This window comes from Salvelinus namaycush, chromosome 22 (assembly GCF_016432855.1).
Source record: "Salvelinus namaycush isolate Seneca chromosome 22, SaNama_1.0, whole genome shotgun sequence".
NCBI classification, from domain to species: Eukaryota; Metazoa; Chordata; class Actinopteri; order Salmoniformes; family Salmonidae; genus Salvelinus; species Salvelinus namaycush.
This window is the reverse complement of record NC_052328.1, coordinates 30,292,538-30,364,268: the sequence shown is the minus strand read 5'-3', so window position 1 is coordinate 30,364,268 and position 71,731 is coordinate 30,292,538. Positions and strand designations below refer to the sequence as shown.

The 71,731-nt window shown below is 44.2% G+C and overlaps 5 protein-coding genes and 1 pseudogene across 7 annotated transcripts in view; all 6 read left to right on the top strand.

Annotated features, from left to right (window-relative positions):
* LOC120017759 (catechol O-methyltransferase domain-containing protein 1-like) overlaps window positions 1-7,714 on the top strand; it is an 8,063-nt gene extending 349 nt beyond the window's left edge. Inside the window, exons 1-5 of one of the 3 annotated variants that reach the window (XM_038960729.1) lie at window positions 1,821-1,935; window positions 4,640-4,758; window positions 6,386-6,440; window positions 6,527-6,660; window positions 7,416-7,714. In XM_038960729.1, coding sequence (XP_038816657.1) covers window positions 4,642-4,758; window positions 6,386-6,440; window positions 6,527-6,660; window positions 7,416-7,568 — 459 coding nt within the window. In that variant the 5' untranslated portion in view covers window positions 1,821-1,935; window positions 4,640-4,641 and the 3' untranslated portion in view covers window positions 7,569-7,714. Of the gene's footprint in view, window positions 1-1,813; window positions 1,936-4,639; window positions 4,759-6,385; window positions 6,441-6,526; window positions 6,661-7,353 lie in introns of those variants that run through there. The other 2 variants (XM_038960726.1, XM_038960728.1) reach the window with 2 other exon arrangements.
* Window positions 7,715-10,835: 3,121 nt separating this feature from the next.
* Window positions 10,836-11,747, top strand: LOC120017841 (neurofilament medium polypeptide-like). Its single transcript, XM_038960805.1, has one exon. It carries the CDS (start codon window positions 10,920-10,922, stop codon window positions 11,745-11,747), a length of 828 nt encoding a protein of 275 aa, XP_038816733.1. The 5' UTR covers window positions 10,836-10,919.
* Window positions 11,748-23,826: 12,079 nt separating this feature from the next.
* On the top strand, window positions 23,827-34,803 carry LOC120017755 (catechol O-methyltransferase domain-containing protein 1-like). Its single transcript, XM_038960722.1, has 7 exons — window positions 23,827-23,952; window positions 25,982-26,103; window positions 28,227-28,332; window positions 28,496-28,614; window positions 30,242-30,296; window positions 30,383-30,516; window positions 34,585-34,803. Exons 1-7 carry the CDS (start codon window positions 23,898-23,900, stop codon window positions 34,735-34,737), a joined length of 744 nt encoding a protein of 247 aa, XP_038816650.1. The 5' UTR covers window positions 23,827-23,897; the 3' UTR covers window positions 34,738-34,803.
* A 1,469-nt stretch (window positions 34,804-36,272) lies between these two features.
* Window positions 36,273-44,381, top strand: LOC120017839 (neurofilament heavy polypeptide-like). Its single transcript, XM_038960804.1, has 3 exons — window positions 36,273-38,851; window positions 39,118-39,242; window positions 39,715-44,381. The coding sequence occupies exons 1-3, from the start codon at window positions 37,823-37,825 to the stop codon at window positions 43,634-43,636; spliced, it is 5,076 nt and encodes a 1,691-aa protein (XP_038816732.1). The 5' UTR covers window positions 36,273-37,822; the 3' UTR covers window positions 43,637-44,381.
* A 6,089-nt stretch (window positions 44,382-50,470) lies between these two features.
* Window positions 50,471-62,271, top strand: LOC120017758 (annotated as a pseudogene).
* Window positions 62,272-63,665: 1,394 nt separating this feature from the next.
* LOC120017752 (neurofilament light polypeptide-like) lies at window positions 63,666-68,752 on the top strand. The gene is made up of 3 exons (XM_038960717.1): window positions 63,666-66,244; window positions 66,511-66,635; window positions 67,108-68,752. The coding sequence occupies exons 1-3, from the start codon at window positions 65,216-65,218 to the stop codon at window positions 68,633-68,635; spliced, it is 2,682 nt and encodes an 893-aa protein (XP_038816645.1). The 5' UTR covers window positions 63,666-65,215; the 3' UTR covers window positions 68,636-68,752.
* The last annotated feature ends 2,979 nt before the right edge of the window (window positions 68,753-71,731 follow it).

Here is a 71,731-nt window from a genome sequence, read left to right as displayed (position 1 = left end):
AGGCTACAGTACCTGCTGACGAGGGGGGAGACTTAGGCTCGGGGGCCTCATTTATAAACATTTACATACATACAAAATATACCCCAAAATGTGCGTGCACCAGTTTTCACACAAAAGTTAGAATTTATAAAAACTGAACTTGACTTGAAAATGGGCTCACCTTCCAGCAAACTTTAGACTGTGTATGCACTTTCTAGTGGTTGAAGTTTTGCATTGCAAGCAGGCAAGTAGATTAGTATGTTGTGCATGTGGGGGATATACTGGACACGCTTGTTCATAACAATAAACATTTACATTTACATTTAAGTCATTTAGCAGACGCTCTTATCCAGAGCGACTTACAAAGTTATTTGACTGTAAATCATCCTATCCAGAGCTCAGATCCAGAGCACAGTTTATTAACGGTAGCACAGACGGTTGTAGGTTACTTCTGTAGTTTTCCTCTGAATACTGTCATTTCACATTTCTCTAGTAGACAATATTGTGTTTATACACATAATACATATTTTCAGAACCATTGCGGAATAAATTCTTAAACTTTTTTGAACATGATGGGTTCATATTCCCGAAGTAGCCACAGACTACAAACAATTACCATGCGCATGTCTCATTTAACTGGGCCTATTAGATACGCTATTAATTCAAGTATTTTGCTCTATGCACAGAAAGGAATCTGGTTTATAACATACAGTAGAATTTAACAGGTGAACAGACATATGACATTTTGCATTGAAGTGTGTAAGTTATGGCCATCACTGTGAGTAGACAATGTTCTAGAATTTACGCAGTGCAGCAGCGTAGGTTGGAGAAAAAGTAAATGCAAAACATTAGGTCCTATTGAATTCAAACGGTCTGTTTACAGGTCCACAGCTATTTGCCTTTGTTGTTGTCTTACATAAACTTTTTGTCTGTCAGATAGCCACGGCCTACAGCAAATGTCACTGCAAAGGTTAAACATTCTGTCATCACCTTCAAAGACATTTGATCAAGTTCGCTATTTCCTTTAGAAAAATGCCTTGGCCTAGTTCCAAAGTATACAGGAAATAAGGGCGTTATTGTCACAATAAAAGGTGAACGATGGGCATTTTCAGGCGCGGGTTTAATGTTTGTTGATACGCACACAGTTTCAGGACGGGCCTGATTAGTAAATAGGAAACATACATATGCATGCCATGCACCAAGTTTAGTGTGCAATTTTACGCAATGGCTATAAATGAGGCCCCAGGATTGCAACAACTATCTCGCCAATCACTTTTTCAAATGATGTGATTAATAAGAGTTGGCTGTTAAGAAGCACTTAGCTAGCACGCTAGCAATCGCTGCAAACGTAGATAGACGGCTAACCAACAAGAAAGAGTGTCAAAACAGGGCCTCCACACAACGTGGTTTACAAGCTGCAAAGGCAAGTCTGCATGCTGGACATCAGGGGCAGCCAGAGCAGCTTGACCCCACATGGAACTCTGAGTTGGTAGATCATTTGAATATCCAAGTGCATGCACATCTCATTGGCTGAGCTGGAAAAATCAGCTGTTTTTGACCAGTAAGCCCACACCATTCTGTTTTTTCCTTACAGGCCAAACAAGGGCACAGACTCAGAGAATATCCATCTTTTAAACATCTTTAAGCACTGCAATTTCTTATCCTGATGTTGACAGTAAATAATTCTTTACAAAGGTTAACTTGCTAAATCCTGAACCCGCTGTAATCAATATTTGCCATGGTTGCGAACACGGCTTTGGGGCTGACAATTAAAATGACGTTTAGATGGGTTACCATGCAAAACTAAATTTGTAACTGATGTTTTTTTGGTCAGGCACAGGAATTGGATCTGCCCTGCCAGGTAAGAGCCACAGTGGAGGGAAGAACGACCCAGTGCTGCAGTATGTCGTGAACAACTCACTGAGAGAACATCCTGTCATGACCAAACTCAGACTGGTAAGGCTGGACTGGGTTAGAGCCAGGGTTAGGGTTGTGGTTGTTTTTGAGGCTAGTGTTAGGGTTGAACCGGGATGAGGACATGAAACTAGGGCTAGGGTTGGACTGGTAAGACTGGACTGGGTTAGATCCAGGGTTAGGGTTGAGGTTGAGGCTAGTGTTAGGGTTGAACCGGGATGAGGACATGAAACTAGGGCTAGGGTTGGACTGGTAAAACTGGACTGGGTTAAAGACAGGATTAGGGTTGAGGTTGAGGCTAGTGTTAGGGTTGAACCGGGATGAGGAAATGAAACTAGGGCTAGGGTTGGACTGGTAAGACTGGACTGGGTTAAAGCCAGGATTAGGGTTGAGGTTGAGGCTAGTGTTAGGGTTGAACCGGGATGAGGACATGAAACTAGGGCTAGGGTTGGACTGGTAAGACTGGACTGGGTTAGAGCCAGGATTAGGGTTGAGGTTGAGGCTAGTGTTAGGGTTGAACCGGGATGAGGACATGAAACTAGGGCTAGGGTTGGACTGGTAAGACTGGACTGGGTTAGAGCCAGGATTAGGGTTGAGGTTGAGGCTAGTGTTAGGGTTGAACCGGGACGAGGACATGAAACTAGGGCTAGGGTTGGACTGGTAAGACTGGACTGGGTTAGAGCCAGGATTAGGGTTGAGGTTGAGGCTAGTGTTAGGGTTGAACCGGGATGAGGACATGAAACTAGGGCTAGGGTTGGACTGGTAAGACTGGACTGGGTTAGATCCAGGATTAGGGTTGAGGTTGAGGCTAGTGTTAGGGTTGAACCGGGATGAGGACATGAAACTAGGGCTAGGGTTGGACTGGTAAGACTGGACTGGGTTAGAGCCAGGATTAGGGTTGAGGTTGAGGCTAGTGTTAGGGTTGAACCGGGATGAGGACATGAAACTAGGGCTAGGGTTGGACTGGTAAGACTGGACTGGGTTAGAGCCAGGATTAGGGTTGAGGTTGAGGCTAGTGTTAGGGTTGAACCGGGATGAGGACATGAAACTAGGGCTAGGGTTGGACTGGTAAGACTGGACTGGGTTAGAGCCAGGATTAGGGTTGAGGTTGAGGCTAGTGTTAGGGTTGAACCGGGATGAGGACATGAAACTAGGGCTAGGGTTGGACTGGTAAGACTGGACTGGGTTAGAGCCAGGATTAGGGTTGAGGTTGAGGCTAGTGTTAGGGTTGAACCGGGATGAGGACATGAAACTAGGGCTAGGGTTGGACTGGTAAGACTGGACTGGGTTAGAGCCAGGATTAGGGTTGAGGTTGAGGCTAGTGTTAGGGTTGAACCGGGATGAGGACATGAAACTAGGGCTAGGGTTGGACTGGTAAGACTGGGGAGAACCAGGGTGTTTATGAGATGAAAAGCAGGAATGTACTGTACATACAAACCAGATGTGTACAGAGAGACACTGGTTTTCTACAGTATCATGACAGTTCAATAGGCTACTATAACCACTAGAGGTCAGCACAGTACTATACAAACACTGTGCTGAGAAGCTGCAGTCAGCAATACGGCGTAATTACATTGTTCGATTAGATTATGTCATAAAAAAAGTCATGTTTTAGTCTTTTTTGTCGATGTTTGAAATCAAACAACATCATTCTGATTTTGTGTTAACCGCTCTGTAACAAAGCTTTCTTAGTGTCCAACAAGCTTTTTCAACCCTTAACCTTGTTCTGAACACCTCCACAACAAAGGTCATGTATGGCAAGACGGTACACTGTCCTTCTCTCAGCACAAATCAAAGCTGCAGGCTAAAGTTAAATCTAGACTTTGTTTCCTCTATCGTAATCGCTCCTCTTTCACCCCAGCTGCCAAACTAACCCTGTTTCAGATGACCATCCTACCCAAGCTAGATTATGGAGATGTAATTTATAGATCGGCAGGTAAGGGTGCTCTCGCTAGAGGTTCTTTACCATTCGGCCATCAGATGTGCCACCAATGCTCCTTATAGAACACATCACTGCACTCTGTACTCCTCTGTAAACTGGTCATCTCTGTATACCCGTCGCAAGACCCACTGGTTGATGCTTATTTATAAAACCCTCTTAGGCCTCACTCCCCCCTATCTGAGATATCTACTGCAGCCCTAATCTTCCACATACAACACCCATTCTGCCAGTCACAGTCTGTTAAAGGTCCCCAAAGCACACAAATGCCTGGGTCGCTCGTCTTTCAGTTCACTGCAGCTAGCGACTGGAACGAGCTGCAACAAACACTCAAACTAGACAGTTTTATGTCAATCTCTGCTTTGCGTGATGTATTGTTGTCTTTACCTTCTTGCCCTTTGTGCTGTTGACTGTGCCCAATAATGTTTGTACCATGTTTTGTGCTGCTACTATGTTGTGTTGCTACCATGTTGTTGTCATGATGTGTTGCTAACATGCTGTGTTGTCATGTGTTGCTGCCTTCCTATGTTGTTGTCTTAGGTCTCTCTTTATGCACTGTTGTGTTGTCTCTCTTGTCGTGATGTGTGTTTTGCCCTATATTTAAAAAAACATGAATCCCAGCCCCCGTCCCCGCAGAAGGCCTTTTGGTAGGCCATCATTGAATTTGTTATTAAATGGTTTACCTAGTTACTATATTATTTGGAACATCTTTCATTGTGCCAATCTTTTCAACATTCACTAATTCTGAATGAACTGCCCTCATTCTAATATCAGAAGAGACTAATGTTAATATTTTCCTCTCTCCAGGGATGTACACGGGGTACAACACCCTGAACATGGCGTTGGTTGTACCAGAGAGTGGTCAAGTGGTAGCATGTGAAATAGACGACGAATACGTGAACATTGCTAAACCTTTCTTTAAAGAGGTCAGATCAACATTCCGCTAGTCATTCAGCTAGTTTACTAGCTCCAATATTCCTCTAGACAGGAATTAGATCTGTTTGTCCAGTATTCAACCCCAAAACAACATCTAAACCCATTCAACCCGTTGGAATTCAGAAACATTGATTGTCTCTCCAAAAGCTTCAATACAGCATATTCAGTATCGAACATCTGTCAGTCAGACTTCACAAAGTGCTGTGGGTGGAGTAGTGAGGCCATCTGCTCAGAAGAAAGTGTCTACGAAAAGGTGCAAAGCCAAGCAGCAGAGAATCCCTACAATGAACGTAATGCCCCCCTCCAAACAGTAGAAATACTACTGTACACAACACAGGTCAACCATTGTGACAGAAAATGGTTGGTATTGTCTGTTAAAAAATTCAAAAGGCACTCGCACATCTGAACAATCTTATTTACAGGTGCATGGCAACAGTTGAACAAAGAAACCGCACACTGCTCTTGATAGTATCACTGATATTTAATAAGGTTACGTATCGGCCTCACGGCCTTCGTCAGAGCTTTTGTGATTTTTTTAAATGTACACCTAGCCCCACCCACATCCGTTCCACACATCAAAGGGGGTTGGAGGCAAAGGAAAAACAAATAAGTGCTACCAAATATAACAATATGCATTGCATAAATATTACAAAAGTGTATAAATAAGACGTATTATACACGTCTGTAAAACCACAATGAGGACATAGCAAGTTTTCATTAGTCATTGGGTACATCGTACGGAAAACATCAGAGTAGGCACATAGGCACACATATTCAAATATTCAAATTCACAACATAACATACATAGGCATTTCATCATTAAGTCCTTTAGGAAATAATGTCTGGAGGGTGAAAATCCCAAAACATTCTCTTTTACTCAGACTATTATTAATATCACCTCCCCTGTCTGATATCTTAACTTTCTCTATGCCACAAAATATAAAGGTAGAAATGTCATGCTTTAGGTCATTGAAATGTACTGCGACTGGATAATCCCTGTCGTTTCTCCTGATTGAACTTTTATGTTCACTAATTCTCTGTTTGAGAGAGCGGGATGATTTACCGACATAGCTGAGCCCACATGGACATTTAATAATGTAAATAACATGGGTGGTGGAACACCTAATAATGTCATTTATTTGGAACCGTTTTCCTGTGTGTGGGTGGCAGAAATATTCACACTTTCACACAATATTCACACACATTTTCTGTTGTGTCTGGCAGTTGGCATGAACCAATTTATCGCGTAAATTCCTCTCCTATACACAATAAGTGAGTGATTTTTAAATTCAGCCGGCAAAGCTGGGTCTGATGATAAAATATACCAGTGTTTCTTGACCACACCTCCCACTTTTCGTGAATTCAAAGTATATGTGGTTGTGAACATTACGGAGTGTTCTTTAGCTTAAGCGGGTCTTTTTTGTAACAGTTCATCTCGTGTTTTTCCCAATGCCAAATTAAGAGCTTCTTAAAAAAAATGGTTGGTATTATCTGCTTCAAACAATCTAAACTCGAAATCAAGTCAACATTTTATTTAAAGCACATTGAAACATTTAAATGGACTTAACAGTACAGATGCCTAGACTAACTACCCTTGTCATCCTTTCTCTTTTCTAGGCCGGAGTCGAGGATAAAATTAATGTCCGTCTTCAAATGTGTATAAAAACACTGGGTAGGTGACTGATTTTAAAGAACCCAAACACGATTCCGTTGTGAAACGGGTGAATCCTTTTCAACGTGATCTTTTGTTTGTCCTAGATGAGTTGATAGCTGCTGGGGAAGCTGGCACCTATGACTTTGTGTTCATCGATGCGGACAAACGGAACTATGACAGATATTACGAGAAGTCTCTTGAGCTTGTGAGACAAGGGGGCATCATTGCCATTGATAACGTGAGTAGCCTATGCCCAAACTTTTATTCCTACAAGCGAGTCGTGATTTTGAATATGATTTGAATAATGCCACATGCAATCGATTTGATCTAATAAGCTAACTAAGGTAAAGATGCATGAAAAGATAGGCCTACATATAAAACACAGAGAAAGATGTGTTGCTGCCTATCACCTCTGTCCTCAGTCTGAGCCTCTCTCCTCACCTGTCTCCCGCTTCATCTCACTCCTCTAATCTGTCTATCTGATTACCCTTCCTTGACCTGTCTATCACCTGTCTATCTGATTACCCTTCCTTGACCTGTCTATCACCTGTCTATCTAATTACCCTTCCTTGACCTGTTTATCACCTGTCTATCTAATTACACTTCCTTGACCTGTCTATCTGATTACACTTCCTTGACCTGTCTATCACCTGTCTATCTGATTACACTTCCTTGACCTGTCTATCACCTGTCTATCTGATTACCCTTCCTTGAGCTGTCTATCACCTGTCTATCTGATTACCCTTCCTTGACCTGTCTATCACCTGTCTATCTGATTACCCTTCCTTGACCTGTCTATCACCTGTCTATCACCTGTCTATCTAATTACACTTCCTTGACCTGTCTTTCTGACCTTCTGACCACAGGACACCTTTCTTGAATCAAAAGACAAAAAAACCTTGATTTTTTTTTTTTTTTTTAAATATTATAGAGAGAGGACCTGCCCCACCTACTGATACAGGTATCTCTGATCCCCCCACCTTCTCCCCCCAGGTACTCTGGAGTGGTAAAGTGGTGGACCCTGCTCCTGATGACCTGACCTCCCAGGCTCTGGACAAGCTCAACAAGAAACTCCACACGGACCAGAGGATCGATCTGAGCATGCTCACTGTGGGCGACGGACTCACCCTGGCCATCAAACGCTAACGATAACCCATGCTAACTCATACTAACCTGTGATGACAAATGCTTAACCCATGCTTACTCCAAACCAACTGTGATTTATTGGGGATTTATTTGAGATGTGGTAAACATGAAGGGCTGGAATAAATAGATGCTATTTTCAACAAGTACTGTACGTGTACGAGTGAGATTCACTTTTTACTTGAAATTCGAAAGCATGTCAGCCTCTGTCTCAGTAAGAGCTAAATAACTACCTTTTACTCCCAGAGATTGTAGTTTTTTTCAGGGTGTGACTAAAATAATTGTTTATTAGATTTCAATTGAGTACAGGCTTAACTGAATGACAACAGAATACCATGTGGTAGTTTTGGGGTAGGCCTCGTCTCAGAGGAATGCTCCACAGAACCAGATGTTGATAACAGACTGCTCTATGCTGGACAGCTGGCATCGAAACCCTCCAGCTGGGAGAAGAGGGATGCGATGACGGCTCTCCAGGTTACATGCTGGTGGAGAGGTGGGAGGTCTTTGGAAGACTTTTGCTCCAAAATATCAAGTGAGACACAAGGGGTGAGTTGACATACTCCCCTGGATTTATGCCCATTGGTTGACAGAAAGGGAAGTGATTATGGCACGAGTGAGACTGTAGGTTCTGATTTATTTTTATGTGTGTGTACATGCGTTCGTGCAAGTTGAAAAAACATGTTGACTCAACCTACTTGTAGAGAAAAGTCAATGCCATCCTTTGTCATGTTGACAAAATGGTTTATGACTCTGTCATACAGTATTCACTTTTATTTTTTGTTGTCCATGGCCACCTGGCTACAATGCTTGCTCACTAGCCTAACTGTGATAGTTAACATTTGCCTTCTACATCTAGCTACATATTAAACTTCCGTCCTCTGGCCTGGGGCACAACAATGTATGCATTTTTGGTTAGATCAGAATCGCTATTATAATCATTGGCTAGTACTGGAATTGAGTAAAACCACAAGTCCAACTCCCTATCTCCATCCATGGCTAATTTAGGAAAGGGTCAATTGTAGCTAGCTAGCTACAACAACACAACAGAAAAGCAACTATTCAAGGGGTTTCGGAAAATGATGTATTGCTCTCAATGTGATATGATTGGAGTGAAACCAAATGCAAACTGGCTTCCCTTAACATTTTTTTTTGGTGCTCCAGGACCATTCACAGTTGAGCTCACACATCACAATGCCACAGATGTCTCAAGTTTTTGGGGAGCGTGCAATTGGCATGCTGACTGCAGGAATGTCCACCAGAGCTGTTGTCAGATAATTGAATGTTCATTTATCTAACATAAGCCGCCTCCAACATCGTTTAGAGAATTTGGCAGTACGTCCAATCGGCCTCACAACCGCAGACCACGTGTAACCACGCCAGCCCAGGACCTCCACATCCGGTTTCTTCACCTGCGGGATCATCTGAGACCAGCCACCCGGACAGCTGATGAAACTATGGGTTTGCACAACCAAAGCATTTTTGCACAAACTGTCAAAAACAGTCTCAGGGAAGCTCATCTGCGTGCTCGTCATCCGCACCAGGGTCTTGACCTGACTGCAGTTTGGCAACGTAACCGACTTCAGTGGGCCAAATGCTCACCTTTGATGGCCACTGGCACGCTGGAGAAGTGTGCTCTTCACGGATAAATCCCGGTTTCAACCATACCGGGCAGACAGCAGACAGCATGTATGGCATTGTGTGGGCGAGTGGTTTGCTCATGTCAACGGTGTGAACAGAGTGTTTCAGCATGATAATTCACAGCCCCATGTCGCAAGGATCTGTACACATTCCTGGAAGCTAAAAATGGCCCAGTTCTTCCATGGCATGCATGACACAACTGTGGAAAGCAATGGAATCAACATGTGCCAGCATCCCTGTGGAACGCTTTCAACTTGAGTGCAACGCAATATTAGGAAGTTGTGTACAGTCAGTGTATCTACTGAGTAACTTTCACCTGATCTAAAAGCACTTTCTCAACACTTTTTTTGCATAGGGGGTGGGGTGAGGGCAGTTAGGGGTTACATATTACAATACCCCGAAATTATAAAAATGTTGAATGTGAAATGTGTTAAAATATGTGAATCACTGTGTATCCTTTTCTAACAAACATCTATCAAGTGACATGGAGTTAATGTAGTGCTTGTTTTAGTGGTGATACACTATTTTACAATAAAAAATATGTTTGCTGAGACATTGTTTAGTCACATTTTCTATTTACTAATCTCTCTCTCTATAGAGGTTTTCACATCTGATTAAAAAGAGTAAATATCATATTCTGATATCATATTCACATTATTCACTGAAATACATCATTGATTTCTATGAGCAACCTACCGTATACTGTGAGGTGTAAATGAAAGCTGTATCACTGGAACACATCCAGGCCAACCCTTTTCAGACAGCCTGTCTCCGCCAAGCCAAGCAGACCCATGCATTTTCCTCATGTAGACATTTGTAAAAAGGTGCAAGATTATAGAGCAATTCCACCCGTTTTCAACCTAATTTTCACTGGTTTTGTGCTGGAGATGATGAATATGAGGTTGAAAAGTGTTTGAAATGTCCTTTAAAAGTGCTACTTGACTGAGAAATGGGAGCAGTTATGTCTAGGCTTAGGGTCATTCTTACATGACTATTTTACACTTGCATTACAGTCTCTTAAAAACAGTAATATACAGTTATATTACAAGGCAAGCACATTCAGCCAAACCAGAATCTGCGGCCCCTTTCTATAATATATAAAAAATCATCCAAACAAGGAAAGATATAGCCCCTTGGATAAAACAATAGTTTGACCACCTGACAATGTATTAAAGACATATGACTTGTAATTTTGAGGTGTCATTGTAGACTGCTGGCGTTTCAAAGTGAAATGATCTCCTATGCGTCAATGCTGTCTGCGACAAAACGATGAGGGAGAGAAAGAGATGGAGAGGGAGAGAACACAGGTGAGGATGCACGCGTTGGCAGACAGTCAAGCATACAGCTGATTCTATACATTTTCAGCACTATGGACAGTTCCATTCTGCAGCGCGAGCAGACAGAGGGAGTATAAAAGGTAGGAGCCGCGCTGCTTATCCTGCACACCAACACGGCTGAGTTTACTGAGGCAATATGAGCCTCAGAATGGACAATCATTCGGGTTCTCCGCATAGGGCAGCTCAAGCTGAGTATTGCTGCTATCAACCCAAACTGACCGGATCCCCCTCTGCGTCCAGGACCGTTGGCTTTGAGTCGACTACTGCATACACGAACAGAGGATATGCGACGACGCTGAAGAGCGAATTCGGATCCGTTCCGAGATCATCGGAGAGCCTTTTCGATTTATCAGACCCATTTACCGGGGTGTTGACGAAAATGAATGAGAAAGAACTGCTCCATGGGCTGAACGACCGTTTCGCCGGATTCATAGAGAAGGTGCGTCATTTGGAGCATCAAAATGAATTGTTTGAGAGGGAAATCGAGGAAATCAAACTAAAGGCACAGTCCCCTGCGTCTCTGGCCCAGGAGCACGAGACGGAGCTTATGGACCTGAGGAACCTAGTTCATGACATCACCCTTCAGAAGCGTCAGATCGAGATAGAGCATCAGAACCTGGAGGAAGATTTCCTCACCTTGAGAGACAAGTACGAGCAGGAGGCACGTGACCGCTCGGATGCAGAGAACGGCATCCTTGTGCTGAAAAAGGACGCCAACGATGCATACCTCGCCAAACTTCAGTTGGACGAGAAAGCGCAGTCTCTGGTGGACGAGATTCACTTCCTGAAGAAGAACCATGAGGACGAGGTATCAGAAATGGTGGCCCAGATCCAAGAGGCTCAAGTAACGGTCAAGGCGCACGACTTTGGCAAACCTGACATCACTGCGGCTCTCCGGGACATCCGTGTGCAGTTAGAAGGTCACGCCACCTCTGACTTTCAGCAGGCCGAGGAGGGCTTCCGTATCCAGTTCGCAAAGTTAACCAAAGCGGCAGAGAGCAACAGAGAGGTGCTGAAGGCGACCCAGCAGGAGATCCAGGAGAATAGAAGGCGCCTGCAGGGGAAAACAATTGAACTGGACTGTGGGAAAGGAATGAGAGAGGCCCTGGAAAAACAACTACAAGAGCTGGAGGAACGTCACTATGCGGAAATGATTCATTACCAGGTAGACTTTGGTTTATTTTGTACCTCTAACAATTGTAAGTAAACATACACATTTTTATGATTCATATTTGTATTCAGGGCTATGCTGTAGGTGTAGGCCACAAATATAGGCCCCATGTGAACTGTATCATTACTGGAACATAATTTCCTCATATAGGCCTATAGGGGTAGAACACTATTCCCCCCCCCTAAATTTCTCCTTGTTGTCATACCAACCAAAGTGGCTGGTTGACCCTATTATTGACTCGTGTGTGCTTTTCTGTCCAGGACACTATCAGGCAGCTGGAGAATGAGCTGACCAATGCTAAACTAGACATGTCTGGCTACCTGAGGGAGTACAAGGACCTGCTGAATGTCAAAATGGCTGTGGATGTGGAGATTCTCTCTTACAGGTAAGAGACATCAACTCTCTCCCATATATAAAATCATTGACTGAGGAAAATACCATATAGTTTATAGTGTGTTCCTGGATCTATTTCTGAGGATAACCAGGGTGTGGACATTTTATTCTAGCCCAGCGCTAACACATCTGATTCAACTTAGTGCTGTGTTAGAGCAAAACTGTGCAAAAGTGTCATAGCGATGGTGAGAGATTACTACAAAACACAGTCAATGGTGAACAAATGAAACAGTAGACATTTTACTGAAATAGTTTGATTTCACATTTAACATCAAATGAACATAGACCACATCACAACACAGAATGACACTTTAATCATGATATGGATATTCAGACATATCCACACACACTGTTCTCACGAGCTGACATGGATGTGTGCAGCGGTGATCAGTCTGGCATTTACGAGGCTAACACATTGGGACATATCCATATTATAGTCATGACGGTAACAACACGTCTCTCTGCCTCCCTATAGGAAACTCCTGGAGGGTGAGGAGTCCCGTCTGTACACCATCTCTGACACCCACATCTCCATGCCCTGCATCTACCGCCAGTCCCCCGTCTACACCCTGCCTTGCCTGGCCCGGCAGGGAGGGCCCACACGCAGGTCTGAGCCCCAGTACAAGTTTGTTGAGGAGATCATCACTGAGACCACCAGAGACATGGAGATGTCCGAGATCGAGGAGACAGGCTCCGAGGAGACGGTCGGGGGAGAGGGTGACGAGTTGAGACAGAAGCAGGGAGAAGAGAGTTACAAAGCTGAGAGGAGGAGTGGGGAAGAGGTGGATGAGCAGAAAGAGAAAGATAGAGGTAAAGTGGATGTTGAAGTGGATGCCCCGGAGGAAGAGGGTGAACAGGAGGAAGAGTCTAAGAGACAGCAGATGGTAACATCAGCAGAGGTCGAGGTAAATGGAGATGGAGTTAGCCCTAGCGAGGGAGAAAATGGAGAGGAGGGAGAGGATGAAAGAGAGGGGAGAAAGGGGGGTGAGCCAGATGCAATCAAAAAGACAGAGGACATTGACAGAGGTGAAAATACACAAAGTGAAGTCAACTCAGCTGAGGCCACCAGTGAGGGAGAGAAGGAAAAACTGGACACAACAGAGAAGCTAGACAGCGAGATAAAGGAGACATTAGAAAAAGATGACACCCCAAAACATGGCGAATCCCAACCAGAGATTCCCATGAATGGTGACGTCTCAACAGAACCCAAAACTTCAGAGTCAGAGGATAGCAAAACAGGAAGTTCAATAAAGGGTGAACCACAGGTCCCCACAGAGGACATCTCCAAAGAACCCAAAAAGGTGTCAGAGGAGAGAAAAAAAGAAAGCCCTTTAAAAGAGAAAAAAGAGGTAGATCTGAAAGAGGAGAGTGCCCCAACAGAGCAACATCAAGACAGCCCAAAAGAAAGTCCCATCAAAGAGAGAAAACATTTATATCTGACAGAGCAGAGTGCCCCTACACTGGAGCAGAAACCTGATCAGAAGGAGCACAGAGAGTCAGACCAACCTCAAGAGGCAGAGAGTGCTGTGACAACACAAGAAGAGGATCTCCCTGAGCCCACAGAGAAGGACATGGAATCCCCTGATATCACTGCAGAGCTGAAGAGCAGTCCAACCAAGGAGACAGTGGAGCAGGTGAAGTCACCAGATGATTCTAGTGTAGAAATGACACAAGATGAGAAAACAGTAGGAGGTAAAATGCCAGACAGAATTATCAGCACAACAAGTGAGTGTAAGGAAGAGCCTGTGCAAAAGACTCTTAAAAAGGAGGTGGGTCCGACAGAGCCAGAAGTTAGCAGCAAGGATGATATTGTAAAAAGTTTTGTGCAGAATGAACATAATGGCAGTGAAAAGGTCACAAAAGATGTCTCAATGGGTGAGGAAAAAGGGAAAGAATCTAAGACATCCCCTAAACCAGACCCCACTGTGACCCCTAAAGAGGAAACATACCCTAAACCGGACCACACTGTGACCCCGAAAGAAGAAACATCCCCTAAACCGGACTCCACTGTGACCCCCAAAGAAGAAACATCCCCTAAACCAGACCCCACTGTGACCCCTAAAGAAGAAACATCCCCTAAACCGTACCCCACTGTGACCCCTAAAGAGGAAACATACCCTAAACCGGACCCCACTGTGACCCCGAAAGAAGAAACATCCCCTAAACCGGACCCCACTGTGACCCCCAAAGAAGAAACATCCCCTAAACCAGACCCCACTGTGACCCCTAAAGAAGAAACATCCCCTAAACCGTACCCCACTGTCACCCCTAAAGAAGAGACATCCCCTAAACCGGACCCCACTGTGACCTCGAAAGAAGAAACATCCCCTAAACCGGACCCCACTGTGACCCCCAAAGAAGAAACATCCCCTAAACCAGACCCCACTGTGACCCCTAAAGAAGAAACATCCCCTAAACCGTACCCCACTGTCACCCCTAAAGAAGAGACATCCCCTAAACCAGACCCCACTGTGACCCCCAAAGAAGAAACAACCCCGCATCCAGAGCCAACTGTCACTCCTAAAGAGGAGACATCCCCAATACCGGACCAATCTGTCACCCCTAAAGAAGAAACATCCCCTAAACCGGACCCCACTGTGACCCCTAAAGAGGAAATATCTCCACAACAGGAGCCAACCGTAACCCCTAAAGAAGAGACATCCCCTAAACCGTACCCCACTGTAACCCCTAAAGAAGAAACATCCCCTAAACCAGACCCCACTGTGACCCCTAAAGAAGAGACATCCCCTAAACCAGACCCCACTGTGACCCCTAAAGAAGAAACATCCCCTAAACCGGACCCCACCGTGACCCCTAAAGAGGAGACATCCCCAATACCGGACCAATCTGTCACCCCTAAAGAAGAGACATCCCCTAAACCGGACCCCACCGTGACCCCTAAAGAGGAGACATCCCCAATACCGGACCAATCTGTCACCCCTAAAGAAGAAACATCCCCTAAACCGTACCCCACTGTTGCCCCTAAAGAGGAGACATCCCCTAAACAGGGACCAGCAGTCACCCCTAAAGAAAAAACAACCACAAAACCAGATCAAACTGTCACCGCTAAAGAGGAGACATCCCCACAACAGGAGCCAACCGTCACCCCTAAAGAGGAGACATCCCCTAAACTGGACCCCACTGTCACCCCTAAAGAGGAGACATCTCCTAAACCGGACCCCACTGTGACCCCTAAAGAGGAAACATACCCTAAACCGGACCCCACTGTGACCCGGAAAGAAGAAACATCCCCTAAACCGGACTCCACTGTGACCCCCAAAGAAGAAACAATCCCGCATCCAGAGCCAACTGTCACTCCTAAAGAGGAGACATCCCCAATACCGGACCAATCTGTCACCCCTAAAGAAGAAACATCCCCTAAACCGGACCCCACCGTGACCCCTAAAGAGGAAATATCCCCACAACAGGAGCCAACTGTAACCTCTAAAGAGGAGACATCCCTTAAACCGTACCCCACTGTGACCCCTAAAGAAGAAACATCCCCTAAACCAGACCCCACCGTGACCCCTAAAGAGGAGACATCCCCAATACCGGACCAATCTGTCACCCCTAAAGAAGAGACATCCCCTAAACCGGACCCCACCGTGAACCCTAAAGAGGAGACATCCCCAATACCGGACCAATCTGTCACCCCTAGAAAGGAAATATCCCCACAACAGGAGCCAACCGTAACCTCTAAAGAAGAGACGTCCCCAATACCGGACCAAACTATCACCCCTAAAGAAGAAACATCCCCAAAACCAGAACTAGCAGTCACCACTAAAGTAGAAACTTCCCCAAAACCAGAAACAGTAGTCATCCCAAAAGTAGAAACTTCCCCAAAACCAGAACTAGCAGTCACGACTAAAGTAGAAACTTCCCCAAAACCAGAACTAGCAGTCACCACTACAGTAGAAACTTCCCCAAAACCAGAACCAGCAGTCACCCCTAAAGATGAAACATCCCCTAAACCAGAACCAGCAGTCACCAGTAAAGAGGAAATATCCCCACAACAGGAGCCAACCGTAACCCCTAAAGAGGAGACATCCCTTAAACCGTACCCCACTGTCACCCCTAAAGAGGAAATATCTCCACAACAGGAGCCAACTGTCACCCCTAAAGAAGAAACATCCCCTAAACCGTACCCCACTGTTGCCCCTAAAGAGGAGACATCCCCTAAACCAGAACTAGCAGTCACCACTAAAGAAGAAACTTCCCCAGAACCAGCAGTCACCCCTAAATTTGAAACTTCCCCAAAACCAAACCCAACCATCACCCCTAAAGAGGAAATATCCCCTAAACCAGACTCAACCCTCACCCCAGAATCAACGACCACCCCTAAACCATACTCAACCCTCACCCCAGAATCAACGACCACCCCTAAACCAGACTCAACCCTCACCCCAGAATCAACGACCACCCCTAAACCAGAATAAACCCTCACCCCAGAATCAACGACGACCCCTAAACCAGACTCAACCCTCACCCCAGAATCAACGACCACCCCTAAACCATACTCAACCCTCACCCCAGAATCAATGACCACCCCTACGGAAGAGAGTGAAACGACGGGCAGTGGTGACAAAGCTAAGACAATCACACCACCAGAGAAACAGATGCCTGCAGTTGCAGAGAGCAAGGACTCCCACAGGGAGGTGCCAGAAAGCAACACAACTCAGGAGAAACAAGAGGAAAGTATGGACAAAGATTTTGAGAAAGTTACAGATCCCAAAGATGGAACCCCAAAGACAGAGAGTGTGAAAACCAAGGCCTCTGAGTTAAAATCTGAACAAGTTGAGATATCTATTACAAATACATTACCAGTGAAAGAACAGGATGTATCAGCCGTGGGTTTGAAAGATCAGACAGTTGATGAGAAGATAACAGAACAAGATACATTTTAAATAGACGAGAACTGCTTTACAGGAGGTGATGGAGAGAGCAAAGATGACAAAACTGCGAACAGGACAAGCTGCTGAGCCAATCGCAGAGAAGCAGGCTAAACCTAAAACTTGAGACTTAACCTCTTTTTGGAATGACTAGATTTAGAGGTCAGTAGAGGTTTTCTGTAAAACTGCATGGTTAGTGCAAGCCTTTAAAGCAATATGAGAACTGCTCCCCCTTAAAATATTAACTGACGCTTAATATGTAAAGTATCATGGTTCGTGACTGTCAATTATGACCAGGGCCGCAACTTTCACTGGGGACGGGGACGGGGGGACGGGGGGACATGTCCCCCTCCCACATTCTGAAATTGTATTTATATCCCCCCCAGTTTTATCATTGGAATGTGTTACAAAACGAGGCATAGGTGTGCTTTTGGACAATGTGGATGCCTCCGAGTGGTCGGGTAGGCTGTTTGGAGTGTTTATCCGACTGGATATTTTCATTTATTTACAATAATAATAACATCCCCCCCCACTTCTAAAATCAAAGTTGCGCCTCTGATTATGAGGCACAATTAATGAACTCCTGCAAGAGAGACGTACTGTAATATTGAATGTAACAAACCAAAAGCTGTATTTTGCTGTATATATTTACTTCTGACCAATGGATGATAATGTGCATAGGGATGATAATGAGAATGGTTGATAATGTGATTTGATCATGCCTGAATGCGCTGAGCAATAAATGCTATTTGAAGAGCACTTCTGTTTCCAGCTATTCTTACATACTGTGCTGTCTTTCACCTGATAAGACGGCATCACATATAGAATTTCTCAGAGTTTCTCCCCTATGTAGAAGCTAGGTGAATTCAACAGCACTAGGTTGAATTCAAAATAAATCTCCCCTTTGCCCGCATCCTATTTCCCCAAAGCATGGCAGAGACTCACGGTTGAGCCCTTTATATTGAACAAAAATATAAATGCAACATATTGAGTTACAGTTCGTATAAGGAAATCAATCAATTGAAATAAATGTATCAGGCCCTAATCTATGTATTTCACATGACTGGGAATACAGATATGCATCTGTTGGTCACTACACCGGCTCCAACGCTCGTCGGATGTGGCAGGGCTTGCAAACTATTACAGACTACGAAGGGATGCACAGCCGAGAGCAGCCCAGTGACACGAGCCTACCAGACGAGCTAAATAACTTCTATGCTCGCAAGTAACACTGAAACATGCATGAGAGCATCAGCTGTTCGGAACGACTATATGATCACGCTCTCCGCAGCCGATATGAGTAAGACCTTTAAACAGGTCAACATTCACAAGGCCGCAGGGCCAGACGGATTACCAGGACGTGTACTCCGAGCATGCGCTGACCAACTGGCAAGTGTCTTCACTGATATTTTCAAACATTTTCAACATTTTCAACCAGCAGACCACCATAGTCCCTGTGCCCAAGAACACGAAGGTAACCTGCCTAAATGACTCCTGACCTGTAGCACTCAAGTCTGTAGCCATGAAATTCTTTGAAAGGCAGGTCATGGCTCACATCGACATCATTATCCCAGAAACCCTAGACCCACTCCAATTTGCATATCACACCAACAGATCCACAGATGATGCAATCTCTATTGCACTCCACACTGCCCTTTCACACCTGGACAAAAGGAACACCTACAGTGAGAACGCTATTCATTGACTACAGCTCAGCATTCAACACCATAGTACCCTCAAAGCTGACCACTAAGCTAAGGACCCTGGAACTGAACACCTCCCTCTACAACTGGATCCTGGACTTCCTGAAGGGTAAGGGTAGCTTCAAGTTCCATGGCTTCCACATCACTAACAAACTAACATGGTCCAAGCACACCAAGCACACCTCGACAAAACCTATTCCCCCTCAGGAGACTGAAAAGATTTGGCGTGGGTCCTCAGATCCTCAAAAGGTTTTACAGCTGCACCATCGAGACCATCCTGACGGGTTGCATCACTGCCTGGTGATGCAATGGCAACTGCTCGGCCTCCGACCGCAAGGCACTACAGTGGGTAGTGCGTACGGCTCAGTACATCACTGGGGCCAAGCTTCCTGCCAACCAGGACCTCTATACCAGGCGGTGTCAGAGGAGCGCCCAAAATATTGTCAGACTCCAGCCCCCCTAGTCATAGACTGTTCTCTCTGCTACCGCACAGCAAGTGGTACCGGAGCACCAAGTCTAGGTCCAAGAGGCTTCTAAACAGCTTCTACCCCCAAGCCATAAGACTCCTGAACATCTAATCAAATGGCTACCCAGACTATTTGCATACACACCCCCCCCCCCCTCTACGCTGCTGCTACTCTCAGTTATTATCTATGTTTAGTCACTTTAATAACTCTACCTACATGTACATATTACCTGAATTACCTCGACACCGGTGCCCCCACACATTGACTCTGTACCGGAACCACCTGTATATAGCCCTCCTATTGTTATTTACTGCTGCTCTTTAATTATTTGTTATTCTTATCTCTTACTTTTTTTAGGTATTTTCTTAAAACCTCATTGTTGGTTAAGGGCTTGTAAGTACGTATTTCACTGTAAGGTCTACACTTGTTGTATTCGGCGCATGTGACACTTAAAATGTGATTTGATTTGATACCTTAACGAAAAAGTTAGTTGTGGTTCAGAAAACCAGTCAGTATCTGGTGTGACCACCATTTGCCTCATGCAGTGCGGCACATCTCCTTGATCTCGTCACAATATCTCTGTGCATTCAAATTGCCATTGATAAAATGCATTTGTGTTCGTTCTCCATAGCTTATGCCTGCCCATACCATAATTCCACCGCCACCATGGGGCACTGTGTTTACAACGTTGACATCGCCAAACAGCTCGCCCACAGGACGCCATACACGTGGTCTGCGGTTGTGAGGCCAGTTGGACATACTGCCAAATTCCAATGACTTTGGAGGCGGCTTATGGTAGAGAAATTAATATAAAATTCTCTGGCAACAGCTCTGGTGGACATTCCTGCAGTCAGCATGCCAATTGCATGCTCCTTCAAAACTTAAAACATCTGTGGCATTGTGTTGTGTCACAAAACTGCACATTTTATAGTGCCCTTTTATTGTCCCCAGCACAAGGTGCACCTGTGTAATGATCATGCTTTTTAATCAGCTTCATGATATGCCACACCTTTCAGGTGGGTGGATTATCTTGGCAAATGAGAAATGCCCACTAACAGGGATGTAAGCACATTTGTGCACAAAATTTGAGAGAAAAAAGCTTTTTGTGCCTATGGAACATTTCTGGGATCTTTTATTTCAGCTCATGAAACATGAAACCAACACTTTACATGTTGCATTTATATTTTTGTAGTTTTGTCAGACAACACAATACCACAGATGACTCAAGTTTTGATGGAGCTTGCAATTGGCATGCTGAAATGTTCCACATGCACTGGGAAGGATTGAGACAAGCTGAGCTGAGCAGTGCTGCACGCTCACTCCAAGTCATCCCTTCCCTTTCCTATACCAGTCAACACTCGGACGAGTTTCCTTCCCCCCAAAAAAACAGTTCATGTCGTGGCTCATTTCATTTATGTGAACTTGTTGGCAAGGAACTTTTGTTTGCATCCCTGCATCCATAATTGGGGAATTGACAGAGGAAGACAGAGGAAGCTTGCTGTCCTTGCTCTGCCGTGAAACAACAACTCTAGTTTAACTTCTAGGGGAAAGGGGGGTACTTTTCAAAACAGTTTTGGGGGGATGTGAGTGGGATGGGAGTTGTTTGAGGATAGTGCACAACAACAAAACACATTTATCATTGCAACTGGTTTGATACATTCACCTCTGAAGGTAAATAATGTACTTACATTCAGTAATCTTGCTCTGATTTGTCATCCGGAGGGTCCCAGAGATAAAATGTAGTGTTGTTTTGTTTGAAAAAAATCTATTTTTATATTCAAATGTAGGAACTGGGTTCCGCAGTTTGACCCCACTGCTCTCTCTCTGGCTCCACACACACCCCGCCCGGCCATCTAGATGTGTGAAGGTTAGTGTCTTTTCTGTAAGGAAGCTAATGATCCATCATGTATGACATTCCTGGGAGTGTGTAAACTTAAACAATTCTATTACCATAGCGTTGTTGTATGTTCTCTATAGTTATGTACTTCAAAATGTATAAATTGACCAATTCGGCACATTTGTGCAAACTCCTGGCAGACTTGATACAACATATTGCGTAGTGATGTAATTTTTCACTGGATCAGTCTGAAACGTTGCACACACTGCTGCCATCTTGTGGACAACATCTAAATTACACCTAGAACCCTACATCACTGTCTGGCCTTTCTATTGCATTGCAAAGATGATGTAACAAAAAAAATTGAAAACACATGTTTTTTGGTTTGTATTATCTTTTACCAGATCTAATGTGTTATATTCCTACATTAATTTCACATTTCCACAAACTTCAAAGTGTTTCCTTTGAAATAGTATCAAGAATATGCATATCCTTGCTTCAGGTCCTGAGCTACAGGCAGTTAGATTTGGATATTTTAGGCGGAAATTGAAAAAAAGTGGCGATCCTTAAACTTTCTTGGGTAGGGGGCAGTATTTTCACGTCTGGATGAAAAGCGTGCCCAAAGTAAACTGCCTTCTACTCAGGCCCAGAAGATAGGATATGCATATGATTGGTAGATTTGGATAGAAAACACTCTAACATTTCTAAAACTGTTAAGATTATGTCTGTGAGTATAACAGAACTGATATGGCAGGCGAAACCCCGAGGACAAACCACCCCCCCAAACAATTCAGCCTACCACTGTTTTCAATGGCTGTCACTTTTATTATAAGGCGAAATCCACCCAGATTGCAGTTCCCAGGGCTTCCACTAGATGTCAAAAGTCTTTAGAAAGAGTTTCATGCTGGTTTTTGGAAAAATCTGCCAGAAATTTGAGTTTTTCTAGGTGGCTCCCATTTTGGCTGTAGTGTTCCCAGGCGCGTGGAAGAGAACGCGTTCTATGTTTTTTTTCTCCGGTAAAGACAATAACGATTCTCCCTCTTAAATTTTATAGTTTATTTACGTATTAGGGTACCTAAGGTTTGATTATAAACGTTGTTTGACTTGTTTGGAAAAAGTTTATTAGTAACGTTTGGGATTCCTTTTGCATGCATTTTGATGGAGGGAAACTGGGTGGATTATTGACTGAAGCGCGCCAGCTAAACTGAGTTTTTATGGATATAAAGAAGGACATTTTCGAACAAAAGGACCATTTGTGATGTAACTGGAACCTTTTGGAGTGCCAACAGAGGAAGATCATAAAAGGTAAGGCATTTATTATATCGCTATTTCTGACTTTTTTGGCACACCTGCCTGGTTGAAATATCTTTTTCATGCTTTTGTATGCGGGGCGCTGTCCTCAGATAATCGCATGGTGTGCTTTCGCCGTAAAGCCTTTTTGAAATCTGACATAGCGGCTGGATTGACAATAAGTTAAGCTTTATTTTGATGTATTACACTTGTGATTTTATGAAAGTTAAATATTTATAATTCTGTAGTTTGAATTTCGCGCTCTGCAATTTCACCGGATGTTGGCCACCTGCCCATAAGAAGTTACCTGGGCTTTCTTTTCCAGTTTGATTGAACAGTGTTGCTCATACTCAACCCCAATGTTATGCCACCGGGGGGCAATGCAAGGCACATCTTGTCACGTCTACTCCCGCTCCCCCTCTCTGGCACTCATTGTCGCCAGTTTACTTATTATTACGCACACCTGCCACCATCGTTACGCGCACCTGTGCCTCATGAGACTCACCTGGACTCCATCACTTCTTTGATTACCTACCTTATGTCTGTCATTCCCTTTGGTTCGTTCCCCAGCCAGTATTAGTTATGTTTCCATGTCCAGACGCTACTCTTGTTTTGTATTGTTCCATTTATTATTCATTTCACCCCCTGTACTTGCTTGCTGACTCCCAGCGTCTGCGTTACAGAATACTGCCTCAACAAATTGAAGCAACAGTGATTTTTGTTGTTGTTGTTGTTTTTTGCTGGTGATGTCGGGTCCAAGGGCCACTGCCGAAGCTACCGGGGATGCCTCAGCCAGTCCGTCAGGCTTCCAAGCCTCAGCTGGTTCAACAGGCTCTTAAGTCTCGGTTGGCTCATCAGGCTCCCGCGCCTCAACCGGCACGACTTGTTCCCGCTCTTCAGCTGGCTCTTCAGGTTCCTGTGATTCATCAGAGGCGACCGGCCTGCTCCTGGTACTCTGGATTGTTTCTCTGGTCGGCGTCCTGCAGCTTGAGCCACAAGTCAGGGAGGGGGTACTGTCACGTCTACTCCCCCTTCCCCTCTCTGGCGCTCATTGTCGGCAGTTTACTTATTATTACGCACAACTGCCACCATCGTTACGCGCACCTGCGCCTCATGAGACTACATCACTTCTATGATTACCTACCTTATGTCTGTCATTCCCTTTGGCTGTTTCCCCAGGCAGTATTAGTTATCTTTCTCATGTCCAGATGCTAAACTCTTGTTTTGTATTGTTCTATTTATTATTAAATGTACTTGCTTCCTAACTCCCAGTGTCTGCGTTACACATCTAGTATTTGTATGTATTATTTGACCCTCTGTACTGCATACAGTGAGCTTCAAACAATGGTTCCCTTTGGCTGACACCTTGGAAACTCCACTCTTACATCATGGGGATCATGGGGTGGTGTCTGGAAAACACATTGTGAGGAAAGTGTTTACATACAGAGTGGTCTATCTTGTCCCTCACCCAAAAAGATAGTTCAAAACAAACACACATGGAGACCAGTGGACTTTCCCATCCACTCTGTATAAATAGTAGACCCACATTCCCTCAATACAGTCTCTTTGGTGTTCACTCTATATAGCTGAATAGACACACTTCCAAAATGGCTCCAGATATCAAGATGTATTTCTACATTCAGCTTGTTCTTGCACTAACAGGTAAATATCTCGCTGTGCAATTTTTCCATTAGAGAGGAGAAAATTGTTTTTATTTAACCTTTATTTAACTAGGCAAGTCAGTTAAGAACAATTTTGTATTTACAATGACAGCCTACCGGGGAACAGTGGGTTAACTGCCTTGTTCAGGGGCAGAATGACAGATTTTTACCTTGTCAGCTCGGGGATTCGATCCAGCAACCTTTCGGCTCTAACCGCTAGGCTACAGTACCTGCTGACGAGGGGGGAGACTTAGGCTCGGGGGCCTCATTTATAAACATTTACATACATACAAAATATACCCCAAAATGTGCGTGCACCAGTTTTCACACAAAAGTTAGAATTTATAAAAACTGAACTTGACTTGAAAATGGGCTCACCTTCCAGCAAACTTTAGACTGTGTATGCACTTTCTAGTGGTTGAAGTTTTGCATTGCAAGCAGGCAAGTAGATTAGTATGTTGTGCATGTGGGGGATATACTGGACACGCTTGTTCATAACAATAAACATTTACATTTACATTTAAGTCATTTAGCAGACGCTCTTATCCAGAGCGACTTACAAAGTTATTTGACTGTAAATCATCCTATCCAGAGCTCAGATCCAGAGCACAGTTTATTAACGGTAGCACAGACGGTTGTAGGTTACTTCTGTAGTTTTCCTCTGAATACTGTCATTTCACATTTCTCTAGTAGACAATATTGTGTTTATACACATAATACATATTTTCAGAACCATTGCGGAATAAATTCTTAAACTTTTTTGAACATGATGGGTTCATATTCCCGAAGTAGCCACAGACTACAAACAATTACCATGCGCATGTCTCATTTAACTGGGCCTATTAGATACGCTATTAATTCAAGTATTTTGCTCTATGCACAGAAAGGAATCTGGTTTATAACATACAGTAGAATTTAACAGGTGAACAGACATATGACATTTTGCATTGAAGTGTGTAAGTTATGGCCATCACTGTGAGTAGACAATGTTCTAGAATTTACGCAGTGCAGCAGCGTAGGTTGGAGAAAAAGTAAATGCAAAACATTAGGTCCTATTGAATTCAAACGGTCTGTTTACAGGTCCACAGCTATTTGCCTTTGTTGTTGTCTTACATAAACTTTTTGTCTGTCAGATAGCCACGGCCTACAGCAAATGTCACTGCAAAGGTTAAACATTCTGTCATCACCTTCAAAGACATTTGATCAAGTTTGCTATTTCCTTTAGAAAAATGCCTTGGCCTAGTTCCAAAGTATACAGGAAATAAGGGCGTTATTGTCACAATAAAAGGTGAACGATGGGCATTTTCAGGCGCGGGTTTAATGTTTGTTGATACGCACACAGTTTCAGGACGGGCCTGATTAGTAAATAGGAAACATACATATGCATGCCATGCACCAAGTTTAGTGTGCAATTTACGCAATGGCTATAAATGAGGCCCCAGGATTGCAACAACTATCTCGCCAATCACTTTTTCAAATGATGTGGTTAATAAGAGTTGGCTGTTAAGAAGCACTTAGCTAGCACGCTAGCAATCGCTGCAAACGTAGATAGACGGCTAACCAACAAGAAAGAGTGTCAAAACAGGGCCTCCACACAACGTGGTTTACAAGCTGCAAAGGCAAGTCTGCATGCTGGACATCAGGGGCAGCCAGAGCAGCTTGACCCCACATGGAACTCTGAGTTGGTAGATCGTTTGAATATCCAAGTGCATGCACATCTCATTGGCTGAGCTGGAAAAATCAGCTGTTTTTGACCAGTAAGCCCACACCACTCTGTTTTTTCCTTACAGGCCAAACAAGGGCACAGACTCAGAGAATATCCATCTTTTTAACATCTTTAAGCACTGCAATTTCTTATCCTAATGTTGACAGTAAAGAATTCTTTACAAAGGTTAACTTGCTAAATCCTGAACCCGCTGTAATCAATATTTGCCATGGTTGCGAACACGGCTTTGGGGCTGACAATTAAAATGACGTTTAGATGGGTTACCATGCAAAACTAAATTTGTAACTGATGTTTTTTTGGTCAGGCACAGGAATAGGATCTGCCCTGCCAGGTAAGAGCCACAGTGGAGGGAAGAACGACCCAGTGCTGCAGTATGTCGTGAACAACTCACTGAGAGAACATCCTGTCATGACCAAACTCAGACTGGTAAGGCTGGACTGGGTTAGAGCCAGGGTTAGGGTTGTGGTTGTTTTTGAGGCTAGTGTTAGGGTTGAACCGGGATGAGGACATGAAACTAGGGCTAGGGTTGGACTGGTAAGACTGGACTGGGTTAAAGACAGGATTAGGGTTGAGGTTGAGGCTAGTGTTAGGGTTGAACCGGGATGAGGACATGAAACTAGGGCTAGGGTTGGACTGGTAAGACTGGACTGGGTTAAAGACAGGATTAGGGTTGAGGTTGAGGCTAGTGTTAGGGTTGAACCGGGATGAGGACATGAAACTAGGGCTAGGGTTGGACTGGTAAGACTGGACTGGGTTAGAGCCAGGATTAGGGTTGAGGTTGAGGCTAGTGTTAGGGTTGAACCGGGATGAGGACATGAAACTAGGGCTAGGGTTGGACTGGTAAGACTGGACTGGGTTAGAGCCAGGATTAGGGTTGAGGTTGAGGCTAGTGTTAGGGTTGAACCGGGATGAGGACATGAAACTAGGGCTAGGGTTGGACTGGTAAGACTGGACTGGGTTAGAGCCAGGATTAGGGTTGAGGTTGAGGCTAGTGTTAGGGTTGAACCGGGATGAGGACATGAAACTAGGGCTAGGGTTGGACTGGTAAGACTGGACTGGGTTAGAGCCAGGATTAGGGTTGAGGTTGAGGCTAGTGTTAGGGTTGAACCGGGATGAGGACATGAAACTAGGGCTAGGGTTGGACTGGTAAGACTGGACTGGGTTAGAGCCAGGATTAGGGTTGAGGTTGAGGCTAGTGTTAGGGTTGAACCGGGATGAGGACATGAAACTAGGGCTAGGGTTGGACTGGTAAGACTGGGGAGAACCAGGGTGTTTATGAGATGAAAAGCAGGAATGTACTGTACATACAAACCAGATGTGTACAGAGAGACACTGGTTTTCTACAGTATCATGACAGTTCAATAGGCTACTATAACCACTAGAGGTCAGCACAGTACTATACAAACACTGTGCTGAGAAGCTGCAGTCAGCAATACGGCGTAATTACATTGTTCGATTAGATTATGTCATAAAAAAAGTCATGTTTTAGTCTTTTTTGTCGATGTTTGAAATCAAACAACATCATTCTGATTTTGTGTTAACCGCTCTGTAACAAAGCTTTCTTAGTGTCCAACAAGCTTTTTCAACCCTTAACCTTGTTCTGAACACCTCCACAACAAAGGTCATGTATGGCAAGACGGTACACTGTCCTTCTCTCAGCACAAATCAAAGCTGCAGGCTAAAGTTAAATCTAGACTTTGTTTCCTCTATCGTAATCGCTCCTCTTTCACCCCAGCTGCCAAACTAACCCTGTTTCAGATGACCATCCTACCCAAGCTAGATTATGGAGATGTAATTTATAGATCGGCAGGTAAGGGTGCTCTCGCTAGAGGTTCTTTACCATTCGGCCATCAGATGTGCCACCAATGCTCCTTATAGAACACATCACTGCACTCTGTACTCCTCTGTAAACTGGTCATCTCTGTATACCCGTCGCAAGACCCACTGGTTGATGCTTATTTATAAAACCCTCTTAGGCCTCACTCCCCCCTATCTGAGATATCTACTGCAGCCCTAATCTTCCACATACAACACCCATTCTGCCAGTCACAGTCTGTTAAAGGTCCCCAAAGCACACAAATGCCTGGGTCGCTCGTCTTTCAGTTCACTGCAGCTAGCGACTGGAACGAGCTGCAACAAACACTCAAACTAGACAGTTTTATGTCAATCTCTGCTTTGCGTGATGTATTGTTGTCTTTACCTTCTTGCCCTTTGTGCTGTTGACTGTGCCCAATAATGTTTGTACCATGTTTTGTGCTGCTACTATGTTGTGTTGCTACCATGTTGTTGTCATGATGTGTTGCTAACATGCTGTGTTGTGTTGTGTTGCTGCCTTCCTATGTTGTTGTCTTAGGTCTCTCTTTATGCACTGTTGTGTTGTCTCTCTTGTCGTGATGTGTGTTTTGCCCTATATTTAAAAAAACATGAATCCCAGCCCCCGTCCCCGCAGAAGGCCTTTTGGTAGGCCATCATTGAATTTGTTATTAAATGGTTTACCTAGTTAAATAAAGGTTAAATAAAATAAAAATTCTCCTTCCTTCATGTTGCAGAAAACCCTTGAGGACCCATGGAGCATCATGCTGGTTGCTAGTGAACAAGCACAACTGATGGCAAATCTGGCCAAACTGATCAATGCCAGCAAAACCATTGAAATTGGTATGTAATGATAAAACAAGCTTCATCCTGAAAACATTTAATGTTACTATATTATTTGGAACATCTTTCATTGTGCCAATCTTTTCAACATTCACTAATTCTGAATGAACTGCCCTCATTCTAATATCAGAAGAGACTAATGTTAATATTTTCCTCTCTCCAGGGATGTACACGGGGTACAACACCCTGAACATGGCGTTGGTTGTACCAGAGAGTGGTCAAGTGGTAGCATGTGAAATAGACGACGAATACGTGAACATTGCTAAACCTTTCTTTAAAGAGGTCAGATCAACATTCCGCTAGTCATTCAGCTAGTTTACTAGCTCCAATATTCCTCTAGACAGGAATTAGATCTGTTTGTCCAGTATTCAACCCCAAAACAACATCTAAACCCATTCAACCCGTTGGAATTCAGAAACATTGATTGTCTCTCCAAAAGCTTCAATACAGCATATTCAGTATCGAACATCTGTCAGTCAGACTTCACAAAGTGCTGTGGGTGGAGTAGTGAGGCCGTCTGCTCAGAAGAAAGTGTCTACGAAAAGGTGCAAAGCCAAGCAGCAGAGAATCCCTACAATGAACGTAATGCCCCCCTCCAAACAGTAGAAATACTACTGTACACAACACAGGTCAACCATTGTGACAGAAAATGGTTGGTATTGTCTGTTAAAAAATTCAAAAGGCACTCGCACATCTGAACAATCTTATTTACAGGTGCATGGCAACAGTTGAACAAAGAAACCGCACACTGCTCTTGATAGTATCACTGATATTTAATAAGGTTACGTATCGGCCTCACGGCCTTCGTCAGAGCTTTTGTGATTTTTTTAAATGTACACCTAGCCCCACCCACATCCGTTCCACACATCAAAGGGGGTTGGAGGCAAAGGAAAAACAAATAAGTGCTACCAAATATAACAATATGCATTGCATAAATATTACAAAAGTGTATAAATAAGACGTATTATACACGTCTGTAAAACCACAATGAGGACATAGCAAGTTTTCATTAGTCATTGGGTACATCGTACGGAAAACATCAGAGTAGGCACATAGGCACACATATTCAAATATTCAAATTCACAACATAACATACATAGGCATTTCATCATTAAGTCCTTTAGGAAATAATGTCTGGAGGGTGAAAATCCCAAAACATTCTCTTTTACTCAGACTATTATTAATATCACCTCCCCTGTCTGATATCTTAACTTTCTCTATGCCACAAAATATAAAGGTAGAAATGTCATGCTTTAGGTCATTGAAATGTACTGCGACTGGATAATCCCTGTCGTTTCTCCTGATTGAACTTTTATGTTCACTAATTCTCTGTTTGAGAGAGCGGGATGATTTACCGACATAGCTGAGCCCACATGGACATTTAATAATGTAAATAACATGGGTGGTGGAACACCTAATAATGTCATTTATTTGGAACCGTTTTCCTGTGTGTGGGTGGCAGAAATATTCACACTTTCACACAATATTCACACACATTTTCTGTTGTGTCTGGCAGTTGGCATGAACCAATTTATCGCGTAAATTCCTCTCCTATACACAATAAGTGAGTGATTTTTAAATTCAGCCGGCAAAGCTGGGTCTGATGATAAAATATACCAGTGTTTCTTGACCACACCTCCCACTTTTCGTGAATTCAAAGTATATGTGGTTGTGAACATTACGGAGTGTTCTTTAGCTTAAGCGGGTCTTTTTTGTAACAGTTCATCTCGTGTTTTTCCCAATGCCAAATTAAGAGCTTCTTAAAAAAAATGGTTGGTATTATCTGCTTCAAACAATCTAAACTCGAAATCAAGTCAACATTTTATTTAAAGCACATTGAAACATTTAAATGGACTTAACAGTACAGATGCCTAGACTAACTACCCTTGTCATCCTTTCTCTTTTCTAGGCCGGAGTCGAGGATAAAATTAATGTCCGTCTTCAAATGTGTATAAAAACACTGGGTAGGTGACTGATTTTAAAGAACCCAAACACGATTCCGTTGTGAAACGGGTGAATCCTTTTCAACGTGATCTTTTGTTTGTCCTAGATGAGTTGATAGCTGCTGGGGAAGCTGGCACCTATGACTTTGTGTTCATCGATGCGGACAAACGGAACTATGACAGATATTACGAGAAGTCTCTTGAGCTTGTGAGACAAGGGGGCATCATTGCCATCGATAATGTGAGTAGCCTATGCCCAAACTTTTATTCCTACAAGCGAGTCGTGATTTTGAATATGATTTGAATAATGCCAGCATGCAATCGATTTGATCTAATAAGCTAACTAAGGTAAAGATGCATGAAAAGATAGGCCTACATATAAAACACAGAGAAAGATTTATTTATACATTTTTTATTTAACCTTTATTTAACCAGGTAGGCTAGTTGAGAACAAGTTCTCATTTACAACTGCGACCTGGCCAAGATTAAGCAAAGAAGTTCGACACATGGAACAACACAGAGTTACACATGGAATAAACAAACATACAATCAAAAATACAGTAGAAAAATCTATATACAACATGTGCAAATGAGGTAGGATAAGAGAGGTAAGGCAATAAATATGCCATGGTGGCGAAGTAATTACAATATAGCAATTAAACACTGGAATGGTAGGGTGTACAGAAGATGAATGTGCAAGTAGAGATACTGGGGTGCAAAGGAATAAGATAAATAAATAAATACAGTATGGGGATGAGGTAGATTGGATGGGCAAATTACAGATGAGCTATGTACAGGTGCAGTGATCTGTGAGCTGCTCTGACAGCTGGTGCTTAAAGCTAGTGAGGGAGGTAAGAGTCTCCAGCTTCAGAGATTTTTGCAGTTCGTTCCAGTCATTGGCAGCAGAGAGCTGGAAAGAGAGGCGGCCAAAGGAGGAATTAGCTTTGGGGGTGACCTGCTGGAGCGCGTGCTACAAGTGGGTGCTGCTATGGTGACCAGTGAGCTGAGATAAGGCGGGGCTTTACCTAGCAGAGACTTGTAGATGACCTGGAGCCAGTTGGTTTGGCAACGAGTATGAAGCGATGGCCAGCCAACGAGAGCGTACAGGTCGCAGTGGTGGGTAATATATGGGGCTTTGGTGACAAAACGGATGGCACTGTGATAAACTGCATCCAAATTGTTGAGTAGAATGTTGGAGGCTATTTTATAGATGACATCGCCAAAGTCGAGGATCGGTAGGGTGGTCAGTTTTACGAGGGTATGTTTGGCTGCATGAGTGAAGGATGCTTTGTTGCGAAATAGGATGCCGATTCTAGATTTAATTTTGGATTGGAGATGCTTAATGTGAGTCTGGAAGGAGAGTTTACAGTCTAGTCAGACACCTAGGTATTTGTAGTTGTCCACATATTCTAAGTCAGAACTGTCCAGAGTAGTGATGCTGGACGGGCGGGCATGTGCGGGCAGTGATCGGTTGAAGAGCATGCACTTAGTTTTATTTGCATTTAAGAGCAGTTGGAGGCCACGGAAGGAGAGCTGTATGACATTGAAGCACGTCTGGAGGTTAGTTAACACAGTGTCCAAAGAAGGGCCAGAATGGTGTCGTCTGCGTAGAGATGGATCAGAGAATCACCAGCAGCGAGAGCGACATCATTGATGTATACCGAGAAGAGAGTTGGCCAGAGAATTGAACCCTGTGGCACCCCCATAGAGACTGCAAGAGGTCCGGACAACAGGCCCTCCGATTTGACACACTGAACTCTATCAGAGAAGTAGTTGGTGAACCAGGCGAGGCAGTCATTTGAGAAACCAAGGCTGTTGAGTCTGCCAATAAGAATGTGGTGATTGACAGAGTCGAAAGCCTTGGCCAGGTCGATGAATACGGCTGCACAGTAATGTCTCTTATTGATGGCAGTTATGATATCGTTTATGACCTTGAGCGTGGCTGAGGTGCACCCATGACCAGCTCTGAAACCAGATTGCATAGCGCAGAAGGTACGGTGGGATTCGAAGTGGTCGGTAATCTGTTTGTTGACTTGGCTTTCGAAGACCTTAGAAAGGCAGGGTAGGATAGATATAGGTCTGTAGCATAATGGGTCTAGAGTGTCTTCCCCTTTGAAGAGAGGGATGACCACGGCAGCTTTCCAATCTTTGGGAAACCTATCACCTCTGTCCTCAGTCTGAGCCTCTCTCCTCACCTGTCTCCCACTTCACCTCACTCCTCCAATCTGTCTATCTGATTACCCTTCCTTGACCTGTCTATCACCTGTCTATCTGATTACCCTTCCTTGACCTGTCTATCACCTGTCTATCTAATTATCCTTCCTTGACCTGTTTATCACCTGTCTATCACCTGTCTATCTAATTACCCTTCCTTGACCTGTCTATCACCTGTCTATCTAATTACCCTTCCTTGACCTGTTTATCACCTGTCTATCTAATTACCCTTCCTTGACCTGTCTATCACCTGTCTATCTAATTATCCTTCCTTGACCTGTTTATCACCTGTCTATCTAATTATCCTTCCTTGACCTGTTTATCACCTGTCTATCACCTGTCTATCTAATTATCCTTCCTTGACCTGTTTATCACCTGTCTATCACCTGTCTATCTAATTACCCTTCCTTGACCTGTCTATCACCTGTCTATCTAATTACCTTTCCTTGAGCTGCCTATCACCTGTCTATCTAATTACCCTTCCTTGACCTGTTTATCACCTGTCTATCACCTGTCTATCTAATTACCCTTCCTTGACCTGTCTATCACCTGTCTATCTAATTACCCTTCCTTGACCTGTCTATCACCTGTCTATCTAATTACCCTTCCTTGACCTGTTTATCACCTGTCTATCTGATTACCCTTCCTTGACCTGTCTATCACCTGTCTATCTAATTACCCTTCCTTGACCTGTCTATCACCTGTCTATCTAATTACACTTCCTTGACCTGTTTATCACCTGTCTATCTAATTATCCTTCCTTGAACAGTTTATCACCTGTCTATCTAATTACACTTCCTTGACCTGTTTATCACCTGTCTATCTAATTACCCTTCCTTGAGCTGTCTATCACCAGTCTATCTAATTACTCTTCCTTGACCTGTCTATCACCTGTCTATCTAATTACCCTTCCTTGACCTGTCTATCACCTGTCTATCTAATTACCCTTCCTTGACCTGTCTATCACCTGTCTATCTAATTACCCTTCCTTGACCTGTCTATCACCTGTCTATCTAATTACCCTTCCTTGACCTGTCTATCACCTGTCTATCTAATTACCCTTCCTTGACCTGTTTATCACATGTCTATCTAATTACCCTTCCTTGACCTGTCTATCACCTGTCTATCTAATTACCCTTCCTTGACCTGTTTATCACCTGTCTATCTAATTACCCTTCCTTGAGCTGTCTATCACCTGTCTATCTGATTACCCTTCCTTGACCTGTCTATCACCTGTCTATCTAATTACCCTTCCTTGACCTGTCTACCACCTGTCTATCTAATTATCCTTCCTTGACCTGTTTATCACCTGTTTATCACCTGTCTATCTAATTATCCTTCCTTGACCTGTTTATCACCTGTCTATCTGATTACCCTTCCTTGACCTGTCTATCACCTGTCTATCTAATTACCCTTCCTTGACCTGTCTATCACCTGTCTATCTAATTATCCTTCCTTGACCTGTTTATCACCTGTTTATCACCTGTCTATCTAATTACCCTTCCTTGACCTGTCTATCACCTGTCTATCTAATTACCCTTCCTTGACCTGTCTATCACCTGTCTATCTAATTACCCTTCCTTGACCTATCTATCACCTGTCTGTCTAATTACCCTTCCTTGACCTGTCTATCACCTGTCTATCTAATTACCCTTCATTGACCTGTCTATCACCTGTCTATCTAATTACCCTTCCTTGACCTATCTATCACCTGTCTATCTAATTACCCTTCCTTGAGCTGTCTATCACCTGTCTATCTGATTACCCTTCCTTGACCTGTCTATCACCTGTCTATCTAATTACCCTTCCTTGACCTGTCTATCACCTGTCTATCTAATTATCCTTCCTTGACCTGTTTATCACCTGTCTATCACCTGTCTATCTAATTATCCTTCCTTGACCTGTTTATCACCTGTCTATCACCTGTCTATCTAATTATCCTTCCTTGACCTGTCTATCACCTGTCTATCTGATTACCCTTCCTTGACCTGTTTATCACCTGTCTATCTAATTACACTTCCTTGACCTGTCTTTCTGACCTTCTGACCACAGGACACCTCACCTGTATCTCTGATCCCCCCACCTTCTCCCCCAGGTACTCTGGAGTGGTAAAGTGGTGGACCCTGCTCCTGATGACCTGACCTCCCAGACTCTGGACAAGCTCAACAAGAAACTCCACACGGACCAGAGGATCGATCTGAGCATGCTCACTGTGGGCGACGGACTCACCCTGGCCATCAAACGCTAACGATAACCCATGCTAACTCATACTAACCTGTGATGACAAATGCTTAACCCATGCTTACTCCAAACCCACTGGGATTTATTTGGGATTTATTTGAGATGTGGTAAACATGAAGGGCTGGAATAAATAGATGCTACTTTCAACAAGTACTGTACATGTACGAGTGAGATTCACTTTTTACTTGAAATTCGAAAGCATGTCAGCCTCTGTCTCAGTAAGAGCTAAATAACTACCTTTCACTCCCAGAGATTGTAGTTTTTTTCAGGGTGTGACTAAAATAATTGTTTATTAGATTTCAATTGAGTACAGGCTTAACTGAATGACAACAGAATACCATGTGGTAGTTTTGGGGTAGGCCTCGTCTCAGAGGAATGCTCCACAGAACCAGATGCTGATAACAGATTGCTCTATGCTGGACAGCTGGCATCGAAACCCTCCAGCTGGGAGAAGAGGGATGCGATGACGGCTCTCCAGGTTACATGCTGGTGGAGAGGTGGGAGGTCTTTGGAAGACTTTTGCTCCAAAATATCAAGTGAGACACAAGGGGTGAGTTGACATACTCCCCTGGATTTATGCCCATTGGTTGACAGAAAGGGAAGTGATTATGGCACGAGTGAGACTGTAGGTTCTGATTTATTTTTATGTGTGTGTACATGCGTTCGTGCAAGTTGAAAAAACATGTTGACTCAACCTACTTGTAGAGAAACGTCAATGCCATCCTTTGTCATGTTGACAAAACGGTTTATGACTCTGTCATACAGTATTCACTTGTATTTTTTGTTGTCCATGGCCACCTGGCTACAATGCTTGCTCACTAGCCTAACTGTGATAGTTAACATTTGCCTTCTACATCTAGCTACATATTAAACTTCCGTCCTCTGGCCTGGGGCACAACAATGTATGCATTTTTGGTTAGATCAGAATCGCTATTATAATCATTGGCTAGTACTGGAATTGAGTAAAACCACAAGACCAACTCCCTATCTCCATCCATGGCTAATTTAGGAAAGGGTCAATTGTTGCTAGCTAGATACAACAACACAACAGAAAAGCAACTATTCAAGGGGTTTCGGAAAATGATGTATTGCTCTCAATGTGATATGATTGGAGTGAAACCAAATGCAAACTGGCTTCCCTTAACATTTTGGTGCTCCAGGACCATTCACAGTTGAGCTCACACATCACAATGCCACAGATGTCTCAAGTTTTTGGGGAGCGTGCAATTGGCATGCTGACTGCAGGAATGTCCACCAGAGCTGTTGCCAGATAATTGAATGTTCATTTATCTAACATAAGCCGCCTCCAACATCGTTTAGAGAATTTGGCAGTACGTCCAATCGGCCTCACAACCGCAGACCACGTGTAACCACGCCAGCCCAGGACCTCCACATCCAGTTTCTTCACCTGCGGGATCGTCTGAGACCAGCCACCCGGACAGCTGATGAAACTATGGGTTTGCACAACCAAAGCATTTTTGCACAAACTGTCAAAAACAGTCTCAGGGAAGCTCATCTGCGTGCTCGTCGTCCGCACCAGGGTCTTGACCTGACTGCAGTTTGGCAATGTAACCGACTTCAGTGGGCCGAATGCTCACCTTTGATGGCCACTGGCACGCTGGAGAAGTGTGCTCTTCACGGATAAATCCCGGTTTCAACCGTACCGGGCACACAGCAGACAGCATGTATGGCATTGTGTGGGCGAGTGGTTTGCTCATGTCAATGGTGTGAACAGAGTGTTTCAGCATGATAATTCACAGCCCCATGTCGCAAGGATCTGTACACAATTCCTGGAAGCTAAAAATGGCCCAGTTCTTCCATGGCATGCATGACACAACTGTGAAAAGCATTGGAATCAACATGTGCCAGCATCCCTGTGGAACGCTTTCAACTTGAGTGCAACGCAATATTAGGAAGTTGTGTACAGTCAGTGTATCTACTGAGTAACTTTCACCTGATCTAAAAGCACTTTCTCAACACTTTTTTTGCATAGGGGGTGGGGTGAGGGCAGTTAGGGGTTACATATTACAATACCCCGAAATTATAAAAATGTTGAATGTGAAATGTGTTAAAATATGTGAATCACTGTGTATCCTTTTCTAACAAACATCTATCAAGTGACATGGAGTTAATGTAGTACTTGTTTTAGTGGTGATACACTATTTTACTGAGACATTGTTTAGTCACATTTTCTATTTACTAATCTCTCTATAGAGGTTTTCACATCTGATTAAAAAGAGTAAATATCATATTCTGATATCATATTCACATTATTCACTGAAATACATCATTGATTTCTATGAGCAACCTACCGTATACTGTGAGGTGTAAATGAAAGCTGTATCACTGGAACACATCCAGGCCAACCCTTTTCAGAAGCCTGTCTCCGCCAAGCCAAGCAGACCCATGCATTTTCCTCATGTAGACATTTGTAAAAAGGTGCAAGATTAAAGAGCAATTCCACCCGTTTTCAACCTAATTTTCACTGGTTTCGTGCTGGAGATGATGAATATGAGGTTGAAAAGTGTTTGAAATGCCCTTGAAAAGTGCTGCTTGACTGAGAAATGGGAGCAGTTATGTCTAGGCTTAGGGTCATTCTTACATGACTATTTTACACTTGCATTACAGTCTCTTATATACAGTAATATACAGTTATATTACAAGGCAAGGACATTCAGCCAAACCAGAATCTGCGGCCCCTTTCTATAATATATAAAAAATCATCCAAACAAGGAAAGATATAGCCCCTTGGATAAAACAATAGTTTGACCACCTGACAATGTATTAAATACATATGACTTGTAATTTTGAGGTGTCATTGTAGACTGCTGGCGTTTCAAAGTGAAATGATCTCCTATGCGTCAATGCTGTCTGAGACAAAACGATGAGGGAGAGAAAGAGATGGAGAGAGAGAGAGAACACAGGTGAGGACGTGCGCGTTGGCAGACAGTCAAGCCTACAGCTGATTCTATACATTTTCAGCACTATGGACAGTTCCATTCTGCAGCGCGAGCAGACAGAGGGAGTATAAAAGGTAGGAGCCGCGCTGCTTATCCTGCACACACACACACGGCTGAGTTTACTGAGGCAATATGAGCCACAGAATGGACTATCGTTCAGGTTCTCCGCATAGGGGACCTCAAGCTGGGTATTCCTGCTATCAACCCAAAATGACCGGATCCCCCTCTGCGTCCAGGACCGTTGGCTTTGAGTCGACTATTGCATATATGAACAGAGGCTATGCGACGACGCTGAAGAGCGAATTCGGATCCGTTCCGAGATCATCGGAGAGCCTTTTCGATTTATCAGACCCATTTACCGGGGTGTTGACGAAAATGAGTGAGAAAGAACTGCTCCATGGGCTGAACGACCGTTTCGCCGGATTCATAGAGAAGGTGCGTCATTTGGAGCATCAAAATGAATTGTTTGAGAGGGAAATCGAGGAAATCAAACTAAAGGCACAATCCCCTGCGTCTCTGGCCCAGGAGCACGAGACGGAGCTCATGGACCTGAGGAACCTAGTTCATGACATCACCCTTCAGAAGCGTCAGATCGAGATAGAGCATCAGAACCTGGAGGAAGATTTCCTCACCTTGAGAGACAAGTACGAGCAGGAGGCACGTGACCGCTCGGATGCAGAGAATGGCATCCTTGTGCTGAAAAAGGACGCCAACGATGCATACCTCGCCAAACTTCAGTTGGACGAGAAAGCGCAGTCTCTGGTGGACGAGATCCACTTCCTGAAGAAGAACCATGAGGACGAGGTATCAGAAATGGTGGCCCAGATCCAAGAGGCTCAAGTAACGGTCAAGGCGCACGACTTTGGCAAACCTGACATCACTGCGGCTCTCCGGGACATCCGTGTGCAGTTAGAAGGTCACGCCACCTCCGACTTTCAGCAGGCCGAGGAGGGCTTCCGTATCCAGTTCGCAAAGTTAACCAAAGCGGCAGAGAGCAACAGAGAGGTGCTGAAGGCGACCCAGCAGGAGATCCAGGAGAATAGAAGGCGCCTGCAGGGGAAAACAATTGAACTGGACTGTGGGAAAGGAATGAGAAAGGCCCTGGAAAAACAACTACAAGAGCTGGAGGAGCGTCACTATGCGGAAATGATTCATTACCAGGTAGACTGTGGTTTATTTTGTACCTCTAACAATTGTAAGTAAACATACACATTTTTATGATTCATATTTGTATTCAGGGCTATGCTGTAGGTGTAGGCCACAAATATAGGCCCCATGTGAACTATTTCATGATTGGAACATAATTTCCTCATATAGGCCTATAGGGGTAGAACACTATTTCCCCCCCCTAAATTTCTCCTTGTTGTCATACCAACCAAAGTGGCTGGTTGACCCTATTATTGACTCGTGTGTGCTTTTCTGTCCAGGACACTATCAGGCAGCTGGAGAATGAGCTGACCAATGCTAAACTAGACATGTCTGGCTACCTGAGGGAGTACCAGGACCTGCTGAATGTCAAAATGGCTTTGGATGTGGAGATTCTCTCTTACAGGTAAGAGACATCAACTCTCTCCCATATATAAAATCATTGACTGAGGAAAATACCATATAGTTTATAGTGTGTTCCTGGATCTATTTCTGAGGATAACCAGGGTGTGCTAGCCCAGCGCTAACACATCTGATTCAACTTAGTGCTGTGTTAGAGCAAAACTGTGCAAAAGTGTCATAGCGATGGTGAGAGATTACTACAAAACACAATCAATGGTAAACAAATGAAACAGTAGACATTTTATTCAAATAGTTTGATTTCATATTTAACATCAAATGAACATAGACCACATCACAACACAGAATGACACTTTAATCATGATATGGATATTCAGACATATCCACACACACTGTTCTCACGAGCTGACATGGATGTGTGCAGCGGTGATCAGTCTGGCATTTACGAGGCTAACACATTGGGACATATCCATATTATAGTCATGACGGTAACAACACGTCTCTCTGCCTCCCTATAGGAAACTCCTGGAGGGTGAGGAGTCCCATCTGTACACCATCTCTGACACCCACATCTCCATGCCCTGCATCTACCGCCAGTCCCCCGTCTACACCCTGCCTTGCCTGGCCCGGCAGGGAGGGCCCACACGCAGGTCTGAGCCCCAGTACAAGTTTGTTGAGGAGATCATCACTGAGACCACCAGAGACATGGAGATGTCCGAGATCGAGGAGACAGGCTCCGAGGAGACGGTCGGGGGAGAGGGAGACGAGTTGAGACAGAAGCAGGGAGAAGAGAGTGACAAAGCTGAGAGGAGGAGTGGGGAAGAGGTGGATGAGCAGAAAGAGAAAGATAGAGGTAAAGTGGATGTTGAAGTGGACGCCCCGGAGGAAGAGGGTGAACAGGAGGAAGAGTCTAAGAGACAGCAGATGGTAACATCAGCAGAGGTCGAGGTAAATGGAGATGGAGTTAGCCCTAGCGAGGGAGAAAATGGAGAGGACGGAGAGGATGAAAGAGAGGAGGAAAAGGGGGGTGAGCCAGATGCAATCAAAAAGACAGAGGACATTGACAGAGAAGAAAATACACAAAGTGAAGTCAACTCAGCTGAGGCCACCAGTGAGGGAGAGAAGGAAAAACTGGACACAACAGGGAAGCTAGACAGCGAGATAAAGGAGACATTAGAAAAAGATGACACCCCAAAACATGGCGAATCCCAACCAGAGATTCCCATGAATGGTGACATCTCAACAGAACCCAAAACTTCAGAGTCAGAGGATAGCAAAACAGGAAGTTCAATAAAGGGTGAACCACAGGTCCCCACAGAGGACATCTCCAAAGAACCCAAAAAGGTGTCAGAGGAGAGAGAAAAAGAAAGCCCTTTAAAAGAGAAAAAAGAGGTAGATCTGAAAGAGGAGAGTGTTATCAGCACAACAAGTGAGTGTAAGGAAGAGCCTGTGCAAAAGACTCTTAAAAAGGAGGTGGGTCCAACAGAGCCAGAAGTGAGCAGCAAGGATGATATTGTAAAAAGTGTTGTGCAGAATGAACATAATGGCAGTGAAAAGGTCACAAAAGATGTCTCAATGGGTGAGGAAAAAGGGAAAGAATCTAAGACAAAACCAGACCCCACTGTGACCCCTAAAGAAGAAACATCCCCTAAACCGGACCCCACTGTGACCCCTAAAGAAGAAACATCCCCTAAACCGGACCCCACTGTGACCCCCAAAGAAGAAACATCCCCTAAACCAGACCCCACTGTGACCCCTAAAGAAGAAACATCCCCTAAACCGGACCCCACTGTGACCCCCAAAGAAGAAACATCCCCTAAACCGGACCCCACTGTGACCCCCAAAGAAGAAACAACTCTGCATCCAGAGCCAACTGTCACTCCTAAAGAGGAGACATCCCCACAACAGGAGCCAACCATAACCCCTAAAGAGGAGACATCCCTTAAACCGGACCCCACTGTGACCCCCAAAGAAGAAACATCCCCTAAACCGTACCCCACTGTGACCCCCAAAGAAGAGACAACCCCGCATCCAGAGCCAACTGTCACTCCTAAAGAGGAGACATCCCCAATACCGGACCAATCTGTCACTCCTAAAGAGGAGACATCCCCAATACCGGACCAATCTGTCACCCCTAAAGAGGAAATATCCCCACAACAGGAGCCAACTGTAACCTCTAAAGATGAGACATCCCCTAAACCGTACCCCACTGTGACCCTTAAAGAAGAAACATCCCCTAAACCGTACCCCAATGTGACCCCTAAAGAAGAGACATCCCCTAAACCATACCCCACTGTGACCCCTAAAGAAGAGACATCTCCTAAACCAGACCCCACTGTGACCCCTAAAGAAGAAACATCCCCTAAACCGTACCCCACTGTGACCCCGAAAGAAGAAACATCCCCTAAACCGTACCCCACTGTGACCCCCAAAGAAGAAACATCCCCTAAACCGGACTCCACTGTGACCCCCAAAGAAGAAACAATCCCGCATCCAGAGCCAACTGTCACCCCTAAAGAGGAGACATCCCCAATACCGGACCAATCTGTCACCCCTAAAGAAGAAATATCTCCACAACAGGAGCCAACCGTAACCCCTAAAGAAGAGACATCCCCAATACCGGACCAATCTGTCACCCCTAAAGAAGAAATATCCCCACAACAGGAGCCAACCGTAACCCCTAAAGAGGAGACATCCCCTAAACCGTACCCCACTGTCACCCCTAAAGATGAGGCATCCCCTAAACCAGACCCCACTGTGACCCCTAAAGAGGAGACATCCCCAATACCGGACCAAACTGTCACCCCTAAAGAAGAAACATCCCCTAAATCGATCCCCACTGTGACCCCTAAAGAGGAGAAATCCCCTAAACAGGGACCAGCAGTCACCCCTAAAGAAGAAACAACCACAAAACCAGACCAAACTGTCACCGCTAAAGAGGAGACATCCCCACAACAGGAGCCAACCGTCACCCCTAAAGAGGAGACATCCCCTAAACCGGACCCCACTGTCACCCCTAAAGAAGAAACATCCCCTAAACCGTACCCCACTGTTGCCCCTAAAGAGGAGACATCCCCACAACAGGAGCCAACCGTAACCCCTAAAGAGGAGACATCCCCTAAACCGGACCCCACTGTCACCCCTAAAGAAGAAACATCCCCTAAACCGTACCCCACTGTTGCCCCTAAAGAGGAGACATCCCCACAACAGGAGCCAACCGTCACCCCTAAAGAAGAGACATCTCCTAAACCGGACCCCACTGTCACCCCTAAAAAAGAAACAACCCTAAAACCGGACCAAACTGTCACCCCTAAAGAGGAGACTTCCCCAAAACCAGTACCAGCAGTCACCCCTAAAGTAGAAACTTCCCCAAAAGCAGAACTAGCAGTCACCACTAAAGTAGAAACTTCCCCAAAACCAGAAACAGCAGTCACCCCTAAAGTAGAAACTTCCCCAAAACCAGAACAAGCAGTCACCCCTAAAGTAGAAACTTCCCCAAAACCAGAAACAGTAGTCATCCCAAAAGTAGAAACTTCCCCAAAACCAGAACTAGCAGTCACCACTAAAGTACAAACTTCCCCAAAACCAGAACCAGCAGTCACCCCTAAATTTGAAACTTCCCCAAAACCAAACTCAACCATCACCCCTAAAGAGGAAATATCCCCTAAACCAGACTCAACCCTCACCCCAGAATCAACGACCACCCCTAAACCATACTCAACCCTCACCCCAGAATCAACGACCACCCCTAAACCAGACTCAACCCTCACCCCAGAATCAACGACCATCCCTAAACCATACTCAACCCTCACCCCAGAATCAACGACCACCCCTAAACCAGACTCAACCCTCACCCCAGAATCAACGACCGTCCCTAAACCATACTCAACCCTCACCCCAGAATCAACGACCACCCCTAAACCAGACTCAACCCTCACCCCAGAATCAACGACCACCCCTAAACCATACTCAACCCTCACCCCAGAATCAACGACGACCCCTAAACCAGACTCAACCCTCACCCCAGAATCAACGACCACCCCTAAACCATACTCAACCCTCACCCCAGAATCAATGACCACCCCTACGGAAGAGAGTGAAACGACGGGCAGTGGTGACAAAGCTAAGACAATCACACCACCAGAGAAACAGATGCCTGCAGTTGCAGAGAGCAAGGACTCCCACAGGGAGGTGCCAGAAAGCAACACAACTCAGGAGAAACAAGAGGAAAGTATGGACAAAGAGCTTGAGAAAGTTACAGATCCCAAAGATGGAACCCCAAAGACAGAGAGCGTGAAAACCAAGGCCTCTGAGTTAAAATCTGAACAAGTTGAGATATCTATTACAAATACATTACCAGTGAAAGAACAGGATGTATCAGCCGTGGGTTTGAAAGATCAGACAGTTGATGAGAAGATAACAGAACAAGATACATTTTAAATAGACGAGAACTGCTTTACAGGAGGTGATGGAGAGAGCAAAGATGACAAAACTGCGAACAGGACAAGCTGCTGAGCCAATCGCAGAGAAGCAGGCTAAACCTAAAACTTGAGACTTAACCTCTTTTTGGAATGACTAGATTTAGAGGTCAGTAGAGGTTTTCTGTAAAACTGCATGGTTAGTGCAAGCCTTTAAAGCAATATGAGAACTGCTCCCCCTTAAAATATTTACTGACGCTTAATATGTAAAGTATCATGGTTCGTGACTGTCAATTATGACCAGGGCCGCAACTTTCACTGGGGACGGGGACGGGGGGACGGGGGGACATGTCCCCCTCCCACATTCTGAAATTGTATTTATGTCCCCCCCAGTTTTATCATTGGAATGTGTTACAAAATGAGGCATAGGTGTGCTTTTGGACAATGTGGATGCCTCCGAGTGGTCGGGTAGGCTGTTTGGAGTGTTTATCCGACTGGATATTTTTATTTTATTTACAATAATAATAACATCCCCCCCCACTTCTAAAATCAAAGTTGCGCCCCTGATTATGAGGCACAATTAATGAACTCCTGCAAGAGAGACGTACTGTAATATTGAATGTAACAAACCAAAAGCTGTATTTTGCTGTATATATTTACTTCTGACCAATGGATGATAATGTGCATAGGGATGATAATGAGAATGGTTGATAATGTGATTTGATCATGCCTGAATGCGCTGAGCAATAAATGCTATTTGAAGAGCACTTCTGTTTCCAGCTATTCTTACATACTGTGCTGTCTTTCACCTGATAAGACGGCATCACATATAGAATTTCTCAGAGTTTCTCCCCTATGTAGAAGCTAGGTGAATTCCAACAGCACTAGGTTGAATTCAAAATAAATCTCCCCTTTGCCTGCATCCTATTTCCCCAAAGCATGGCAGAGACTCACGGTTGAGCCCTTTATATTGAACAAAAATATAAATGCAACATATTGAGTTACAGTTCGTATAAGGAAATCAATCAATTGAAATAAATGTATCAGGCCCTAATCTATGTATTTCACATGACTGGGAATACAGATATGCATCTGTTGGTCACTACACCGGCTCCAACGCTCGTCGGATGTGGCAGGGCTTGCAAACTATTACAGACTACGAAGGGATGCACAGCCGAGAGCAGCCCAGTGACACGAGCCTACCAGACGAGCTAAATAACTTCTATGCTCGCAAGTAACACTGAAACATGCATGAGAGCATCAGCTGTTCGGAACGACTATATGATCACGCTCTCCGCAGCCGATATGAGTAAGACATTTAAACAGGTCAACATTCACAAGGCCGCAGGGCCAGACGGATTACCAGGACGTGTACTCCGAGCATGCGCTGACCAACTGGCAAGTGTCTTCACTGACATTTTCAAACATTTTCAACATTTTCAACCAGCAGACCACCATAGTCCCTGTGCCCAAGAACACGAAGGTAACCTGCCTAAATGACTCCTGACCTGTAGCACTCACGTCTGTAGCCATGAAATTCTTTGAAAGGCTGGTCATGGCTCACATCAACACCATTATCCCAGAAACCCTAGACCCACTCCAATTTGCATATCACACCAACAGATCCACAGATGATGCAATCTCTATTGCACTCCACACTGCCCTTTCACACCTGGACAAAAGGAACACCTACAGTGAGAACGCTATTCATTGACTACAGCTCAGCATTCAACACCATAGTACCCTCAAAGCTGACCACTAAGCTAAGGACCCTGGAACTGAACACCTCCCTCTACAACTGGATCCTGGACTTCCTGAAGGGTAAGGGTAGCTTCAAGTTCCCTGGCTTCCACATCACTAACAAACTAACATGGTCCAAGCACACCAAGCACACCTCGACAAAACCTATTCCCCCTCAGGAGACTGAAAAGATTTGGCGTGGGTCCTCAGATCCTCAAAAGGTTTTACAGCTGCACCATCGAGACCATCCTGACGGGTTGCATCACTGCCTGGTGATGCAATGGCAACTGCTCGGCCTCCGACCGCAAGGCACTACAGTGGGTAGTGCGTACGGCTCAGTACATCACTGGGGCCAAGCTTCCTGCCAACCAGGACCTCTATACCAGGCGGTGTCAGAGGAGCGCCCAAAATATTGTCAGACTCCAGCCCCCCTAGTCATAGACTGTTCTCTCTGCTACCGCACGGCAAGTGGTACCGGAGCACCAAGTCTAGGTCCAAGAGGCTTCTAAACAGCTTCTACCCCCAAGCCATAAGACTCCTGAACATCTAATCAAATGGCTATCCAGACTATTTGCATTGACACCCCCCCCCCCCCCCCCCTCTACGCTGCTGCTACTCTCAGTTATTATCTATGTTTAGTCACTTTAATAACTCTACCTACATGTACATATTACCTGAATTACCTCGACACCGGTGCCCCCACACATTGACTCTGTACCGGAACCACCTGTATATAGCCCTCCTATTGTTATTTACTGCTGCTCTTTAATTATTTGTTATTCTTATCTCTTACTTTTTTTAGGTATTTTCTTAAAACCTCATTGTTGGTTAAGGGCTTGTAAGTACGTATTTCACTGTAAGGTCTACACTTGTTGTATTCGGCGCATGTGACACTTAAAATGTGATTTGATTTGATACCTTAACGAAAAAGTTACAGTTGTGGTTCAGAAAACCAGTCAGTATCTGGTGTGACCACCATTTGCCTCATGCAGTGCGGCACATCTCCTTGATCTCGTCACAATATCTCTGTGCATTCAAATTGCCATTGATAAAATGCATTTGTGTTCGTTCTCCATAGCTTATGCCTGCCCATACCATAATTCCACCGCCACCATGGGGCACTCTGTTTACAACGTTGACATCGCCAAACAGCTCGCCCACAGGACGCCATACACGTGGTCTGCGGTTGTGAGGCCAGTTGGACATACTGCCAAATTCCAATGACTTTGGAGGTGGCTTATGGTAGAGAAATTAATATAAAATTCTCTGGCAACAGCTCTGGTGGACATTCCTGCAGTCAGCATGCCAATTGCATGCTCCTTCAAAACTTACAACATCTGTGGCATTGTGTTGTGTCACAAAACTGCACATTTTATAGTGCCCTTTTATTGTCCCCAGCACAAGGTGCACCTGTGTAATGATAATGCTTTTTAATCAGCTTCATGATATGCCACACCTTTCAGGTGGGTGGATTATCTTGGCAAATGAGAAATGCCCACTAACAGGGATGTAAGCACATTTGTGCACAAAATTTGAGAGAAAAAAGCTTTTTGTGCCTATGGAACATTTCTGGGATCTTTTATTTCAGCTCATGAAACATGAAACCAACACTTTACATGTTGCATTTATAGTTTTGTAGTTTTGTCAGACAACACAATACCACAGATGACTCAAGTTTTGAGGGAGCTTGCAATTGGCATGCTGAAATGTTCCACATGCACTGGGAAGGATTGAGACAAGCTGAGCTGAGCAGTGCTGCACGCTCACTCCAAGTCATCCCTTCCCTTTCCTATACCAGTCAACACTCGGACGAGTTTCCTTCCCCCCAAAAAAACAGTTCAAGTCGTGGCTCATTTCATTTATGTGAACTTGTTGGCAAGGAACTTTTGTTTGCATCCCTGCATCCATAATTGGGGAATTGACAGAGGAAGACAGAGGAAGCTTGCTGTCCTTGCTCTGCCGTGAAACAACAACTCTAGTTTAACTTCTAGGGGAAAGGGGGGTACTTTTCAAAACAGTTTTGGGGGGATGTGAGTGGGATGGGAGTTGTTTGAGGATAGTGCACAACAACAAAACACATTTATCATTGCAACTGGTTTGATACATTCACCTCTGAAGGTAAATAATGTACTTACATTCAGTAATCTTGCTCTGATTTGTCATCCGGAGGGTCCCAGAGATAAAATGTAGTGTTGTTTTGTTTGAAAAAATCTATTTTTATATTCAAATGTAAGAACTGGGTTCCGCAGTTTGACCCCACTGCTCTCTCTCTGGTTCCACACACACCCCGCCCGGCCATCTAGATGTGTGAAGGTTAGTGTCTTTTCTGTAAGGAAGCTAATGATCCATCATGTATGACATTCCTGGGAGTGTGTAAACTTAAACAATTTTATTACCATAGCGTTGTTGTATGTTCTCTATAGTTATGTACTTGAAAATGTATAAATTGACCAATTCGGCACATTTGTGCAAACTCCTGGCAGACTTGATACAACATATTGCGTAGTGATGTAATTTTTCACTGGATCAGTCTGAAACGTTGCACACACTGCTGCCATCTTGTGGACAACATCTAAATTACACCTAGAATCCTACATCACTGTCTGGCCTTTCTATTGCATTGCAAAGATGATGTAACAAAACAAATTGAAAACACATGTTTTTTGGTTTGTATTATCTTTTACCAGATCTAATGTGTTATATTCCTACATTAATTTCACATTTCCACAAACTTCAAAGTGTTTCCTTTGAAATAGTATCAAGAATATGCATATCCTTGCTTCAGGTCCTGAGCTACAGGCAGTTAGATTTGGATATTTTAGGCGGAAATTGAAAAAAAGTGGCGATCCTTAAACTCTCTTGGGTAGGGGGCAGTATTTTCACATCTGGATGAAAAGCGTGCCCAAAGTAAACTGCCTTTTACTCAGGCCCAGAAGATAGGATATGCATATGATTGGTAGATTTGGATAGAAAACACTCTAACATTTCTAAAACTGTTAAGATTATGTCTGTGAGTATAACAGAACTGATATGGCAGGCGAAACCCCGAGGACAAACCACCCCCCCAAACAATTCAGCCTACCACTGTTTTCAATGGCTGTCACTTTTATTATAAGGCGAAATCCACCCAGATTGCAGTTCCTAGGGCTTCCACTAGATGTCAAAAGTCTTTAGAAAGAGTTTCATGCTGGTTTTTGGAAAAATTTGCCAGAAATTTGAGTTTTTCTAGGTGGCTCCCATTTTGGCTGTAGTGTTCCCAGGCGCGTGGAAGAGAACGCGTTCTATGTTTTTTTTCTCCGGTAAAGACAATAACGATTCTCCCTCTTAAATTTTATAGTTTATTTACGTATTAGGGTACCTAAGGTTTGATTATAAACGTTGTTTGACTTGTTTGGAAAAAGTTTATTAGTAACATTTGGGATTCCTTTTGCATGCATTTTGATGGAGGGAAACTGGGTGGATTATTGACTGAAGCGCGCCAGCTAAACTGAGTTTTTATGGATATAAAGAAGGACATTTTCGAACAAAAGGACCATTTGTGATGTAACTGGAACCTTTTGGAGTGCCAACAGAGGAAGATCATAAAAGGTAAGGCATTTATTATATCGCTATTTCTGACTTTTTTGGCACACCTGCCTGGTTGAAATATCTTTTTCATGCTTTTGTATGCGGGGCGCTGTCCTCAGATAATCGCATGGTGTGCTTTCGCCGTAAAGCCTTTTTGAAATCTGACATAGCGGCTGGATTGACAATAAGTTAAGCTTTATTTTGATGTATTACACTTGTGATTTTATGAAAGTTAAATATTTATAATTCTGTAGTTTGAATTTCGCGCTCTGCAATTTCACCGGATGTTGGCCACCTGCCCATAAGAAGTTACCTGGGCTTTCTTTTCCAGTTTGATTGAACAGTGTTGCTCATACTCAACCCCAATGTTATGCCACCGGGGGGCAATGCAAGGCACATCTTGTCACGTCTACTCCCGCTCCCCCTCTCTGGCACTCATTGTCGCCAGTTTACTTATTATTACGCACACCTGCCACCATCGTTACGCGCACCTGCGCCTCATGAGACTCACCTGGACTCCATCACTTCTTTGATTACCTACCTTATGTCTGTCATTCCCTTTGGTTCGTTCCCCAGCCAGTATTAGTTATGTTTCCATGTCCAGACGCTACTCTTGTTTTGTATTGTTCCATTTATTATTCATTTCACCCCCTGTACTTGCTTGCTGACTCCCAGCGTCTGCGTTACAGAATACTGCCTCAACAAATTGAAGCAACAGTGATTTTTGTTGTTGTTGTTGTTTTTTGCTGGTGATGTCGGGTCCAAGGGCCACTGCCGAAGCTACCGGGGATGCCTCAGCCAGTCCGTCAGGCTTCCAAGCCTCAGCTGGTTCAACAGGCTCTTAAGTCTCGGTTGGCTCATCAGGCTCCCGCGCCTCAACCGGCACGACTTGTTCCCACTCTTCAGCTGGCTCTTCAGGTTCCCGTGATTCATCAGAGGCGACCGGCCTGCTCCTGGTACTCTGGATTGTTTCTCTGGTCGGCGTCCTGCAGCTTGAGCCACAAGTCAGGGAGGGGGTACTGTCACGTCTACTCCCCCTTCCCCTCTCTGGCGCTCATTGTCGGCAGTTTACTTATTATTACGCACAACTGCCACCATCGTTACGCGCACCTGCGCCTCATGAGACTCCATCACTTCTATGATCACTTCTACCTTATGTCTGTCATTCCCTTTGGCTGTTTCCCCTGGCAGTATTAGTTATCTTTCTCATGTCCAGATGCTAAACTCTTGTTTTGTATTGTTCTATTTATTATTAAATTCACCCCCTGTACTTGCTTCCTAACTCCCAGTGTCTGCGTTACACATCTAGTATTTGTATGTATTATTTGACCCTCTGTACTGCATACAGTGAGCTTCAAACAATGGTTCCCTTTGGCTGACACCTTGGAAACTCCACTCTTACATCATGGGGATCATGGGGTGGTGTCTGGAAAACACATTGTGAGGAAAGTGTTTACATACAGAGTGGTCGATATCTTGTCCCTCACCCAAAAAGATAGTTCAAAACAAACACACATGGAGACCAGTGGACTTTCCCATCCACTCTGTATAAATAGTAGACCCACATTCCCTCAATACAGTCTCTTTGGTGTTCACTCTATATAGCTGAATAGACACACTTCCAAAATGGCTCCAGATATCAAGATGTATTTCTGCATTCAGCTTGTTCTTGCACTAACAGGTAAATATCTCGCTGTGCAATTTTTCCATTAGAGAGGAGAAAATTGTTTTTATTTAACCTTTATTTAACTAGGCAAGTCAGTTGAGAACAAATTCGTATTTACAATGACAGCCTACCGGGGAACAGTGGGTTAACTGCCTTGTTCAGGGGCAGAATGACAGATTTTTACCTTGTCAGCTCGGGGATTCGATCCAGCAACCTTTCGGCTCTAACCACTAGGCTACAGTACCTGCTGACGAGGGGGGAGACTTAGGCTCGGGGGCCTCATTTATAAACATTTACATACATACAAAATATACCCCAAAATGTGCGTGCACCAGTTTTCACACAAAAGTTAGGATTTATAAAAACTGAACTTGACTTGAAAATGTGCTCACCTTCCAGCAAACTTTAGACTGTGTATGCACTTTCTAGTGGTTGAAGTTTTGCATTGCAAGTAGATTAGTATGTTGTGCATGTGGGGGATATACTGGACACGCTTGTTCATAACAATAAACAGGTTAATAAGATGCAATCATTTGCTGTTAGTGAGAAGAGAGAAAATCTATTTATCTTTGCATTTTAAAATAATTAGAAATAGGCATCTATTTTCTAGGCTATTATTTATTTAATTTCCATGATCATTGCATAATAAATTCCTGACCTTTTCTGTGATGGTTTCATACTCACCAGGTTGCTAGCACATAGTCCTAGAACAAGTACTGTATACTATTTGTCCCATATCTCGTTTAATTGCACCCACTTCATAGTAGTAAATAGACAAGTTATTTGACTCTAAATCATCCGATCCAGAGCTCAGATCCAGAGCACAGTTTATTAACGGTGGCACAGACGGTTGTAGGTTACTTCTGTAGTTTTCCTCTGAATACTGTCATTTCACATTTCTCTAGTAGACAATATTGCGTTTATACACATAATACATATTTTCAGAACCATTGCAGAATAAATTCTTAAACTGTTTTGGCCATGATGGGTTCATATTCCCGAAGTAGCCACAGACTACAAACAATTACCATGCACATCTCTCATTTAACTGGGCCTATTAGATACGCTATTAATTCAAGTATTTTGCTCTATGCACAGAAAGGAATCTGGTTTATAACATACAGTAGAATTTAACAGGTGAACAGACATATGACATTTTGCATTGAAGTGTGTAAGTTATGGCCATCACTGTGAGTAGACAATGTTCTAGAATTTACGCAGTGCAGCAGCGTAGGTTGGAGAAAAAGTAAATGCAAAACATTAGGTCCTATTGAATTCAAACGGTCTGTTTACAGGTCCACAGCTATTTGCCTTTGTTGTTGTCTTACATAAACTTTTTGTCTGTCAGATAGCCACGGCCTACAGCAAATGTCACTGCAAAGGTTAAACATTCTGTCATCACCTTCAAAGACATTTGATCAAGTTCTGATTAGTAAATAGGAAACATACATATGCATGCCATGCACCAGGTTTAGTGTGCAATTCACGCAATGGCTATAAATGAGGCCCCAGGATTGCAACAACTATCTCGCCAGTCACTTTTTCAAATGATGTGGTTAATAAGAGTTGGCTGTTAAGAAGCACTTAGCTAGCACGCTAGCAATCGCTGCAAACGTAGATAGACCGCTAACCAACAAGAAAGAGTGTCAAAACAGAGCCTCCACACAACGTGGTTTACAAGCTGCAAAGGCAAGTCTGCATGCTGGACATCAGGGGCAGCCAGAGCAGCTTGACCCCACATGGAACTCTGAGGTGGTAGATCGTTTGAATATCCAAGTGCATGCACATCTCATTGGCTGAGCTGGCAAAATCAGCTGTTTTTGACCAGTAAGCCCACACCATTCTGTTTTTTCCTTACAGGCCAAACAAGGGCACAGACTCAGAGAATATCCATCTTTTAAACATCTTTAAGCACTGCAATTTCTTATCCTGATGTTGACAGTAAAGAATTCTTTACAAAGGTTAACTTGCTAAATCCTGAACCCGCTGTAATCAATATTTGCCATGGTTGCGAACACGGCTTTGGGGCTGACAATTAAAATGACGTTTAGATGGGTTACCATGCAAAACTAAATTTGTAACTGATGTTTTTTTGGTCAGGCACAGGAATTGGATCTGCCCTGCCAGGTAAGAGCCACAGTGGAGGGAAGAACGACCCAGTGCTGCAGTATGTCGTGAACAACTCACTGAGAGAACATCCTGTCATGACCAAACTCAGACTGGTAAGGCTGGACTGGGTTAGAGCCAGGGTTAGGGTTGTGGTTGTTTTTGAGGCTAGTGTTAGGGTTGAACCGGGATGAGGACATGAAACTAGGGCTAGGGTTGGACTGGTAAGACTGGACTGGGTTAGAGCCAGGATTAGGGTTGAGGTTGAGGCTAGTGTTAGGGTTGAACCGGGATGAGGACATGAAACTAGGGCTAGGGTTGGACTGGTAAGACTGGACTGGGTTAGAGCCAGGATTAGGTTTGAGGTTGAGGCTAGTGTTAGGGTTGAACCGGGATGAGGACATGAAACTAGGGCTAGGGTTGGACTGGTAAGACTGGACTGGGTTAGAGCCAGGATTAGGGTTGAGGTTGAGGCTAGTGTTAGGGTTGAACCGGGATGAGGACATGAAACTAGGGCTAGGGTTGGACTGGTAAGACTGGACTGGGTTAGAGCCAGGATTAGGGTTGAGGTTGAGGCTAGTGTTAGGGTTGAACCGGGATGAGGACATGAAACTAGGGCTAGGGTTGGACTGGTAAGACTGGACTGGGTTAGAGCCAGGATTAGGGTTGAGGTTGAGGCTAGTGTTAGGGTTGAACCGGGATGAGGACATGAAACTAGGGCTAGGGTTGGACTGGTAAGACTGGACTGGGTTAGAGCCAGGATTAGGGTTGAGGTTGAGGCTAGTGTTAGGGTTGAACCGGGATGAGGACATGAAACTAGGGCTAGGGTTGGACTGGTAAGACTGGACTGGGTTAGAGCCAGGATTAGGGTTGAGGTTGAGGCTAGTGTTAGGTTTGAACCGGGATGAGGACATGAAACTAGGGCTAGGTTTGGACTGGTAAGACTGGACTGGGTTAGAGCCAGGATTAGGTTTGAGGTTGAGGCTAGTGTTAGGGTTGAACCGGGATGAGGACATGAAACTAGGGCTAGGGTTGGACTGGTAAGACTGGACTGGGTTAGAGCCAGGATTAGGGTTGAGGTTGAGGCTAGTGTTAGGGTTGAACCGGGATGAGGACATGAAACTAGGGCTAGGGTTGGACTGGTAAGACTGGGGAGAACCAGGGTGTTTATGAGATGAAAAGCAGGAATGTACTGTACATACAAACCAGATGTGTACAGAGAGACACTGGTTTTCTACAGTATCATGACAGTTCAATAGGCTACTATAACCACTAGAGGTCAGCACAGTACTATACAAACACTGTACTGAGAAGCTGCAGTCAGCAATACGGCGTAATTACATTGTTCGATTAGATTATGTCATAAAAAAAGTCATGTTTTAGTCTTTTTTTGTCGATGTTTGAAATCAAACAACATCATTCTGATTTTGTGTTAAACGCTCTGTAACAAAGCTTTCTTAGTGTCCAACAAGCTTTTTCAACCCTTAACCTTGTTCTGAACACCTCCACAACAAAGGTCATGTATGGCAAGACGGTACACTGTCCTTCTCTCAGCACAAATCAAAGCTGCAGGCTAAAGTTAAATCTAGACTTTGTTTCCTCTATCGTAATCGCTCCTCTTTCACCCCAGCTGCCAAACTAACCCTGTTTCAGATGACCATCCTACCCAGGCTAGATTATGGAGATGTAATTGATAGATCGGCAGGTAAGGGTGCTCTCGCTAGAGGTTCTTTACCATTCGGCCATCAGATGTGCCACCAATGCTCCTTATAGAACACAACACTGCACTCTATACTCCTCTGTAAACTGGTCATCTCTGTATACCCGTCGCAAGACCCACTGGTTGATGCTTATTTATAAAACCCTCTTAGGCCTCACTCCCCCCTATCTGAGATATCTACTGCAGCCCTCATCCACCACATACAACACCCATTCTGCCAGTCACATTCTGTTAAAGGTCCCCAAAGCACACAAATGCCTGGGTCGCTCGTCTTTCAGTTCGCTGCAGCTAGCGACTGGTACGAGCTGCAACAAACACTCAAACTAGACACTTTTATCTCAATCTCTTCATTCAACACTCAATCATGGACACTCTTACTGACAGTTGTGGCTGCTTTGCGTGATGTATTGTTGTCTTTACCTTCTTGCCTTTTGTGCTGTTGTCTGTGCCCAATAATGTTTGTACCATGTTTTGTGCTGCTACCATGTTGTTGTCATGATGTGTTGCTACCATGCTGTGTTGTCATGTGTTGCTGCCTTCCTATGTTGTTGTCTTAGGTCTCTCTTCATGCAGTGTTGTGTTGTCTCTCTTGTCGTGATGTGTGCTTTGTCCTATATTTACAAAAATGTAAAAATGTAATATAAATCCCAGTCTCCGTCCCCGCAGGAGGCCTTTTGCCTTTTGGTAGGCCATCATTGAATTTTTGTTCTTAATTTGTTATTAACTGGTTTACCTAGTTAAATAAAGGTTAAATAAAATAAAAATTCTCCTTCCTTCATGTTGCAGAAAACCCTTGAGGACCCATGGAGCATCATGCTGGTTGCTAGTGAACAAGCACAACTGATGGCAAATCTGGCCAAACTGATCAATGCCAGCAAAACCATTGAAATTGGTATGTAATGATAAAACAAGCTTCATCCTGAAAACATTTAATGTTACTATATTATTTGGAACATCTTTCATTGTGCCAATCTTTTCAACATTCACTAATTCTGAATGAACTGCCCTCATTCTAATATCAGAAGAGACTAATGTTAATATTTTCCTCTCTCCAGGGATGTACACGGGGTACAACACCCTGAACATGGCGTTGGTTGTACCAGAGAGTGGTCAAGTGGTAGCATGTGAAATAGACGACGAATACGTGAACATTGCTAAACCTTTCTTTAAAGAGGTCAGATCAACATTCCGCTAGTCATTCAGCTAGTTTACTAGCTCCAATATTCCTCTAGACAGGAATTAGATCTGTTTGTCCAGTATTCAACCCCAAAACAACATCTAAACCCATTCAACCCGTTGGAATTCAGAAACATTGATTGTCTCTCCAAAAGCTTCAATACAGCATATTCAGTATCTAACTTCTGTCAGTCAGACTTCACAAAGTGCTGTGGGTGGAGTAGTGAGGCCGTCTGCTCAGAAGAAAGTGTCTACGAAAAGGTGCAAAGCCAAGCAGCAGAGAATCCCTACAATGAACGTAATGCCCCCCTCCAAACAGTAGAAATACTACTGTACACAACACAGGTCAACCATTGTGACAGAAAATGGTTGGTATTGTCTGTTAAAAAATTCAAAAGGCACTCGCACATCTGAACAATCTTATTTACAGGTGCATGGCAACAGTTGAACAAAGAAACCGCACACTGCTCTTGATAGTATCACTGATATTTAATAAGGTTACGTATCGGCCTCACGGCCTTCGTCAGAGCTTTTGTGATTTTTTTAAATGTACACCTAGCCCCACCCACATCCGTTCCACACATCAAAGGGGGTTGGAGGCAAAGGAAAAACAAATAAGTGCTACCAAATATAACAATATGCATTGCATAAATATTACAAAAGTGTATAAATAAGACGTATTATACACGTCTGTAAAACCACAATGAGGACATAGCAAGTTTTCATTAGTCATTGGGTACATCGTACGGAAAACATCAGAGTAGGCACATAGGCACACATATTCAAATATTCAAATTCACAACATAACATACATAGGCATTTCATCATTAAGTCCTTTAGGAAATAATGTCTGGAGGGTGAAAATCCCAAAACATTCTCTTTTACTCAGACTATTATTAATATCACCTCCCCTGTCTGATATCTTAACTTTCTCTATGCCACAAAATATAAAGGTAGAAATGTCATGCTTTAGGTCATTGAAATGTACTGCGACTGGATAATCCCTGTCGTTTCGCCTGATTGAACTTTTATGTTCACTAATTCTCTGTTTGAGAGAGCGGGATGATTTACCGACATAGCTGAGCCCACATGGACATTTAATAATGTAAATAACATGGGTGGTGGAACACCTAATAATGTCATTTATTTGGAACCGTTTTCCTGTGTGTGGGTGGCAGAAATATTCACACTTTCACACAATATTCACACACATTTTCTTTTGTGGCTGGCAGTTGGCATGAACCAATTTATCGCGTAAATTCCTCTCCTATACACAATAAGTGAGTGATTTTTAAATTCAGCCGGCAAAGCTGGGTCTGATGATAAAATATACCAGTGTTTCTTGACCACACCTCCCACTTTTCGTGAATTCAAAGTATATGTGGTTGTGAACATTACGGAGTGTTCTTTAGCTTAAGCGGGTCTTTTTTGTAACAGTTCATCTCGTGTTTTTCCCAATGCCAAATTAAGAGCTTCTTAAAAAAAATGGTTGGTATTATCTGCTTCAAACAATCTAAACTCGAAATCAAGTCAACATTTTATTTAAAGCACATTGAAACATTTAAATGGACTTAACAGTACAGATGCCTAGACTAACTACCCTTGTCATCCTTTCTCTTTTCTAGGCCGGAGTCGAGGATAAAATTAATGTCCGTCTTCAAATGTGTATAAAAACACTGGGTAGGTGACTGATTTTAACGAACCCAAACACGATTCCGTTGTGAAACGGGTGAATCCTTTTCAACGTGATCTTTTGTTTGTCCTAGATGAGTTGATAGCTGCTGGGGAAGCTGGCACCTATGACTTTGTGTTCATCGATGCGGACTAAACGGAACTATGACAGATATTACGAGAAGTCTCTTGAGCTTGTGAGACAAGGGGGCATCATTGCCATCGATAATGTGAGTAGCCTATGCCCAAACTTTTATTCCTACAAGCGAGTCGTGATTTTGAATATGATTTGAATAATGCCAGCATGCAATCGATTTGATCTAATAAGCTAACTAAGGTAAAGATGCATGAAAAGATAGGCCTACATATAAAACACAGAGAAAGATTTATTTATACATTTTTTATTTAACCTTTATTTAACCAGGTAGGCTAGTTGAGAACAAGTTCTCATTTACAACTGCGACCTGGCCAAGATTAAGCAAAGAAGTTCGACACATGGAACAACACAGGGTTACACATGGAATAAACAAACATACAATCAAAAATACAGTAGAAAAATCTATATACAACATGTGCAAATGAGGTAGGATAAGAGAGGTAAGGCAATAAATATGCCATGGTGGCGAAGTAATTACAATATAGCAATTAAACACTGGAATGGTAGGGTGTACAGAAGATGAATGTGCAAGTAGAGATACTGGGGTGCAAAGGAATAAGATAAATAAATAAATACAGTATGGGGATGAGGTAGATTGGATGGGCAAATTACAGATGAGCTATGTACAGGTGCAGTGATCTGTGAGCTGCTCTGACAGCTGGTGCTTAAAGCTAGTGAGGGAGGTAAGAGTCTCCAGCTTCAGAGATTTTTGCAGTTCGTTCCAGTCATTGGCAGCAGAGAGCTGGAAAGAGAGGCGGCCAAAGGAGGAATTAGCTTTGGGGGTGACCTGCTGGAGCGCGTGCTACAAGTGGGTGCTGCTATGGTGACCAGTGAGCTGAGATAAGGCGGGGCTTTACCTAGCAGAGACTTGTAGATGACCTGGAGCCAGTTGGTTTGGCAACGAGTATGAAGCGATGGCCAGCCAACGAGAGCGTACAGGTCGCAGTGGTGGGTAATATATGGGGCTTTGGTGACAAAACGGATGGCACTGTGATAAACTGCATCCAAATTGTTGAGTAGAATGTTGGAGGCTATTTTATAGATGACATCGCCAAAGTCGAGGATCGGTAGGGTGGTCAGTTTTACGAGGGTATGTTTGGCTGCATGAGTGAAGGATGCTTTGTTGCGAAATAGGATGCCGATTCTAGATTTAATTTTGGATTGGAGATGCTTAATGTGAGTCTGGAAGGAGAGTTTACAGTCTAGTCAGACACCTAGGTATTTGTAGTTGTCCACATATTCTAAGTCAGAACTGTCCAGAGTAGTGATGCTGGACGGGCGGGCATGTGCGGGCAGTGATCGGTTGAAGAGCATGCACTTAGTTTTACTTGCATTTAAGAGCAGTTGGAGGCCACGGAAGGAGAGCTGTATGACATTGAAGCACGTCTGGAGGTTAGTTAACACAGTGTCCAAAGAAGGGCCAGAATGGTGTCGTCTGCGTAGAGATGGATCAGAGAATCACCAGCAGCGAGAGCGACATCATTGATGTATACCGAGAAGAGAGTTGGCCAGAGAATTGAACCCTGTGGCACCCCCATAGAGACTGCAAGAGGTCCGGACAACAGGCCCTCCGATTTGACACACTGAACTCTATCAGAGAAGTAGTTGGTGAACCAGGCGAGGCAGTCATTTGAGAAACCAAGGCTGTTGAGTCTGCCAATAAGAATGTGGTGATTGACAGAGTCGAAAGCCTTGGCCAGGTCGATGAATACGGCTGCACAGTAATGTCTCTTATTGATGGCAGTTATGATATCGTTTATGACCTTGAGCGTGGCTGAGGTGCACCCATGACCAGCTCTGAAACCAGATTGCATAGCGCAGAAGGTACGGTGGGATTCGAAGTGGTCGGTAATCTGTTTGTTGACTTGGCTTTCGAAGACCTTAGAAAGGCAGGGTAGGATAGATATAGGTCTGTAGCATAATGGGTCTAGAGTGTCTTCCCCTTTGAAGAGAGGGATGACCACGGCAGCTTTCCAATCTTTGGGAAACCTATCACCTCTGTCCTCAGTCTGAGCCTCTCTCCTCACCTGTCTCCCACTTCACCTCACTCCTCCAATCTGTCTATCTGATTACCCTTCCTTGACCTGTCTATCACCTGTCTATCTGATTACCCTTCCTTGACCTGTCTATCACCTGTCTATCTAATTATCCTTCCTTGACCTGTTTATCACCTGTCTATCACCTGTCTATCTAATTATCCTTCCTTGACCTGTTTATCACCTGTCTATCTAATTACCCTTCCTTGACCTGTCTATCACCTGTCTATCTAATTACCCTTCCTTGACCTGTTTATCACCTGTCTATCTAATTACCCTTCCTTGACCTGTCTATCACCTGTCTATCTAATTACCCTTCCTTGACCTGTTTATCACCTGTCTATCTAATTACCCTTCCTTGACCTGTCTATCACCTGTCTATCTAATTATCCTTCCTTGACCTGTTTATCACGTGTCTATCTAATTATCCTTCCTTGACCTGTTTATCACCTGTCTATCACCTGTCTATCTAATTATCCTTCCTTGACCTGTTTATCACCTGTCTATCACCTGTCTATCTAATTATCCTTCCTTGACCTGTTTATCACCTGTTTATCACCTGTCTATCTAATTATCCTTCCTTGACCTGTTTATCACCTGTCTATCTAATTACCCTTCATTGACCTGTTTATCACCTGTCTATCACCTGTCTATCTAATTATCCTTCCTTGACCTGTTTATCACCTGTCTATCACCTGTCTATCTAATTACCCTTCCTTGACCTGTCTATCACCTGTCTATCTAATTACCTTTCCTTGAGCTGCCTATCACCTGTCTATCTAATTACCCTTCCTTGACCTGTCTATCACCTGTCTATCACCTGTCTATCTAATTACCCTTCCTTGACCTGTCTATCACCTGTCTATCTAATTACCCTTCCTTGACCTGTCTATCACCTGTCTATCTAATTACCCTTCCTTGACCTGTTTATCACCTGTCTATCTGATTACCCTTCCTTGACCTGTCTATCACCTGTCTATCTAATTACCCTTCCTTGACCTGTCTATCACCTGTCTATCTAATTACACTTCCTTGACCTGTTTATCACCTGTCTATCTAATTATCCTTCCTTGAACAGTTTATCACCTGTCTATCTAATTACACTTCCTTGACCTGTTTATCACCTGTCTATCTAATTACCCTTCCTTGACCTGTCTATCACCAGTCTTTCTAATTACCCTTCCTTGACCTGTCTATCACCTGTCTATCTAATTACCCTTCCTTGACCTGTCTATCACCTGTCTATCTAATTACCCTTCCTTGACCTATCTATCACCTGTCTATCTAATTACCCTTCCTTGAGCTGTCTATCACCTGTCTATCTGATTACCCTTCCTTGACCTGTCTATCACCTGTCTATCTAATTACCCTTCCTTGACCTGTCTATCACCTGTCTATCTAATTACCCTTCCTTGACCTGTCTATCACCTGTCTATCTAATTACCCTTCCTTGACCTGTCTATCACCTGTCTATCTAATTACCCTTCCTTGACCTGTTTATCACCTGTCTATCTAATTACCCTTCCTTGACCTGTCTATCACCTGTCTATCTAATTACCCTTCCTTGACCTGTTTATCACCTGTCTATCTAATTACCCTTCCTTGAGCTGTCTATCACCTGTCTATCTGATTACCCTTCCTTGACCTGTCTATCACCTGTCTATCTAATTACCCTTCCTTGACCTGTCTATCCCCTGTCTATCTAATTATCCTTCCTTGACCTGTTTATCACCTGTTTATCACCTGTCTATCTAATTATCCTTCCTTGACCTGTTTATCACCTGTCTATCTGATTACCCTTCCTTGACCTGTCTATCACCTGTCTATCTAATTACCCTTCCTTGACCTGTCTATCACCTGTCTATCTAATTATCCTTCCTTGACCTGTTTATCACCTGTTTATCACCTGTCTATCTAATTACCCTTCCTTGACCTGTCTATCACCTGTCTATCTAATTACCCTTCCTTGACCTGTCTATCACCTGTCTATCTAATTACCCTTCCTTGACCTATCTATCACCTGTCTATCTAATTACCCTTCCTTGACCTGTCTATCACCTGTCTATCTAATTACCCTTCCTTGACCTGTCTATCACCTGTCTATCTAATTACCCTTCCTTGACCTATCTATCACCTGTCTATCTAATTACCCTTCCTTGAGCTGTCTATCACCTGTCTATCTGATTACCCTTCCTTGACCTGTCTATCACCTGTCTATCTAATTACCCTTCCTTGACCTGTCTATCACCTGTCTATCTAATTATCCTTCCTTGACCTGTTTATCACCTGTCTATCACCTGTCTATCTAATTATCCTTCCTTGACCTGTTTATCACCTGTCTATCACCTGTCTATCTAATTATCCTTCCTTGACCTGTCTATCACCTGTCTATCTGATTACCCTTCCTTGACCTGTTTATCACCTGTCTATCTAATTACACTTCCTTGACCTGTCTTTCTGACCTTCTGACCACAGGATACCTCACCTGTATCTCTGATCCCCCCACCTTCTCCCCCCAGGTACTCTGGAGTGGTAAAGTGGTGGACCCTGCTCCTGATGACCTGACCTCCCAGACTCTGGACAAGCTCAACAAGAAACTCCACACGGATCAGAGGATCGATCTGAGCATGCTCACTGTGGGCGACGGACTCACCCTGGCCATCAAACGCTAACGATAACCCATGCTAACTCATACTAACCTGTGATGACAAATGCTTAACCCATGCTTACTCCAAACCAACTGTGATTTATTGGGGATTTATTTGAGATGTGGTAAACATGAAGGGCTGGAATAAATAGATGCTATTTTCAACAAGTACTGTACGTGTACGAGTGAGATTCACTTTTTACTTGAAATTCGAAAGCATGTCAGCCTCTGTCTCAGTAAGAGCTAAATAACTACCTTTCACTCCCAGAGATTGTAGTTTTTTTCAGGGTGTGACTAAAATAATTGTTTATTAGATTTCAATTGAGTACAGGCTTAACTGAATGACAACAGAATACCATGTGGTAGTTTTGGGGTAGGCCTCGTCTCAGAGGAATGCTCCACAGAACCAGATGCTGATAACAGATTGCTCTATGCTGGACAGCTGGCATCGAAACCCTCCAGCTGGGAGAAGAGGGATGCGATGACGGCTCTCCAGGTTACATGCTGGTGGAGAGGTGGGAGGTCTTTGGAAGACTTTTGCTCCAAAATATCAAGTGAGACACAAGGGGTGAGTTGACATACTCCCCTGGATTTATGCCCATTGGTTGACAGAAAGGGAAGTGATTATGGCACGAGTGAGACTGTAGGTTCTGATTTATTTTTATGTGTGTGTACATGCGTTCGTGCAAGTTGAAAAAACATGTTGACTCAACCTACTTGTAGAGAAACGTCAATGCCATCCTTTGTCATGTTGACAAAACGGTTTATGACTCTGTCATACAGTATTCACTTTTATTTTTTGTTGTCCATGGCCACCTGGCTACAATGCTTGCTCACTAGCCTAACTGTGATAGTTAACATTTGCCTTCTACATCTAGCTACATATTAAACTTCCGTCCTCTGGCCTGGGGCACAACAATGTATGCATTTTTGGTTAGATCAGAATCGCTATTATAATCATTGGCTAGTACTGGAATTGAGTAAAACCACAAGACCAACTCCCTATCTCCATCCATGGCTAATTTAGGAAAGGGTCAATTGTAGCTAGCTAGCTACAACAACACAACAGAAAAGCAACTATTCAAGGGGTTTCGGAAAATGATGTATTGCTCTCAATGTGATATGATTGGAGTGAAACCAAATGCAAACTGGCTTCCCTTAACATTTTTTTTTGGTGCTCCAGGACCATTCACAGTTGAGCTCACACATCACAATGCCACAGATGTCTCAAGTTTTTGGGGAGCGTGCAATTGGCATGCTGACTGCAGGAATGTCCACCAGAGCTGTTGCCAGATAATTGAATGTTCATTTATCTAACATAAGCCGCCTCCAACATCGTTTAGAGAATTTGGCAGTACGTCCAATCGGCCTCACAACCGCAGACCACGTGTAACCACGCCAGCCCAGGACCTCCACATCCGGTTTCTTCACCTGCGGGATCGTCTGAGACCAGCCACCCGGACAGCTGATGAAACTATGGGTTTGCACAACCAAAGCATTTTTGCACAAACTGTCAAAAACAGTCTCAGGGAAGCTCATCTGCGTGCTCGTCGTCCGCACCAGGGTCTTGACCTGACTGCAGTTTGGCAACGTAACCGACTTCAGTGGGCCGAATGCTCACCTTTGATGGCCACTGGCACGCTGGAGAAGTGTGCTCTTCACGGATAAATCCCGGTTTCAACCGTACCGGGCAGACAGCAGACAGCATGTATGGCATTGTGTGGGCGAGTGGTTTGCTCATGTCAACGGTGTGAACAGAGTGTTTCAGCATGATAATTCACAGCCCCATGTCGCAAGGATCTGTACACAATTCCTGGAAGCTAAAAATGGCCCAGTTCTTCCATGGCATGCATGACACAACTGTGAAAAGCATTGGAATCAACATGTGCCAGCATCCCTGTGGAACGCTTTCAACTTGAGTGCAACGCAATATTAGGAAGTTGTGTACAGTCAGTGTATCTACTGAGTAACTTTCACCTGATCTAAAAGCACTTTCTCAACACTTTTTTGCATAGGGGGTGGGGTGAGGGCAGTTAGGGGTTACATATTACAATACCCCGAAATTATAAAAATGTTGAATGTGAAATGTGTTAAAATATGTGAATCACTGTGTATCCTTTTCTAACAAACATCTATCAAGTGACATGGAGTTAATGTAGTACTTGTTTTAGTGGTGATACACTATTTTACTGAGACATTGTTTAGTCACATTTTCTATTTACTAATCTCTCTATAGAGGTTTTCACATCTGATTAAAAAGAGTAAATATCATATTCTGATATCATATTCACATTATTCACTGAAATACATCATTGATTTCTATGAGCAACCTACCGTATACTGTGAGGTGTAAATGAAAGCTGTATCACTGGAACACATCCAGGCCAACCCTTTTCAGACAGCCTGTCTCCGCCAAGCCAAGCAGACCCATGCATTTTCCTCATGTAGACATTTGTAAAAAGGTGCAAGATTAAAGAGCAATTCCACCCGTTTTCAACCTAATTTTCACTGGTTTCGTGCTGGAGATGATGTATATGAGGTTGAAAAGTGTTTGAAATGCCCTTGAAAAGTGCTGCTTGACTGAGAAATGGGAGCAGTTATGTCTAGGCTTAGGGTCATTCTTACATGACTATTTTACACTTGCATTACAGTCTCTTATATACAGTAATATACAGTTATATTACAAGGCAAGGACATTCAGCCAAACCAGAATCTGCGGCCCCTTTCTATAATATATAAAAAATCATCCAAACAAGGAAAGATATAGCCCCTTGGATAAAACAATAGTTTGACCACCTGACAATGTATTAAATACATATGACTTGTAATTTTGAGGTGTCATTGTAGACTGCTGGCGTTTCAAAGTGAAATGATCTCCTATGCGTCAATGCTGTCTGAGACAAAACGATGAGGGAGAGAAAGAGATGGAGAGAGAGAGAGAACACAGGTGAGGACGTGCGCGTTGGCAGACAGTCAAGCCTACAGCTGATTCTATACATTTTCAGCACTATGGACAGTTCCATTCTGCAGCGCGAGCAGACAGAGGGAGTATAAAAGGTAGGAGCCGCGCTGCTTATCCTGCACACACACACACGGCTGAGTTTACTGAGGCAATATGAGCCACAGAATGGACTATCGTTCAGGTTCTCCGCATAGGGGACCTCAAGCTGGGTATTCCTGCTATCAACCCAAAATGACCGGATCCCCCTCTGCGTCCAGGACCGTTGGCTTTGAGTCGACTATTGCATATATGAACAGAGGCTATGCGACGACGCTGAAGAGCGAATTCGGATCCGTTCCGAGATCATCGGAGAGCCTTTTCGATTTATCAGACCCATTTACCGGGGTGTTGACGAAAATGAATGAGAAAGAACTGCTCCATGGGCTGAACGACCGTTTCGCCGGATTCATAGAGAAGGTGCGTCATTTGGAGCATCAAAATGAATTGTTTGAGAGGGAAATCGAGGAAATCAAACTAAAGGCACAATCCCCTGCGTCTCTGGCCCAGGAGCACGAGACGGAGCTCATGGACCTGAGGAACCTAGTTCATGACATCACCCTTCAGAAGCGTCAGATCGAGATAGAGCATCAGAACCTGGAGGAAGATTTCCTCACCTTGAGAGACAAGTACGAGCAGGAGGCACGTGACCGCTCGGATGCAGAGAATGGCATCCTTGTGCTGAAAAAGGACGCCAACGATGCATACCTCGCCAAACTTCAGTTGGACGAGAAAGCGCAGTCTCTGGTGGACGAGATCCACTTCCTGAAGAAGAACCATGAGGACGAGGTATCAGAAATGGTGGCCCAGATCCAAGAGGCTCAAGTAACGGTCAAGGCGCACGACTTTGGCAAACCTGACATCACTGCGGCTCTCCGGGACATCCGTGTGCAGTTAGAAGGTCACGCCACCTCCGACTTTCAGCAGGCCGAGGAGGGCTTCCGTATCCAGTTCGCAAAGTTAACCAAAGCGGCAGAGAGCAACAGAGAGGTGCTGAAGGCGACCCAGCAGGAGATCCAGGAGAATAGAAGGCGCCTGCAGGGGAAAACAATTGAACTGGACTGTGGGAAAGGAATGAGAAAGGCCCTGGAAAAACAACTACAAGAGCTGGAGGAGCGTCACTATGCGGAAATGATTCATTACCAGGTAGACTGTGGTTTATTTTGTACCTCTAACAATTGTAAGTAAACATACACATTTTTATGATTCATATTTGTATTCAGGGCTATGCTGTAGGTGTAGGCCACAAATATAGGCCCCATGTGAACTATTTCATGATTGGAACATAATTTCCTCATATAGGCCTATAGGGGTAGAACACTATTTCCCCCCCCTAAATTTCTCCTTGTTGTCATACCAACCAAAGTGGCTGGTTGACCCTATTATTGACTCGTGTGTGCTTTTCTGTCCAGGACACTATCAGGCAGCTGGAGAATGAGCTGACCAATGCTAAACTAGACATGTCTGGCTACCTGAGGGAGTACCAGGACCTGCTGAATGTCAAAATGGCTTTGGATGTGGAGATTCTCTCTTACAGGTAAGAGACATCAACTCTCTCCCATATATAAAATCATTGACTGAGGAAAATACCATATAGTTTATAGTGTGTTCCTGGATCTATTTCTGAGGATAACCAGGGTGTGCTAGCCCAGCGCTAACACATCTGATTCAACTTAGTGCTGTGTTAGAGCAAAACTGTGCAAAAGTGTCATAGCGATGGTGAGAGATTACTACAAAACACAATCAATGGTAAACAAATGAAACAGTAGACATTTTATTCAAATAGTTTGATTTCATATTTAACATCAAATGAACATAGACCACATCACAACACAGAATGACACTTTAATCATGATATGGATATTCAGACATATCCACACACACTGTTCTCACGAGCTGACATGGATGTGTGCAGCGGTGATCAGTCTGGCATTTACGAGGCTAACACATTGGGACATATCCATATTATAGTCATGACGGTAACAACACGTCTCTCTGCCTCCCTATAGGAAACTCCTGGAGGGTGAGGAGTCCCATCTGTACACCATCTCTGACACCCACATCTCCATGCCCTGCATCTACCGCCAGTCCCCCGTCTACACCCTGCCTTGCCTGGCCCGGCAGGGAGGGCCCACACGCAGGTCTGAGCCCCAGTACAAGTTTGTTGAGGAGATCATCACTGAGACCACCAGAGACATGGAGATGTCCGAGATCGAGGAGACAGGCTCCGAGGAGACGGTCGGGGGAGAGGGAGACGAGTTGAGACAGAAGCAGGGAGAAGAGAGTGACAAAGCTGAGAGGAGGAGTGGGGAAGAGGTGGATGAGCAGAAAGAGAAAGATAGAGGTAAAGTGGATGTTGAAGTGGACGCCCCGGAGGAAGAGGGTGAACAGGAGGAAGAGTCTAAGAGACAGCAGATGGTAACATCAGCAGAGGTCGAGGTAAATGGAGATGGAGTTAGCCCTAGCGAGGGAGAAAATGGAGAGGACGGAGAGGATGAAAGAGAGGAGGAAAAGGGGGGTGAGCCAGATGCAATCAAAAAGACAGAGGACATTGACAGAGAAGAAAATACACAAAGTGAAGTCAACTCAGCTGAGGCCACCAGTGAGGGAGAGAAGGAAAATCTGGACACAACAGGGAAGCTAGACAGCGAGATAAAGGAGACATTAGAAAAAGATGACACCCCAAAACATGGCGAATCCCAACCAGAGATTCCCATGAATGGTGACATCTCAACAGAACCCAAAACTTCAGAGTCAGAGGATAGCAAAACAGGAAGTTCAATAAAGGGTGAACCACAGGTCCCCACAGAGGACATCTCCAAAGAACCCAAAAAGGTGTCAGAGGAGAGAGAAAAAGAAAGCCCTTTAAAAGAGAAAAAAGAGGTAGATCTGAAAGAGGAGAGTGTTATCAGCACAACAAGTGAGTGTAAGGAAGAGCCTGTGCAAAAGACTCTTAAAAAGGAGGTGGGTCCAACAGAGCCAGAAGTGAGCAGCAAGGATGATATTGTAAAAAGTGTTGTGCAGAATGAACATAATGGCAGTGAAAAGGTCACAAAAGATGTCTCAATGGGTGAGGAAAAAGGGAAAGAATCTAAGACAAAACCAGACCCCACTGTGACCCCTAAAGAAGAAACATCCCCTAAACCGGACCCCACTGTGACCCCTAAAGAAGAAACATCCCCTAAACCGGACCCCACTGTGACCCCCAAAGAAGAAACATCCCCTAAACCAGACCCCACTGTGACCCCTAAAGAAGAAACATCCCCTAAACCGGACCCCACTGTGACCCCCAAAGAAGAAACATCCCCTAAACCGGACCCCACTGTGACCCCCAAAGAAGAAACAACTCTGCATCCAGAGCCAACTGTCACTCCTAAAGAGGAGACATCCCCACAACAGGAGCCAACCATAACCCCTAAAGAGGAGACATCCCTTAAACCGGACCCCACTGTGACCCCCAAAGAAGAAACATCCCCTAAACCGTACCCCACTGTGACCCCCAAAGAAGAAACAACCAGAGCCAACTGTCACTCCTAAAGAGGAGACATCCCCAATACCGGACCAATCTGTCACCCCTAAAGAGGAAATATCCCCACAACAGGAGCCAACTGTAACCTCTAAAGATGAGACATCCCCTAAACCGTACCCCACTGTGACCCTTAAAGAAGAAACATCCCCTAAACCGTACCCCAATGTGACCCCTAAAGAAGAGACATCCCCTAAACCATACCCCACTGTGACCCCTAAAGAAGAGACATCCCCTAAACCAGACCCCACTGTGACCCCTAAAGAAGAAACATCCCCTAAACCGTACCCCACTGTGACCCCGAAAGAAGAAACATCCCCTAAACCGTACCCCACTGTGACCCCCAAAGAAGAAACATCCCCTAAACCGGACTCCACTGTGACCCCCAAAGAAGAAACAATCCCGCATCCAGAGCCAACTGTCACCCCTAAAGAGGAGACATCCCCAATACCGGACCAATCTGTCACCCCTAAAGAAGAAATATCTCCACAACAGGAGCCAACCGTAACCCCTAAAGAAGAGACATCCCCAATACCGGACCAATCTGTCACCCCTAAAGAAGAAATATCCCCACAACAGGAGCCAACCGTAACCCCTAAAGAGGAGACATCCCCTAAACCGTACCCCACTGTCACCCCTAAAGATGAGGCATCCCCTAAACCAGACCCCACTGTGACCCCTAAAGAGGACACATCCCCAATACCGGACCAAACTGTCACCCCTAAAGAAGAAACATCCCCTAAATCGATCCCCACTGTGACCCCTAAAGAGGAGAAATCCCCTAAACAGGGACCAGCAGTCACCCCTAAAGAAGAAACAACCACAAAACCAGACCAAACTGTCACCGCTAAAGAGGAGACATCCCCACAACAGGAGCCAACCGTCACCCCTAAAGAGGAGACATCCCCTAAACCGGACCCCACTGTCACCCCTAAAGAAGAAACATCCCCTAAACCGTACCCCACTGTTGCCCCTAAAGAGGAGACATCCCCACAACAGGAGCCAACCGTAACCCCTAAAGAGGAGACATCCCCTAAACCGGACCCCACTGTCACCCCTAAAGAAGAAACATCCCCTAAACCGTACCCCACTGTTGCCCCTAAAGAGGAGACATCCCCACAACAGGAGCCAACCGTCACCCCTAAAGAAGAGACATCTCCTAAACCGGACCCCACTGTCACCCCTAAAAAAGAAACAACCCTAAAACCGGACCAAACTGTCACCCCTAAAGAGGAGACTTCCCCAAAACCAGTACCAGCAGTCACCCCTAAAGTAGAAACTTCCCCAAAAGCAGAACTAGCAGTCACCACTAAAGTAGAAACTTCCCCAAAACCAGAAACAGCAGTCACCCCTAAAGTAGAAACTTCCCCAAAACCAGAACAAGCAGTCACCCCTAAAGTAGAAACTTCCCCAAAACCAGAAACAGTAGTCATCCCAAAAGTAGAAACTTCCCCAAAACCAGAACTAGCAGTCACCACTAAAGTACAAACTTCCCCAAAACCAGAACCAGCAGTCACCCCTAAATTTGAAACTTCCCCAAAACCAAACTCAACCATCACCCCTAAAGAGGAAATATCCCCTAAACCAGACTCAACCCTCACCCCAGAATCAACGACCACCCCTAAACCATACTCAACCCTCACCCCAGAATCAACGACCACCCCTAAACCAGACTCAACCCTCACCCCAGAATCAACGACCATCCCTAAACCATACTCAACCCTCACCCCAGAATCAACGACCACCCCTAAACCAGACTCAACCCTCACCCCAGAATCAACGACCGTCCCTAAACCATACTCAACCCTCACCCCAGAATCAACGACCACCCCTAAACCAGACTCAACCCTCACCCCAGAATCAACGACCACCCCTAAACCATACTCAACCCTCACCCCAGAATCAACGACGACCCCTAAACCAGACTCAACCCTCACCCCAGAATCAACGACCACCCCTAAACCATACTCAACCCTCACCCCAGAATCAATGACCACCCCTACGGAAGAGAGTGAAACGACGGGCAGTGGTGACAAAGCTAAGACAATCACACCACCAGAGAAACAGATGCCTGCAGTTGCAGAGAGCAAGGACTCCCACAGGGAGGTGCCAGAAAGCAACACAACTCAGGAGAAACAAGAGGAAAGTATGGACAAAGAGCTTGAGAAAGTTACAGATCCCAAAGATGGAACCCCAAAGACAGAGAGCGTGAAAACCAAGGCCTCTGAGTTAAAATCTGAACAAGTTGAGATATCTATTACAAATACATTACCAGTGAAAGAACAGGATGTATCAGCCGTGGGTTTGAAAGATCAGACAGTTGATGAGAAGATAACAGAACAAGATACATTTTAAATAGACGAGAACTGCTTTACAGGAGGTGATGGAGAGAGCAAAGATGACAAAACTGCGAACAGGACAAGCTGCTGAGCCAATCGCAGAGAAGCAGGCTAAACCTAAAACTTGAGACTTAACCTCTTTTTGGAATGACTAGATTTAGAGGTCAGTAGAGGTTTTCTGTAAAACTGCATGGTTAGTGCAAGCCTTTAAAGCAATATGAGAACTGCTCCCCCTTAAAATATTTACTGACGCTTAATATGTAAAGTATCATGGTTCGTGACTGTCAATTATGACCAGGGCCGCAACTTTCACTGGGGACGGGGACGGGGGGACGGGGGGACATGTCCCCCTCCCACATTCTGAAATTGTATTTATGTCCCCCCCAGTTTTATCATTGGAATGTGTTACAAAATGAGGCATAGGTGTGCTTTTGGACAATGTGGATGCCTCCGAGTGGTCGGGTAGGCTGTTTGGAGTGTTTATCCGACTGGATATTTTTATTTTATTTACAATAATAATAACATCCCCCCCCACTTCTAAAATCAAAGTTGCGCCCCTGATTATGAGGCACAATTAATGAACTCCTGCAAGAGAGACGTACTGTAATATTGAATGTAACAAACCAAAAGCTGTATTTTGCTGTATATATTTACTTCTGACCAATGGATGATAATGTGCATAGGGATGATAATGAGAATGGTTGATAATGTGATTTGATCATGCCTGAATGCGCTGAGCAATAAATGCTATTTGAAGAGCACTTCTGT

Bases quoted from the DNA above. Each gene is read 5' to 3' on its own strand.
- LOC120017841 (XM_038960805.1), top strand. From the start codon at position 10,920: ATGAATGAGAAAGAACTGCTCCATGGGCTGAACGACCGTTTCGCCGGA.
- LOC120017755 (XM_038960722.1), top strand. From the start codon at position 23,898: ATGGCTCCAGATATCAAGATGTATTTCTACATTCAGCTTGTTCTTGCA. The intron at 26,104-28,226 runs GTAAGGCTGGAC...TTCATGTTGCAG, and splicing joins TCATGACCAAACTCAGACTG to AAAACCCTTGAGGACCCATG. The intron at 30,297-30,382 runs GTAGGTGACTGA...TGTTTGTCCTAG, and splicing joins AATGTGTATAAAAACACTGG to ATGAGTTGATAGCTGCTGGG.
- LOC120017839 (XM_038960804.1), top strand. From the start codon at position 37,823: ATGAGCCACAGAATGGACTATCGTTCAGGTTCTCCGCATAGGGGACCT. The intron at 38,852-39,117 runs GTAGACTGTGGT...TTTTCTGTCCAG, and splicing joins CGGAAATGATTCATTACCAG to GACACTATCAGGCAGCTGGA. The intron at 39,243-39,714 runs GTAAGAGACATC...GCCTCCCTATAG, and splicing joins GTGGAGATTCTCTCTTACAG to GAAACTCCTGGAGGGTGAGG.
- LOC120017752 (XM_038960717.1), top strand. From the start codon at position 65,216: ATGAGCCACAGAATGGACTATCGTTCAGGTTCTCCGCATAGGGGACCT. The intron at 66,245-66,510 runs GTAGACTGTGGT...TTTTCTGTCCAG, and splicing joins CGGAAATGATTCATTACCAG to GACACTATCAGGCAGCTGGA. The intron at 66,636-67,107 runs GTAAGAGACATC...GCCTCCCTATAG, and splicing joins GTGGAGATTCTCTCTTACAG to GAAACTCCTGGAGGGTGAGG.